Genomic DNA, 72,089 nt, shown 5'->3' on the forward strand with positions numbered 1-72,089 from the left:
ATATTTCTCATCCATTGCTAACACATATAAAAGCATTTGGGCCTGTGATTTCAAAACTCCTATCTGTTTTCTGTTGTCTAAGCTTGCTGGATTGAACTGATTACATTGATTGCATTTCTGAGAACTGTGTGCTTCCTCCCATTTCCTTGCATTGCATAAAGAGGGGGGGAGTGGATTGCCAGAGAAAAGTGATTACATTGTTTTGTTGAAATCATATTGAGTATCTCTATACTGCATTTCATTCATTCAACCTTGCATCCATTTGAACTCTATAAAGCATTTTGTACCACCTTCTTCTTTTGTTCCTATTTACCAGTGTGCTACCTTATCCATTTCATGTCAACTCATTAGTGATTATAAGAAGTGTGTTAGTGCCAGGTTCTCCGTTGTCAATCTTTATCATATCAGATTAAGTGTGCTATTCAATTATTAATTTATTATAAAGTGTCATATATATATCTATTGTTTAAATCATCAAATAAACCCTTTTAACTTGCAAAACAGAACTACTTCTTGGCTCAGTGGGGTCAGGGGGATTCCAAGAGAGGGGTGTTATATAAGGGTAGTCATCCAGAACGCATGAACTGGACCTAAAGATATATCAATAAGGGTTTTCATTCAGTATTCTAGACTAGGCGTTAACTTAGCTGTAGTGCTGAATTGAATCCTCTTACAAATTGGGGGCTCGAGCCGAGACGTTGGGTTAGATTTACCACTTGTGCAGCTTAATACAGTGTGCTAACTGACGGGATACATACATCCGGTCGGATCACCACGCTGCATTACGCTGTGAAGCATTCCTCAAAAGGGACACTCCAAGAAAAGTTCTGTTCTGCAAAAATAAAATACAAACTTCTGTAAGTCAGGACAGAGACCAATCTCTAGAATGACGACCTTAGTAGACATGAAAATGGCCAGAGAGCACCTCTTGCATAAGCTATTTGTGAGAGGTGAATGGACCGAACAGGGCCAGGATGCGTGGTTGCAGGCAATCACACAACAGGTCACTGAAACAGGGTCAGATACATATAGAGATCAGGGTCCCTTACATGTGGCCCTGAGTGAACTATATATGGCTCCTAAAGCCAAAGATGAACACAATAAGATTGCCAGGGTAGCGGCGTATTTATATTTACATATGGGAGCCGTGCAGGACAAATGTGCTGAAGGCCAAGATCTGGCGAGTAGGCAACTGCTGGCATTACAGAAGGTCCAATCTGACCTGGTCTCTTCTGAGCAGAGGCTGCAGAGGAGCCAGGAGTCAGAAAATGACAGCAGACTGTACATCACCAAAATGAAGGAGGATATGGATGTGCTGCAAAAGGAAAAGTCAGAACAGGATACCAGATTTCTGGCCCTGCAGAAGGAGCACCAAGACAGTTTGGACTCCTTACTGCAGAGCCAGAAAAAGCTGGAGCAACAATTAGACTTTAACAGGGCATGCACGGAGCAGGTAGCCACCCTGCAAAGTCATCTAGATAGAGTGAAGGTAGAGAGCAACAAGCTGATCTTGAAAGACCTGGATACCCAGGCAGAGTTTGATGAGGAGCGCCAAAAAGCTGGTGCCCTTCAACGGCAAAGGGACGACCTGGCGGCACAAATGCAGGCTCTTAGTCAGGAAAGAGACGCCTTAGGCCAGGAAGTCTGCCATTTAAAAAGGAAAATGGAAGAAAATCACCTGGCCCACCAGGGACTGGGTGACCTCCAAAAAGAAAACCAGAACTTGCTAGAGCACACCAGGAGGGTGGAGGATGCTCTAGCAAGAAAGGAGCAGGCCAATAGGGACACAGCTCAGGAGGTAACCCTCCTGCAGCAAAGACTGGCCCAGTTCTCCAGGACCAACCAGGAAGCACAGAGGGAAAATGAGGCCCTCTGTCAACACAATGATAGGCTCCAACAACAGGTAGCGATGCAGGAGAGACTGATAGAGTCGAGTAAGGCCTTAACAGAGGAACTGAAAGCACAAATGCAGGCTCTTGCATTGCAACAGGGAGCAGGGGCGGATAGAGATGAGGTCCGCTGGGAAAGAGAGACTCCTGACCATAACCGCAGGAGCCCTAACACCAGGGGCCTTCATCTCCCCCAGTCCCTGGACTCTACCACCCCCATGTCCCCTGGCGCCCATGAGCACAGGGCCACAGGGATGGCAGATTACTATTCAGCTAAGAGTATGGGGCTCATAGGCCAGTACCACTCAGGAATGGAGGGGTGGGCATCCGGGTATGGGCACCCAAATACAATACAGTTCAGTGGGGAACCCCAGGAGAGTAGGCCCATTAAGGGCATCCTGAAAACCTCTGCCCAGTTAGGTCAGTGGAGGGGGTACCCATCAAATCCTGACAGCAAGGAGGAATCTGAAGACTCCTCTGAACTGCGCAGGACACAGGAGACCAGGTCCCCACATTCTGCCAGCCATTCCCAGGCTCGCAGAATCCGGGAAAACCTGGAAGAACAGACGGGAACCTCTGGGAGCAGTGCCTCTGAGTCCGACGAAGAATGGACAAGGGTTACCCGAACCAAAAAGGCCAATAAGGCAAAAAGGGCCTTGCTCAAGGACCCCTTAAAGCAGATTAAGGCGATCAGGAGCGTCATCACGCCTTACCATAAGAACGCTAAGTATTCTGTTTGGGAGCACTTAGAGTTGTTTGAACAAATGATGGAGACTTTCCATTTGAAGGACAGCCAAAGCTGCATTCAATATGTAAAGTGGACCTTCTCCCCGGAATACTCCAGTTTCTTTGCGGGGCTGGAGGACCAAAATCATTTAAGATGGTCCACCTATAAGGCGGCCATCCTGAAACATTTTTCTGTTCACAGAAATCCTCAAGAGGCTCGCAAGGCAGCCTACAATTTGCAATGTGGGGAGGATCAGGCCCCACAAGAATTTGTGCAGGAGTTAAAGCGGGCTTTTGCACAGACCACAAGAAGGGTGCGCACGGATAGCCGTGAATTTATAAACACGTTTTTCCATGCCTTGCCCAAATATATCATGACCCAGCTCGTGAGGGATTTTCACGAGAAAAGATCTTTAGACTGGGTCATTGAACAGGCTACCCGCATCTATGAGGTGCAGAAGCCCATAGAAAATAAAAGCAATGCCCAGAAAAACCCCAAAGCCAACAGCACCCCTGCTGCTGCCAAGGTGGCAGAGGTAAAGGTCACCCCCGTTTTGGATTTGGAGATGGGGGGGCCTAAAAACCTACCTGCACCTAATAATGCTAGGCCCAGAAGGTCCTCGGGCCAGTCGCAGACAGGGAGCCAGGGAGGCAGCCCCACAAATGGGGTCCCTCGCTCTCCTGACTATGTAAGTCATCGCTACAAAGGTAACAGACCCATCCTGGGTTATGTGTGGACTCCTCCAGCCCAAGGGGGGGGATCCAGCCAAGCACCTAACCCAGGGAACTTCCCTCCAAACTTCCCACAGGAGGGCAGAAATTTACCAAACCCTGGGCAGAACTTTTTCCCCAGATATCCACCCGACTTCCAACCCCAAAATCATCCATCCTTCTTTCCTCAATTCCCTGAGCCCAGACCACTGAATCCGGGAGAGGGGAGGCCAAGGGTGGAGGGGTACCAAAATCTTCCCAACCAGGGGTACTACCAGAGGAGGGACAGCTACCCTTCCCGGGATCAGCCCAGGGGAGAAAACAGGGCCCCGTATCAGCCTGAGCGGGTTTCCCAGTTAGAGCGCCAGGTTCAAAACATGGCGCGGGATATGGGTCATATACTGAGGGCACAGCAGAACCCTCAGATCAGCATGCCGGCGCAGAACGCACCCAACTCTGGACCTGGTGCTCCAGAACAATGACGGGGGCAGCACCCCGATAACTCACCGGTTCCCAGGGAGGAGGCACAAAGGGAAGGGGGGTGTAAAGCCTTGGAGGAAGCTTCCTTCCTCACTTGTAAACAGCCCCTGGAAACCCAGGAACCGGAAACAAAATCTCTTGCCCCTGAAAGTCTGCCTCCTAAGGAGCAGAGGGGGGGTAGGAGAAACAAAAGACCCAAACAGACTCAGTTTGAGGAGGAGGTACAGATCTTCCAATTTGAGGGAGAGGGATCCTCAGAGGATCCTGGGAAAAGGATCTTCTCCTTCAGAGAGGGGGGAACTCCTCCCAAAGAAAAATGGGTCCCTAGGGATGCAAATCTAGACTGGGGAGATGTGGAGACTGAGCTACCGCCGCCCACCATCTCATCCCAGAACCAACAGCAAGAAAATCCCCTGGTTCAAACCCATCCTGGGGACTGCCTCCAAAAAGGGGGGGGCAGCCCAGAACCGGAACCAGGGGAACCCACAATGGCTCTGATCTCCAGTTGCCAACTTTTTCTTTCAGATTCCCAAGACTCTCCACAGAATTCTGCCCAAATCTCTTCGCTAGCGATGTCCAAAACCAGAAAATTAGCCCACCAGTTGTCCAAAAATGTACACTATCTGTGCCCCCTTGAGGAGAAGGAGGGAAGATATTATGCCCCGGTACAAGTACAGGGGCAGGGTACAATCTCGGCACTGGTGGACACTGGATCTCAAGCTACCCTTCTGTCCAGAAGGGCCTTTGATGAACTGAATGCAGGAAGGGGAGAGAATTACCAAATTCCTCTCACCTCTCTTCCGGGACAACTACAGAACTTTGACGGGAAGGAAATTCCCGTCGAGGGGACTGCAGACTTGGACATTAAAATTGGGCGACACAAGTTGAAACACCCGGTCATAGTTGTGACCCCAGAGGGCACCCCTTGTTTACTAGGGAATGACCTCCTGAGAAGGTTGTCACCCCTAATAGATTGTGTAAACAAGGTCCTCTGGACCCAGACTAGCCGACCAATAAAATTAAAACAGAGTGTCAACCATGTTAGTTTAAACGGCACATGCCACATGGTTGAACAAAAATCTGACCAAGTAGAATTTCACTTCCAGAACAACCAAATTCCAGACGTGACGGTAATAGCAGTAGGACAACAGACTGGTGATGGGGGGTCCTCTCTATTTCTGAAAATCAACCTTCCTTCCAGTCTAAAGTGGTATTCCACGCTGGAAGGAAACACTCTGAAATTCTATACTAATCCACAATCAGAAACCCCCACTCCTATAGTCCAGAAAGATGTGAAATCAGCTCAAAGCCTGGCTGATATTCAGCAAATTGGAGAGCAGTTGTTCATCCCTGTTCAGTTAAATGATGGGAAGGACTCTGTTCTCGCTCGAGTGTGTGTGAACAACGGTAAGAGCTTCATCAGCGAAGCCATGTTCCGCCAACTCCCAAAAGATCCAGCCATTCCCACCTTCAAACTGATAGACAAATGGGAAATGGACCTGGAAGCACCTGACTCCAAACATCTCCTGCCAAGCAGGTGTATGCTCAAAATCTCCATTGGCAACAAGAGCATAGTCCATAATTGTTGGGTCGTGCGAGACGTCACTGCCGCCTTTTACTTAGGCAGTGACATTCTCAATCGCTTTGCCATTAGTTTGGACCTAATAAACTTCAAAGCTTGGTCCCGATTAGCGGATAATCCCATGGGCTTTGATGATCCAGAAAAAGCATTTAGGTCAGCTCAATTGCTACCTTATGCAGTTGAAATTCAGGTTAAAGAGGAAGTCACCATCCCAGAAAGGACCCGACAATTCTCCCTGGAAGTGAAAGTTAAAAGGGGACAAGAGTTGAAAAACCCTGATGCTTACATACATCTAAATGCTTCTCTCCAACAGCAAGGGTTGGGGGTAAACCCCACTCCATTAGTCAACCTAGAACATGACACCATTCCAATAGAGGTGGATAACAGCGACTTAAAGAGTGTTACTCTAGCCGCAGGCACCATTATTGGAATGGCGGTTGATGACCGACATTTTTCCATGGATTTAGGTAATGAACTGTTAGGACCAATCCCCAAGGACTGTTTTGACAGTGACAGTGAGGACAATACAACACCAGACAGGATTTTTACCCGGCATGGGGGGAACTTCCTGGTGTACACTTCCTGCCCCTATGGTAAGGAAGATGTGACTTGTGACTTCAGGAGGGATGAGGTGATTTTCCAGGTCCATGAGGGCTGCCTTTCCCACCTGAAGCCTCCGGTCCAAATCAGCACTCTGACCAGGGACTTCTCCACCCAGCTGGAGGAGGCCGCGGAGATAGCCAAACCAGAAGTCTTTCCAGGCTTCAGGCAGATGGTGGAAGAGAGAGTCAACCTAGCTGATGCCTGTGTGACTCTGGAACAAAAGCAAAAGTTGAAACAAGTTTTCTTGGATTTCCAAGATCTCTTTGCGGTAGACTCATATGACTGTGGTCGCACCGACATCCACACCACAACAATCCCCACGGACCCTGGCATGACTCCAGTGTTTGTGAAGCAATATCGCTTGCCTCTCGCATCAATGGAGTCCCTTACTGAAATAATTAAGAACCTTGAGTCCCGGGGAATAATCCGTCCAGTCCACAGCACCTTCAATAATCCGGTGCTGGGAATATTGAAGCCAAACGGCCAGTGGAGACTCTGCGCCGACCTCAGGGAGCTCAGCAAACGGGTCCATACTTCCCGATGGCCTCTGCCCTACATTGACCAAGGGCTGGCCCAGATCCAAGGGTCACAGGTATTCACTGCAATAGACCTGACCAATGGATACTGGACCGTGCCTGTCAGCAGGGAGGACCAATACAAACTGGCTTTTACCTTTGGGGGCCAGCAGTACACATGGACCCGGACTCCCTTCGGATACCTTAACTCCGGCAATGAATTCAACATTTTCCTACATAAGGCCATGCCCGACCTGGGTACGAGGGGTAACCTGGCTTATGTAGATGATGTCCTCATCAAAAGTTCATCTGTGGAGGAACACATAGCAGAGATCCGTTATGTTCTGACACAGTTGAGGGCCGCCGGAGCAAAACTTTCCTTTCAGAAAGCACAGTGGTGTAGAACCCGTGTTAATTTCTTGGGGCATGAGATTACTCCTCAGGGTCTCTGTCCCCAGGAAAAGAAAGTGGAAGCACTTCAGAAACTGAAAGACCCCACAACTCTGCGGGAACTAAGGAGCCTCCTTGGACTGACTAATTACAGCAGAAAGTTCATTGAGGGCTACGCAGAGATCACCAGACCCCTGATTCATCTCCTGAAGGGGGGGGTCAAGTGGGAATGGGGTCCAGAACAAGCCGAGGCAGTAAAACAACTCAAAAGAAGCCTCTCACAAGCGCCTTGCCTAGCTTACCCTGTCAGAAACAAGGAGTTCTTCCTGGAGACGGGGTTCTCTAATACGTGCTTGACGGCAGTATTATATCAAAAGCATGACAAGGTCAATAAAGTAATCTCCTATGCGAGCAAAACTTTATCCTCTGTGGAGGAGAAATTCAACGATTGTGAGAAGGCACTCCTGGCAACGGTGTGGGCATTGAAGAATTACCGCCCGTTTATCCAGGGGGAACACATCATAGTGGAGACTCCACACCAGCCTCTGCAATATCTCCAAAGTGACAGAATCCGGGCCGGAAATGTGAGTAATTCCCGAATTACTTCCTGGATTCTGTCAATGCAAGGCTTTCCTGTGGAGGTCAGATATGGCCAAAACAAGAAGAGTCCCCTCGCGCAAGGTCTGGCTGACTTGCATGATTGTGCCAGAGAAAACTGTCTCGAGGACGAAAGTCTAAAAATAAAGGACAACATGGAGGCATACCTTAATTCCCCCCACAAAGTCTTTGAAGAAGACAAGTGTGAGGGAATGCCCACTGTGTATGTGGATGGATGCTCTTACCATGTCGACAACAACGGGGAGAAAGAACTGGTGGCTGGCGTAGGGAATGCATGGGTGAATGAGTCCCCAGAACCCTCCGCTGGATACAAAATTGGTCCCCGAAGTAGTCAGGTGGCAGAATTGATGGCTGTGCATCAGGCCATCCTCACTGCTGTCCAGCATCAACTCCACGAACTGGTCATAATCACAGATTCGGATGATGTACGGAACGGGTTCGTGGAGCACCTGGTTAATTGGAAGACCAGAGGCATGGTATGTGCTAACAACAAACCCTTGAAACATGGGAAGTTGATCCAAAACATTGATGATCTGGTCACATCGAATGGGATGACCATCTATTGGAAGAAGATTAAGGGTCATTCCAAAGTAGAGGGACCAGACAAAACTGGAAATGACTTAGCTGATCAGCTGGCCAAAACCGGAGCCGTCCAAGGGGATCTAATTGAGATTGAGTCCCTGTTGGGGGAAATCCAGGTCACTGCCATCACTAGGTCCCAGACAAATGCTCACAACGAACTTTCAATTGCACAATGGAGTAAGGAGACCCCTGATGCTGATTTGATCACCGCTCAGAAGGGGGATCCAATAATTGGTAAATTTTACCAGCACCTTGAGGACCCTGAGAACTTTCCCCTGACGGATACCGATTACATTGGGAAAGAGGACCTAAGAGTGTTGATGAAATGTCCAAAAATGTTCCGAATCCAAGACGGTTTGCTGGTAAGGAAATCCAAAGCTGGCCACGATCAGTGGGTGGTTCCTACCTCATTCCGAAGCCTGATGTTAAGTCACGCCCATGATGCGGCCACCGCCGGCCATAGGGGGTTTCACACAACATTGGAAATCTTAAGAGAGGTTGCATACTGGCCACACATGGGCCAGGACCTCAACCAATATTTGAAGGGTTGTCTTGTGTGTGCACAATTTCAGCCGACATCCCTCACACACCGGGCGCCTTTACAAAAGAGGGGAATGACACTGCCATGGTCAGATTTACAAATCGACTTTGTAGGCCCTGTGATTCGCTCGGCTAGGGGGAATAAGTACATGTTGACTGTGACATGCTTGTTTACCAAGTGGGTGGAATGTCTCCCAGCCCCAAATTGCAAGGCAGAAACTGCAGCGGCCTTGATGATTAACCACATCTTTTCCCGTTTTGGTCTACCTCAAAGGATTGAGTCAGACAGAGGTAGCCACTTCACCAGTGAAGTAATGACAAAGATGTGGGAGATACTGGGGGTCAAGAGAAAGCTGCATATTGCTTATAGACCAGCTTCTTCTGGGGCAGTAGAGAGATATAACCGGACAATTGTGAGCATATTAAAGAAGTTTGTGGCAGATTCTGGGCCAAGTTGGGATATCCGATTACCTCTGGTCCTAATGGCCATCAGATCTACCCCTTCATCTGCAACCAAAATGTCACCATTTGAGTTGATGACTGGGCGCAAGATGGTGCTTCCGCAGCATTTGCTCTACAGAACCCAAGAGCAGACACTGATAAATGCCTCCACTACTCATGAGTATGTGGAGAATTTAAGGAAACACCTTCAACATGCTTTTGCTTATGCTCAGCGGAATCTAGAAAGATCAGCTGATAGCATGAAGACCCACTATGACCTGAAAACTTCCAGGAAGGAATATCAGGTGGGAGACCGGGTCTATCTATACAACTTCCAAAGGAACCAGGCCAAGCAGCGCAAATTTTTGCCTACATGGAAAGGACCCTTTGAGATCGTCGATAAGATCTCCCCTGTGGCCTACAAGATCCGCATCCCCAAAGGCGGTTCGGCAGAGGGGGAAGACAAGTGGGTCCACATAAACCAGTTGAAATGTTGCCATCCCAGGCACACTCTGCAACAACTGGAGGAATCCTCTGGAATCCTAGCGGGTACTGTCTCAGACTAATTCAGTTCCAATCATAAAACATACCACATCTAGTCTCTAAAATATTGTGATTTGCATGAAACTGTCTCTTAGTTATACTGTTTTTTTTTTATCAAAGTAAGAATGTAATGTTTCGTCATGATGAAATGCATATGCTGTCCCACCATCGCAACAGTGGTGGAAAAACGTCTATGAGTAGGTATTGCCGCTCTTCCTTTATCATCCTAGGAGAGATGAAACCATGAAGGAGGACCAAGAAGGACGATCCGGAGACCGGGAGCAAAGACACAACGGGCCCGGGGTACCGCCCAATCTTCCCATCAGGACCGGCGAGGAGAACTGATCCATCTGACCGGATGGAGAAGAAGATGCTGAACTGTGCCATCTACAGAAGAGGAAGAAGATTATGCGGACAGACCGGTGCGTGGGTCAAAACCCTTGGGCACGCGACTCCCCATCGACCCAAACTCAAAGTGCAGTCACGTGGGGGGGCTTGTAGGGTGTCCTGACCCACGTTTAAGCTACCCTGCTACAACATTTGGTGCTGTGGGCTTAGGAAATTCAAGATGGCGGAAAACCCACATGTGCGCCGAAATCCAGGAAAGCTGCGCAGTTGTGCGCACACCAAAATGGTTACCTAACTTGCCACCCACCAGGGTAAAGAAAGGTCTTTGTTAACAAAATCCACTTTTACTGATGTCAAAAAGTTGCTGAAATCGTGACTCATTGGACCACTTTAAAGATTCAACCCTTTTTGTGGGGTTCCACATAACCATCTTACTGTAAGGAGCCCCATCAAAACAATGTTAAGCAAGGATTTACTACCATGTAAGAACCATTCCTGTTTAGAATGCATTAATCCAAGAAAATCCCAAAAATGGGTGCAGTACCAGTACTCACCACTATCCAAAAGCCGGCGTTTTAAAACCCACTGTGTGTTTTTCTGAAGGCAAGCCAAAATGCCTATTTCAAACCTTGCAACATGTGCAAAATATTTACTGAACACCAGCAGACATTGGCAGAATGGAGTTTTGTGTGCCTACAAAATCTGGGAAATGAAGATCATAAGACAAGGTTTATAACAAGACTGGCTGCGCTGTGGATTTCAGCAGTTTAAGTTGCACTGGATTTAAAGACACTAAAATCGAAAATGTGTAGATTAAATGAGTGACCTATGTTTGGTGTCACATGCCTTTGTAACTGTTGAAATGTCATAGTTTTGCACTTAGAATCAGCATTCTAGCTGCATGTGTAAAATTGCAAGTTAAGTTAAAAAGCAACAAAAAACCTGCCAGTTAGCTGAAGGTCTGGCTTAAGGAACTTGATTTTGCCTAGCAACTACCCATCAGGAGTGAAACTTGAGTCACCACTGTGTTCCCAGGCCAACCTTCCTTTTGCTGCCCAAGCTAAGGATATGCCATCTATCTGATAATTGAATTATCTGTGCTCTGCAAAAGAGTGAACAAAGCCCTCTTCACTCAGGCAAAGGTTTTTATTACCGCAGTCGTAAATTGTAGCTTCCTCTTGGCAGGAGCTGGGAGGAGCACTGCCTGTGAGAGCAAGCTGGCTTGGCAGAAACTGGAAAGACTGGTTTCTGTACCATGTGACCTGAAAAGACACACCCCTGCAGCAAGGATATGGTTTTATAAAAAGGTGGATAACTCATAGTGCGGACATGTGAAAATTTTATAAATGATACCATAATTCTTGTGATTTTTCTGCCCACAGTTTAAGACGTGGTAGGAACCGGTGGTATGTTCAGGGGGGTTTTAGCGGAAAAGTGGATATTACTCTAAATGTGTGCATGTTAAAAATCTGAAACTTCATCAGTTAATGTCCCTACCCCCTGCGCACATGTATGTAAAGTTGGGTCCATGTCGGAAATTGAAAAAGCAGTTAAAAAGTCAATTATGTACACTCTTTGAATGCAAGCTCCGAGAATGAGCAGATTTGGACATAGACATGGCTAAATTCAGCCACACCATGTATATGTAATTTTAAACAAATGTGTACCTGTGCAAATATGTTTTTAGGTCAGATATAGATTGTGTGTAAAGTTGACAGGGGTGGGTTCTCTGTATCATAAACAGACCTCATCATGATGACACTTCATTTCATTCCCCCAATCAAGTAAGGAATGAAAATTTGACCAATGACAGGTGAGAGAGGCAAGTCTAGTGATGCAACACACACACCCATTCTCAAGAAACAGATAAAAGCAGAGAGTCAGGACACATAGGGACATTCAATTTCATCTGCCGCTGGAAGCCCTGCCGGAAAAATCCATACTTACCTCCATCAAACTCCAGAAAGCCAAACTAGAGACTTCAATCTATCCAGAGCAGAGACCAGACCAGAGAGAAAGCAGTGCTGTGCCTAGCAGAGACCAGACCAGAGAGAAAGCAGTGCTGTGCCTAGCAGAGACCAGACCAGAGAGAAAGCAGTGCTGTGCCTAGCCGAGACCAGACCAGGCGCTGTGAGCAGAATCCGGAAAGACCTGACCAGACTGAAGATCGTGACCAAGTCGCTTTCCTGTTCAAAATCTCTTGTGAGTACTTAGCAAAACTCAGAACACATCTCTTAGTTTAAATTCATCTAATTCAATCTATTTAACCTAAGTAGAACTGCCTCCTATCTGTCACCTGTCATTTCTAGTAAAATTTGTCATTTTGAAAAAGTGTGCGTTTAAAATTTACAAAACCAAAAACGACCTTTACTAAATTACTCGTATCTCCGCAACCGTTTGGGCTAGAGACTTGCAATAACTTTCATTTGGAAGCTGAGATCCCAGGCTTTCCTAGGACCCCAAAACGGTAGAGATAGTCCTTGCGGTTCCTTTGTAATAGCGCTCGGCGCATCCGCGAATTTTGCCGCGATTTGCAATTTCTTCACATGTAAAAAAACTGCTGCTGCCTGATTTCATTTGCCAGAAATTCGTTTAACCTGCTAACTATCCCTGCATCATTGCTAGTGTGAGCCTGGACTAATATTAACTAGATACCACTCACCCTGAACCTCTGAAAGGGAATTAACAGCATTTCCAGCATATTTCTCATCCATTGCTAACACATATAAAAGCATTTGGGCCTGTGATTTCAAAACTCCTATCTGTTTTCTGTTGTCTAAGCTTGCTGGATTGAACTGATTACATTGATTGCATTTCTGAGAACTGTGTGCTTCCTCCCATTTCCTTGCATTGCATAAAGAGGGGGGGAGTGGATTGCCAGAGAAAAGTGATTACATTGTTTTGTTGAAATCATATTGAGTATCTCTATACTGCATTTCATTCATTCAACCTTGCATCCATTTGAACTCTATAAAGCATTTTGTACCACCTTCTTCTTTTGTTCCTATTTACCAGTGTGCTACCTTATCCATTTCATGTCAACTCATTAGTGATTATAAGAAGTGTGTTAGTGCCAGGTTCTCCGTTGTCAATCTTTATCATATCAGATTAAGTGTGCTATTCAATTATTAATTTATTATAAAGTGTCATATATATATCTATTGTTTAAATCATCAAATAAACCCTTTTAACTTGCAAAACAGAACTACTTCTTGGCTCAGTGGGGTCAGGGGGATTCCAAGAGAGGGGTGTTATATAAGGGTAGTCATCCAGAACGCATGAACTGGACCTAAAGATATATCAATAAGGGTTTTCATTCAGTATTCTAGACTAGGCGTTAACTTAGCTGTAGTGCTGAATTGAATCCTCTTACACTTCAAAGCACTTTAATTTGTGCCACTTTTTATACCTAAATTGTGTGAATGAGAGGCTGACAAGAGCCCACCAATTCTTGTGTACTGGGAGGTCAGACGCGCAGGCACAGGTGGGGGTCACGCACATGGGGCACCTCCTCCGAGGAGTCACCCCATAATGGGGGAACTGGGGCATCCAAATAAAGATCTGGTGCAACAGGAAGATGTGTTTTCAGGGAAAAACCCAACCAAATATATAGGGCCTCATTACGAGTATGGAGGTAGCCATGGTGCTATTAGCGCCATGGCTGCCTCCATACCGGGCTCCAATACCGGGTTCCTTCTTTGAGGAATAACCGGACCATTCCAACATTGGAGGACCCGGTAATTCCTCCTTGAAGGAACCATTTCCCATTACCATTGAGCCCCCACAGGGCTCACTGGGAATGGGCAGGGAGCTAATAACGGGCACGTAAATAACAGGCCCTTATTAGCTCCCTGTTCCCCTCGCAGGATCCGCAAAGGACGTCTAGTTTTACCAGACGTCTCTTCCGAGTCCCGCAAAGGGAACCTCGTAATAGGCGATCCCGTAATGAAGGGCCTAGAAGGTCCGAGAGCATTGAGAACTGGAGATATGATGTTTGGCAGGGCATCCCGGAAAGATAATACAAATTAATACACACATAGAATTCTTGTAGAAAACATCCTTCACAATAATAGGCATCTAATCTTAAATTGGGCTAACATCCTTCGACTTCTGGGCGAGATTCCCACTTTACGAGCACTCTCGTCCAGAGGCCTTGACAGGGTCGATTTAATCGTCCTTTTCAGGACTGATCGAGCTGTAATATACATTAGTTCTAACATTATTCCTGATTCCATCGTGAGGGAAACACAGTCTGTGCAAGCTCTGAGTGTTGACCTATCCCTCCTTCAAGAGAATGAACCGTAGGGATTTTCTTCGTCCTTCATCCTTACTACAGACATTATTATTGCAGTGGAGGCAGGTGAAGGTCTGGCATGGGAATTTCAGGTACTTAAAAATGGTACGAATGGCATGCATTCGGTGAAGGACTGGTCTTGGCTGGTGGGTTCTTTGTGTGGTATGGGTGAGGGTAAATGTGGGCAGTCCTCTTAACAAAGAGATCACTGACGGCTGGTGAAGTGCATTTCCTGGAACACTAAAGGGCACATCCACTTGGTAAAACCATTTACCACTTGGCTGTTAAAGATCCCGACAATGGATGGATATGTAGTCAGTGCCCTGGTAGTCAAACGTGGGGACTTGAGTCGTTCGTTTGGAGGCCTATTAACACTGGTTAAGTCAAGCATGGAGACGTCCGTTGTCGCCTCCAGAAATGTGTGCTTTGGGATCTTGGCCACTCATATAAGGTTATCTTAACTCCATGTTCAAGAGATCTTACTATTGACTATATATTGCCGTATATGGGCGACATGGACAGTTCCATTAATCACTTGATATTTTATATACATGAGTGGTCTGATCAATGCCCTGGGGGACATGTCATTCTCTCGGGACCTGTGCAACCTGCCCAATGCCTGACTCAGAATGGGATTTGATCTAAAAAAAAGAGAGGAGGCTGTTACATGGGTTGAAATGGTGGAAATGTCTGCCTTGGTTTGTGGATGCTGAAACCATTCTTGGTTTAACGGAGAAATATCCTCCACATTAGACTACATCTTTGTGGGGTACCCATTGTTTGAAAAATGCAATAGTCTCCAGATCATTGTACACTTTCTCCTTTTTTTGATGTTGAGAAACTGTTTGCAGGGAGCCAGGGTTGTAAGACTGTGGGTTTAAGGCTGAATCCGGCTGTACATAGAGTGTAATGGAACACGGTCACAGTCTTGTGAGTAAACGAGATGCTTGCAAAAGTTCTCTCTGTCATGTCTCGAGATTGGTTGTATGAAACCATGCTTAGGTACAGTGGATTTTTGGCAGACCTCATTGAAGCAAGTGTTGTTACACTAAAAGGCTCCATATGAGCATTGGCAAGAAAGCACTTGCATGCTTATGATGTCCAGGTGTCAGGCAAAAAAGAGAGACATGAGGATGCAAATTAAGACTCTCAAGAAAGAGATGGGGCTCGGGGATACAGATATGTGCATTAGAATTAAAGAACTGAAACGGAGTTATAAGAACTGGATGAGGGGTAATCGTGCCATCATATCCCACAGAGATGCTGAATCTATGCTCCGGGGTTTGCGTAACAAAAATTCTCAGGTGTTCCCACAAATGACTCACAAACCCTGCAAACCCAACTTCAGATCAACGCGGTCTCAGAAGCAGATTGGGTATCCCACTATCAGAAGATGCAAAGGAGTTATGATTGTGGCCCGGTGGAGATTGGAAGCTGCAGGTGGAAAAGGAAAATGTTGAGGAAGTGATCGAGAAGACCAGCACTTTGTGCGCTGCAGGACCTAATCAACTGTCTAATTTTCTATTTAAGGGCAATCCTGCCAAGTGGGCATCTACCTTGGCGACCCTGTTTAATAATTGTGGGGACTCTTATTCTTTGCCTAATTTATGGTCCACAACATTTATCATACCCATATCGCATGTGTGCAGTTCCGCAAACTACCAACCAATAGCCATTCTCGACACACACAGTGAAGTCTTTCCAGCCTTACTGTTGCAACATCTGGAGAGTTGGCAAAGCGGTGTGGGTAGGATTCAAAAGTGGCAGACAGGTTTTAGAAAGTCTTTGGGTACTTCCCTTAATGGGTTCTTCTTAAAGTCGATCCTGAGCAAGGCTTTGTCCGGGAAATACAAATGAGTCTACGTGGCTACCATTGACTTGTCTGCCGCCTTTGATGCAGTAGATCGAAGACAAAACTTGGAGCATGGGGCATACCAGAAGGACTGTTGTGCCTGTTAATATGCTTGGACGAGGGGTGGATTGCCAGTTAAGACTGGACCACAGGGGGTCCTTATCCCGTAAGGTTCCCACTTTCAGAGGCGTCAGGCAGGGATCTGTCTTGGCTCCCTGCCTGTTTAACCTGTATTTATCGGATATTGGTGACAGTCTCGAAGCAGCTGCATTTTTCATCCCAAAAATCCATACGCTGAAGGCAGTATGGCTGGCCTATGTAGATGATGTTCTTTTGTTCGATTGTACACCAATAGGCTTGCAACATCTGCTTACTGCATCCACTAAACATGCACAGGCGCACTCCATCGCAGGGAATTCGATAAAAAACCAACACCCTGCAGTGCTCTAAAAAGAAAAGAATCATGCATTTAACTGGCGTGTGGGTGGTGATCGCCTGGAAAGGGTAGAAGGTTTCATTTATATCGGCTCATCCATCGCAGCAAAAGTGGATAAGTCACAGACAAAAGAATAGTTCAAACTATGTGTGATTGCACTCTCTAACCAACTAAGCAGGGTGGACTCAAAGTTTGGAACGTACTCGTTGATCCCCAGTCTGAAATTTTATGAGGGAAAAAACGTTCCAAACTATTGCATGGAAGAGAGATCCATGCAGTGTGTATTTTAGATGTTCTTATTTATCTGGAAGGAATGATTTAGAGGCGAAGACTTACAGTGCCAAGCCGTGTACTCATAGCATCAGTAGGATCATTCACTAAAATGCAAGGCCCAGCGGAAGTTCTTTTAGTCCCAGTGAAGAACCTCCTATTTATTGATGTAAAGACGATATTGGATCTAAATGGGGATGCCTTTATCTCTGGGTTTTCCACTCATTATGCCACCCAGCTTGAGAGAGTCTAGGGACGACCTAATCGAGAATCCTGGGCAGGTGAAGTGGGTCCTCCATCAAAATGATTGGGCCTCTAGCATGGATGACAATGCATGGCTATGAATCCTTGAAACATCTGGCTCTAGAGTATGAAAGACCGAGGGTCCTGGCTCCGTACCTGGCAACCTATCCTGATAAAGGTGTAAGGCAAAGCTTTCTAAGAGTTAAATGGAACCTGGTAACGAAGCAAATCCAGGCATGGTAGTTTTACCTGCAGAAGCAAATTGTAGATTCTTCAAGGACAGTGGCCAGCAGGAGACATCAACACATCTATGTATCTCCTGTCCGACAGTACAAAAGCAACAACCAATCCACCTTAAAATATTTGCCAACTCTCTTCTTATTGTTGAGGTCGAGGTAGTGTGGGGTTTATGCCTGGCTGGAAGGACCACCTCCCCTGTACTATCAGTAAAACACTTTTTTAAATCACTACAGCTAGAGCCTATAGAAGTGGATGAGGCAGTACAGGTCATTGGACTCCTCGAATAATGCACATTACACTATTTTCTGTATGTAGGTAGTGGGCCAGCAGGGATTGATATATGTGAAAAGAAATGGTTAATGAAAGTATATGTAATGTTTTAATCGTTGTTGCTTGAATTTTAGGGAACATGGCTAGTCACCCATTATTGAAATTAAATGAGTAACGACATTTTATATAATCTTTCTTATTGCTTGCTTGCTTGTGTTTTAGAGAAATTGCTGCTTACTCAGTATTGCTTATCTGATGTGTTTTGTGGTGTTCCAGAATAGGCTCATGTGTTTTTATTGTTTGTCCTTTTTCTCTCTCTTTCTTTTTTTCCTTATTTCTTTGTTTCTCTTTTGTGAAATTGAAATGCTTGATGAGTTTGGATTGATAAACTACTGTAGAATGTGATACAACTATGTTCAAAGTTATTTTTTATAACTGTATAACATAAATAAAAACAAATATAAAATGAAACCATGAATGACATTTTTTTAAAAAAAATAAAGAAATCACCTTTCAACAGAGAAAAAAAAAGAAAAGAAAAATAGTCCCCTTCTGGAGAGCATAGTGGGGGCTCTGGAGTACAACGAGTGTTTGCCAGTTCGATTGTGGTAATGGTACTGTGGCTGGCGTGTGAAACACAGGTCCTGCAGTAAAAAGTGGTGTTGTGCCCCCAAACCTTTATGATAGTAGAGTGCCTGCAGCGCCACACCAGAGCTACTATAAAGAGTGTAGCCCCATAGGTTCTCCTGTCAAAAAGCGGCATTGGCATTTAAAGCTCTGTACCTGTGCTGCACTAAAGGTGCCCACAGAGGTGCTGACATAAAATAAGTAGTTGTGTTGTAAGGGGTGGCACGGTGGTCAGTGAAGGCAATTACTATTTTTATTGATGTGTTTGGAGCTCAGAAATCCCTTTGCCCTTTTGATGAATTACAAAGGAGTCACAAAGGAGTAGCCTGTAGAGCCTGTAGCCACCTGAAAGTAGCACCTCATTATACATTACATATTTACATGGGGACTGGAAGAATGTTGTGGGGGAAGGGCATGAAAGAGGGGTGGAGTACACGCATTCACTGACTGTGCAGTGGCTCCTCAGTTTGATCTTTGATAGCTCTCCATAGTGGACTGCCTTGATGTGTTGCAGGAGTCATAGAGGAGTGTACGGGGAGTGGCCTGAGGTAAGACGTGCTACCCCTGTAATCTGATTGGCCAACCCCAGTGCCACCCCATTATCCTAAACTATGATCATTATGTGTGTGAGTGCTCGTACTTCATACCACCCCTGCGGAAGTCAGTGCCCCTCATGGGCCACTCCAGTCAAACGAGTCTGGACACGCCAGTGGCAGAGAATTCCAGTGGCGCAGAGGCGACATGGGGCAGAGGCGTTTTTGGTGGCTAGAGTGTGGGGAGAGTGGGCATGAGGGTGGAGTGAAATGGCTTCAGTCAGGTAGTAGTGGTTAGGCCGAAATGCAGTCTTTATAACGAAAATGTTATGAAAAATGAACATATATCGAATCTTTTATAACAAAACATTTTATGAAGAATGCACTCACTTAGGGGTGGGGTAAAGGGCTAAATCTTGTGAGGAAACGGTTGGGGTGGGCTTTTAGGGTTGGGAAACCGGGGTTTGTGGGGGGACCCCCCAAAAAGATTTTTAGGATATTTTTCATTTAAAAGTTTCGATATATGTTCATTCTTCAGAAAATGTTTAGTTATAAAGACATTTAACCGGGTAGGCCATGGATCGATTTGCAAACCAGGACCAGAATCTTGAAAAGGCAGTGGTTCTTCCTATAGAGAAACCCAGTGGGGCGACAGAGCGCTCATTTGGGTGAGCTAGGTAGGTCGCAGAGGGAGTGAACTTCAAGATGTTTTTATTAGGGGCGGAAAAGAGTGGAGAGGAAGACCCATTAGTAGGCTAAAGCAGTAGTCCAGTCAATTTGGAACCTGCCTTTAGCCGACAGGTGGGTGAGATGTGGACGAATCTTGAGGTGGAGTAAAGAGGAGTGAACCTTGGGTAGATCCCCAGACGCTTGTGGGAGACCCACCATGCAGAGGGTGCAGGAGGAGGTGATGATGGTAGCGATATAATGAGGCCACCCGATTGGTCCTCATTACAAGTTTGGTGGTATCTTGGCGGAATATCTGCTGAGATACCACCAAACGGAGTTACCGTTGCCACCATTTGGTCTGGCAGAATTACTGCTGGATTACAAGTGGTGGTAGGTGGTGTTAGTTCCCATTTATTGGAGCCCATAGGACTCCATGCGGATTGCAGTGGAATTACCACTGGCGGTAATTCCCGCGATTTGCCCTTTTTTGGCTGTAAAGGGGGGGAATTGGTTCCAACGTTCTTCTGGAGATTTTTCCTCCGCCTTACCGCCAAACCCCTAGTTCAGTGGAGTGGTAATGCAGGGGTAATGTTACCACTGCGTTACCACTGTTTTTGGCCACACCCCCAAACTCATAATGAGGCCCAATGTCTCTCAGACCAATGGAGGAAGGAGTTTGGAAGAATGGGGGATATTCTGCAGTGTTGAAGGGGGCAGAGGCATTGGGTAGAATGAGGGTAGAGAAGATCTGTGAGTGATGAGCAGTAGCTATGGGCTCTCCGCCAATCAGGTCCCGGCTTTTAGACAATGCACTGCTGCCTGGTTATTAGCTTATGCAGAGCTCTTTAGTCAAAGGCACTTCACAGAATATAGTTCTCTTCGCCTGTAACTATAATTTGAGTGCACATGATGTCATTCAGAAAGATGATGGCGTGGTCAGCATTCGGGGCCAATCAGCCATTCCGACGTCACTGGGACACCCAACACTTTACTCTTTTGTACACATCATCGTTCGTAGACAAGCACATGCAATCAATGTGCTTCTTTACAACGTATCCAAGACTGCAACACCCAGAACGCATTTGAGTGTTGAATTAGAGCTGTGGGTTGGAAGCACGTGACTCTCGTTACGCTCAGCAGCCTGTTGCATGGCGTGTCGTACATCAGCACTAACGCGTCACGTGCTTCTCTGTACTTTGAAGGCATCAGTCCCATACGCGAAGAACCCTCGAATCTAATTAAGTCCAGGCCCAGGCCCTTCCCTCACTCCCTTTAGATCACAGGCTGTCATTAAATCAATAGAAAACACATCACCAAAAGGCATTTGCCCGGGCAAAGGTCGCGGCGTCATTTGTTATTTTCAGCCAGAACACCGTTATCCCCTTAAAACCTAATTGAACGATCTGCGCTTAACAATCTCCACAATGGCCATAAAACGTGTCCTGCCACTGTATCGCGATAACTGATCGTCCACAGAAAATGCTGACAGCTGTTGGGGGCTCACTCCCCGCCTGTAATTACTGCATTAGCCAGCTCGCAGCGGCAGGGGGCGGGCCGTCTTCATCCCCCACCTCCGTATCTGGGTCAATAGCTGCCTGCAAAAGCGGGCTAATAAACCCGTCATCTCGCTAGGCCTGGGCCGGCCGTGTGTGGGTTTAAGTGATCCCGCCCTCCTAAGCATTGACAAGAGTGCAATACCTCCTGATTATTTTTATCGATTCCTGCTGCGCTGGTTATTAGACGCTCTGTCTTTCCAAACAGAGAAATTCCTGAAAATATCTGATCTGCCGAGTTCATTAACCTTAGTGTTGATGCTACAGAGGGCCAGCTGGGCTCAGGTTTCCTTGCCTGGATCTTGCAGTACAGGTGTGCGGCCACTTGGGACGCCACATAAACTGTGTAGGTAGTTCATTGGAATGTTGGCTATTTCTCTCCAGACTATGCACTGTCAGGGTCAGCAATCATGTCTGGTGTAAGAGGCAGAGAGCAATAACGCTTGGTAGAAGTATAATCATGTTTGGTATAAGTCCTTTGTTCCACTCTGCCAATGTTATTCCTTTGTCTCTTCTAGTTTTAAAGGGAACATTCTACCCTGGTTTGGTGCATTGTTCTTATGGCAATAACACTCGATCCGGGCAATAACACAGGGCCCAAGTTATAGCGGCCGTGCCTTAACGATGGGCCCCAGCACCAGAGCTAAGGCTAATAACACCCAATCCGGTGAGCCGGATCGGGTGTTATTGCCATTAGCACCACTTATTGTTGCTGATATTGAAAGGATAGCTACACCTACATTCGAGACTTATATCAATTCTTCCCGGGACATTTTTACTGCAAGTCGAAGGATGGGCGAAAACACTCATAGGTGCTCATTATAAGTTTGCTGGTCTGTAAATTAATTGCTGGTAAAAACATTTGGAGGTAAGTCAGGCACCCCACCGTCAGAAAACAACCGGTATTACCGGTGCTGGTAATACCAACTTCCACCCCATGGACTCCTTTGGACTCCATGGAGGGACCAGAGTCCTTTGGACTCCATGGAATGAGGATTAATTTACCGTTGCCGGCACCTGCAATTTTCCAGTAATACCGGTAGATCAGGCGGTGACGAATCGACTTCCAGGGCACCAATGGTCCAGGGATGAATATCGGTTTCTAAACCATCAATCAGCCCCACACCTCTAGCACACCAGAAGGGATCCGAACAGATTGGAAACACAAGTCAATTATAAACCTTCTTGTCCAATTTTGGTAACATGGGCGGAACGGCAGGCTTATCTCTGAAAGGTTGTGGATCGTTGGTTAGTTGCAACACAGCAAAAATACAATTATTACCCAATGATACAAGGGATGGTCCAGTCAAGGTTGTATAACATATCTACTTGATAATTATCACAACAGACTACAAAATACAACCCACCCTGTAAAGGAATGCAGATGACAGACTGTTTCAAAAAAGGAAAAGGGATGCACTCCAGAAACTGACAGGAGGGTAGTATAAGGGTAGCATGGCGCCACAAGCAGACACTGACACAAGATTGCAAGTTTCAAAACCTTTATTTGTATATTTTGAATGAGGGGTGGGAGAACTCCTCGTTTGCCCTAATACTAAAATGGGAGTAATCTCAACCAAAAACTAAAGAAAACACAGTCCTGGTGGGTCTTGTCAAAATAATAATGGCCTATGCTAAAACAAAACTAATGCCGGCCCTTACTTTAAGATAACAAATGGGTGAAGGGATATGGATTGGGTCAAAAGAAAATCAGGGTAAAAATCTAATGTCCGTGTGGCTGAACAACCGTCTTACCCCACGTTTTGCAGCATGAGTTAAGGTGTCACACTTGGCTTGGGTGACCCACTCTGGCTCCAGACACACGGATGCAGTTCAAAAGATCGTAGACCAGGGCCTACTTGGCCAAACACAATCAAGTTCCTTTTTTTGGCAGTTCAACAAAATGACCACAGTTCATCATGGATCAGCTTCTTCTCCGGAAAAACCATTTCATCAAGGTCGCCTTCTGCCGGGCTCAGACCTTTATATCACAGTTCATGGAATTCCCTTCCCCAAGCTTTTTATCACGTTCATTAGGCTCCCCTCATTCGGGCTGAAGGCTCTCTTTTACATTTCCTACAGTCGAACCTGCAAGGATTGTTCTAAGACCTCTGAATGACCATTTCGACCATTCTTCTCATTTGCCTTTCCCTTTATAACACGTTTCTTGATTCCTTATAGCTTTGCAAACATACCAAAAGAAAGTACAACCAAATCTCCACCAACTGACACTTTATTTTGCAATGCCTCCTGGTACTTGAAGTTTTCACTCCCAGGCTCCCCTTAGTCTGGCGCACACCTTGTTTTCTACTTTATCTATGTAGTTCTTGTCTGCACAATATCACAAATACCTTCGATTGTACCGCTTCTTACTGTATGACCACTTTGCTACTTGATATCGCACTGTGCCTTTAACCATGAACAAGAGTCTTTAATCGCTATCCTCCCGGCTGCCGTTTTACACTCAAACTTTGCTTGCCACTTTGTTGCTGCTACAATCTTCGTTTCACACAGACCGGTCTTTCAGGGCATTCACTTCACTCACTGGCTTTTCGAACTTCTTGCTGTTGGCTGTGGCTCTATTCCTGGAGTCAAGGTTTGCAGTTCACAGCCCAATTCTGTCATTCACCCGGGAGGGTAGCAAACAACGTGGAAAACACTATGCAATCTTTTTCTTTCCTTTCAATCGGCCTTTCATCCGCAACCTTCAGGATCCCTCGGAGGTAACGACCTTTCACAGGGAGGTTCAGGATTTCTCTCCCCCTTGCTTCCGTCCCTCGGTCTGTCGTCCTGCTCCACCTGGTTAGCAACAGCCTTGAAAGCATTGCTTCATTCCGTGTCTCACCTTGCTCAGAGTGTGCTCCAGTGCTCCACCGTTTACTCTTGTGGGGAGAGTTAATGTGTGTCAGGTGTATGCAATTGTGGTCAGTGGCTTGACTTTGCCTGACCATATTAACGGGACATGTCAAGTGTAAAGTATGAGTGTCAATCTTTTTCCTCTTAGACCTCCTCTTCCTCAGATCAGTATCTGTGTAGGAAAGGGGGCGAACTGGGATGTTGGAATAACCTAAACAATAGGATGAGATTCGGTTATTGGAAAGGGAGGGATACCGCACTCACCATTAGATGCCTCATCACCACTCCCCGAGTCATCCACCCCAAGGGTTCCCCAGGCAATGGCTGTGCCTGGCCACCTCAGCAAGAGACCCAGTGGGACTAGACGGTGAGGCACCCTCTGGTCTCTCACAATAGTCAGTATAGTAATTATTCGGAATAGTTCAAGGATACTTGGGTTCAACACAAAGGGAGCAATAGGTCATAAAATGCCACTAGGGGCCTTCGGAGAATGAACAAGGGGACAGAACCACAATGTGCCTTTTGTTGTAGGAGTTCTTTGTGCTCGACAGAGTCGAGTCAGTTTCAGGGCGCTTTGCATCTTATGCGACAGAGTTCAAGACGGGAGACAGCTGCGGGTTCAGACTGCAGGCAGTTCTGCGAGTGAGGCTGAACTGACGGCTGCAGGCTGGCCTACACTGCGGCTCAGGGTCACGAATCGTTGTCTCAGTGATGGTCAGAGGTTCTGAAGCACTGGTCGAGGCGTCTCAACTGCGGTCTAACACCACCGTCAGCGGTACGGTCGGTTGCAGGTCGAGGGGCACAACTGGCTCATACATTTTCATTAAGACGGACGTTGGTAGTTGCTTGTCGATGCAATTCTTCACTGAGCTTGTGTCGTCCTTTAAGTCAGATAGCCCAAAGCTGAGGAGAGTGTTGCCAGCAGCTGCCTTGTCCTCGGTTTGGTTCAGAGACTCTCTGGCACCTCCCACCTAAGAAGCTTGCTGCAAAGCCTAGCAAGGCACGCTGAGTGCTGGCTGGGTACCGGTTCTGGAGATGATGGAGGGTCCTCTGGATTTAGTATCTTGCTTCCCTCTTGGAGGTTCTGGCGGAAGATGTAAGGCAGACTGTATGTTCAGCCACAGTCTAATGATGAGTTCTTCCTTCTGCTTCTGGTGAAGCCTTCAGATGATCTGCCAAACGAAGAGCTCAGCCCTCTTTTAACCCCTTAACTGCTGAGCTGTAATCAGGTGTATGGAAAAAAGACCAGCATACTCTTCCTTAGCAGTTAAGGGGTTAAAGCTAAATGGACCGCAGGGATTGGTGTAGGATAAGCCTACCTTAATGAACCAATCCTGGGTCCCCACCAACAATCTCCTCTATGCGTGAGGTCATTACCAGACTGCTTTGCAAGAGAAAAGGTAAAGGGGTGAAAACATGTATTACTAAGTCCCACCCATCTTCCTGTCGGTTGTGGATCAAAGGGTCCCTCTGGTTAATGGAGCTCTCTGGTGCCTGCTTAAATAAGCAATTCTCCTTGAAGCTGTGGAGAGAACCAGACTGTCTGGTACCGCCAATCTGCATACCCATACCAACTGAATGGGGTTTCCCTGACTATTCTACACACGCAGTCCCAGACATAACATTTCACTGTCAATCAATACTGTGGACGGGAGCTGGCATCAGGTTAACACAGTGCATATGAAAGGGTGTTGGGGTTTCCTCTCTCCTTTATTAGCATCTGCAGCCGGGCCCCATCTGGGCCTGTTTGAATTCAATTATGATTAGTATGAAAATGCTATCACCAGCTACAGGGCTCAACAAGGACATGGTGGATCCATGGAGCCTTTCTTAGTTAATTAGGCTGGCCATGACTGGGAGAAGGTTTGTCCCTTCCCCTTCTGAAATGACATGGTGTACTCCTTGCTCCCATATCCCAACTAAATTTGACAGGGGGGACTGTGCCTGTAGTACACAGGTCTATGTGTATGTCATGCAGTGAAAATAGGAAAATATGTGTAGGTTAGCCTCACACATTTTCCATAGGTTGATCTACCATCATTCAATTTCATTTAAAATATCCAAAAAAAGCAGGCGAGCGCACACCAACCGTGTGGATGGTCGAATTACCCACACAGACGCCCGTAATCGTATTACCGTTTGCCGCTATTCTGGCGGTAATACTGCCAAGATACTGGCAAACCTGTAATGAGCCCCATGTAAATTCTCTTCTGTTTGTAAGAAACTGAAAGCCTCTTTCTTGGATAATTTAAAGGCTCAGGGCCTGAAACATAAGGGTTTTAAATCTACAGTATCCATCAATTATTGGGCAATTGTAAATGGTGCATGGGAGACCTTGGAAGTGACATCAAAGGATAAATATGTACAATTATTCTGAACTATTATCGCAAAATGTCCTGCTTCTGACAATGTGGTCTTCTCACTGAAAAAGTATATCTTGAATTATTTAATGGATCACACATATTGAAGTGTTGTATAATCCATAGTCTACTGATTTGTATAATTATGTAGACCCAATCGCCCGGCCCTGGTCCAGGCAAGGATGTACACCTCCCTCACCCCAGTCCAGTGACAGTCCCTATGGGAAACAGCAACCCCACCCGCCGGACCAGCTGTATGGGGAGGGTGCTGCACCTGTAAAATGAAATTGCAGCTGATAACAGGAGGTGGGCTACATCCTGAGTTTTTACCTCACAACCCGCACACAGACACCAAGGTGGATGCTATAGGGTGCCCAGAAGGGAACCCTCTTTATTAAAAAAAAAAAACACCTTTTCCCTTAATGAACATTTCTTATCCTTTGTTTCTATTTCCCTTCCTTAATTTCCCCTGGTGTGAGTTCCCTCTAAATGGGGGGAATATGCTCCTTCAGCCCACCCTTCCTGGCAGGGGTCACAAGTAGACCCGTAGGTTGGGACTGATACAAGAGACCCCATGCCTGGTGCCTAGTACCTTCCATTGAAGAGTGAGGCCAGAAGATGACTACTGTGGGTAGTCCCCCATGCTAGGCGGCCTCAGGCAGGCCACCACTTCCTTCCACTAACCCATGCCAGGGTTCTTACACCCTCTAAACTCTTCCCCCGGCTCCCTGATATTTTGACCCTTCATGCAACCTACATAACATTTCCCTATAACTGTATTCCCCCAGACCTCAAAACCCCTAGATAAAATTCCTATTCTATACCTTACACACTCTTATAACTATAAACATACTTTCAACTATAAACATAAATATACAAATGACAAAAACCACATATACACCATGGGTGCTAAATTAGCAATAATGCCCCTGCTAGTCATGCCAATACCAGGGCGTAACTTTGGCCCTCGTTGAATGCTGTTGCTTCGCTCAGGCATTTAACTTGGGCTGAGGGCCATTACCACCTGGTAAAGCCATCTTAATGTGGCCTTATTGCTTAAGTGAAGAATGTCGAAGTAGGTCTCTTCTCACCACAGCATAAAAGTAAACAGGTCCATAAGGAGAATGTCAGTGCATCTATTGCCGTTCACTTCCTGAGGGATTCCTGCCCGTGAGAGTGCAAGTCAGAAGACAGGGCTGACAGCCTGTCCCACAGGAATACACAAATGGCCTTGTTATGAGTTTGGCGGTATTACCATTAAAGCCAGCAGAAACAGTGGAGTTTCCACATACAGGTTTTTGTTATTCCCCATTATAAAGTAACATTGAACTGCATTGGAGAATTACGAAATGACTGCTTGAAAAAATTCAAGTAGCACCCGTACTGCGACTCTTTAGAGGTATTACCTCCATCTCCAAGCAGGTGGCTGTTATGGGGGATCAAGGGCGCGGGGTGTTGCGCGACCCACTGGGGCTCTGTTATTGCTTAGGAGGACCTCCATTCTTTCCAGTTCCAGACTGCAGGCCATGCCCCCAACTTCTTATCACCCGCAGCATATCCCGCCAGGGCTGAAGCCTGCAGGGGATCAAGGGAATTGGGATTTGCACTCCTGCAGAGGCTCTGTTTTGGCCCAGTTGGGCCTTCATTGTTTCCAGCACTGGATTGCAGGCCACACCCCAACTCCTTATTACCAGCAGCATATTTTGGGGTATATTTACCAGCCCCAACAGAAATCCCCTGCATCACAACTCTGCACTTTAGCAGTTGCAAAAATAATGGCTGTGCTTTTGTCTACCAAGCACATATGGGGCGAGATTGAACATAGCCACCCCAAAGAATGGTTGCAGTTTGTTTTCTTCATGTGAAACCCAAAGAAAGTATCAGGCAGAATGGCTATGCGCTGCTGGTCTGTCATCCCAAAAACTCAAAACTGCACAAGAAAATGTCCTGTATTTAAAACAACCTCGCACTGGTGCTACTTTCATCTTTAAACATCACACAGTTTTGTTCAAGTAAAACACAGCCAAGTCCATCTATTTCATGTTGAACACCATCATATGAGGGCCATCCCTCCCAGAATGGCATTGTTTTGTAAAATAAAGTCTGTGAAAAGCAATTTCATTTCAATCACACGGCTAGCATTCACTTTGGAAACAAATTAACCCACACAAAGCACTTCAAAAGAAAACTCTCTCTCTCTTGCTATATGTCAATTACACAGAAACTATTTTTCAAGCATATCCCTGTGTACAGAAACTGACCAGAGCTATAAAAAGCCTTCAGAAATTAAATGTGAGGAAAACCGCATCTTGTGAAATCAACATGTAGAAAATGAACACGAGTAAATCCGTTTTTTGCAAAAGCAAGAAATCTGCTCTTTTGAAAGCTAAATGTGAAATAACGCCATTACTCGCACAGGAACAGTATTATATGTGTGGGGATGGGGTTTGGTTTAAATGTATATTATATTATTTACAAAAGACTTCCGTTCTGGGGAAGAAAGAGAGAAAAAAGACAAAAAATGTTTGAAGCAGTTTTGGAAGTCAGGCACTTCAAACATACCAGCCCCCCATGGGAAAGGAGGCCCCTTTACAAATATGAAAGAGCCAAGGTGTTGAAATTCATGACCTCGTCAGACTGACTGGCATTCCCCCAGCAAGGGACAATGGACTAAGAGGAACTATCACTTTCACAAGGAAGCTTCAACTGCCTGGGATCAAAGGGTGCTGTGGTAACCCTGTTGGTCAAACTGAGACAGAGGGGGCAGGCTGGCTGTGGAGATTTGAAGGAGCGTCCATACTGTGACAAATGCCACCCATAGACCTGAAAGAACTTTTTACATTGACATTTATTTTAATAATCTGAATAAGCAGTAATGTGAGATTTAAACAGTTTTAATTTAAATGTTGGACAAGCAAATTGAGACTATGGGCCTCATTCCGAGGTGGGCGCAAAGGGATACCGGGCACCGTTAAGGACATCGGTGCCGGTAATCCCTTTGCACCCCATTCCGAGGTCCCTTAGCGGCTCCCGCTATGGGTGACTGGTTTTACTAGGCACCCTTAGAGGCAGCCGCTAAGGGACCAGAGAGCTAATAATGGTACCGCAAATTGCGATACCATTATTAGCTACTTTCCCATTCCCATTGAGCCTTATGGGAATGGGGAATGGATTTTTCAATGGGGACTTACCGGTCCCTCCAGGGTCAGAATGGACCGGTAAGTCCCCATTGAACCAGGTCGGACCCGGACCCGGTATGGGAGGTAGTCATGGCGCAAATAGCGCCATGACTACCTCCATACTTGGAATGAGGCCCTATGTGTGTCTTCCTGACATGGCAGTAAAAAGGCATTTCTGGGGAAAGCGTAAAAGCGTAAATGGAAAAAGATATTAAATTTGGAGAAAATATGCCAGACACTATTATCATTATGTGTAGACATTTGTAGGATTTTAGGTAAAATGTTTCTTGTGATAAACTGCGAAATGGTGCCCAAAGGGCGAAGCAGTATTGCTCAGACCTGCCGTTTGAACCAGCATATTCCTTGTGAAATATGGGATCTGCCTATCTGATTTGTATAATGGTGATGATTGTAAATATAAAGTTGTATTCCATAACTCCTTTTTATGAAAAATTAGACTTTTGGGACAAAGGAGTCATAAAATGCACACACTTAACGGGAGATCACTTCCTTCAGTCCAATCCGCTCGGAGGGAGGTGGCGACATGGATAGCCTGACCTGTCCTAAGTCAGGATGTATGTCCAGATTATTTCCGCCCACATTGTAAATTCTATGATGTCACTCTGCCTATATAAGAGCTAGGCAGGGAGGCATGAGGGGATTCAACATTCAAAATTCACCCTGCAATACTCCAAGACACCATAACCAGATCCAGGCAGAACCACCTATCCAGAACCACCTATCCAGAACCTCCTATCCAGAACCACCTATCCAGCACCACCTGTCTAGAACCAGATCCATCCCAATAATTCAGGGAGAAAGGAGGAAAGGCTGCTGATTCCTTAGGGAGAATCCAGCAACTAGACACCTTTGCCCAGCTAATGCATTCCACTGTCCACAGTGACCAGACCTCTATTGCCCAGCTGTTCCCATAAAGGAGAGCCCAGCCGCTGTCCAGGGACCCGGTTAGCTGTCCAAACTACTCAACTCAGTGCATTTTGTAAGTATCACCCTCCCCAGTACCAAAAAGCTGCAAACCCCGCTCTGTTACCTTGCATTCTGTCCCAATCGTATCAAAATCCCATAAGGACCCTAGTAACTTCCTAAATTGTCAGCATCCTCTGTTTATCTGGTCCTTAGAAGAATCTGTGCAGTATATATGTGGTAGCGTAATTCTCTTCAAATCATTTCAGGTCTCTGTGTAAGTCCTTAGTTGAGATAAATTAATGAATTGCAATATAAGGAGGTGTGTGGCGCGAATTTGTTAAAATTGCAAATTAACGTCCTTGCGTGCAGTGTCTTTGTTTAATAATATAGCCACTAAAATACAGTCTCAGTAGAACAAATCATTATGTCAACAAAACCGATTTTTGCCTGTGTGAATTTTTTAATTATAAAATCCGATTTTAATTCCCATAAAGAAACCCATACTGTCACCCCATAAGAGTCCTCCTTCACATCAGTATCCTATCTGTTATGTGCCTTTGTTTCCCATCTCAAAAACTGATTTCCGATTTTGATTGCTAAACTCATTTCATTAGCTGTTTGCGTGTTTAAAATCTGTGAAATATGAGAAATTGCAACTTTGCCAGGTGTGATTTCTGCTGCACTGCTTTCCTCCCCAAAGTCGATTTTCTCTCTTAGCTGTATTCATGCTGCTTTAGTACCTTGCCCTGTAGCTTGTAAGCTTTCTTCCCTCTTTAGTACAGCCACACAAATTCCTGTCCTATCTATTCCATTGCACATGTAAACTGTCACGGGTGATTGCTGCCCTACATCTAATTTGAATGATTTTGTATTTGAATTTTAAAAATAAATACATATTTCATTTTACCCACCGGCCTGCTTCATGGTCCATTGCGACACAGGATGTTTGTCAAGGGGGGTGTGAGACGGGTTGGATGCCTTCTCAAAGCAGAATCCAAAATCAATAAAATTAAAAGCGTTTTTATTGTGGCCCACATCCCTTGCCAGTGGAAAGAGTCCTGGTCTGGAGCGTGTTGCGTCGTAAAATCCGTTACAATATGCCGCCAGAGCCGAAGCCCACAGGGGATCAAGGACACAGGGTGTTGCACTCCCGCAGGGGTGTTCCGCGACAGCAGAGCGAACTGTGTTCAACTAAGGTGGAAAAATCACTGGACACTGGGCACTGCAACTGAGGAACTCTATTGAAAGTACATTACAAGGTCAGAGTGAAAATTGGCATCTTAACCCCTTCGAGATTTTGCAGAGTGTGACATCAACACTGACACTGTCCTTGCAGAAAGAGATTGCAGCCCCAGTAAGCTGATGGGAGAAGCCTATTTTGTGATAAAAAATAATGTACCAGTTTCTCGGCTATGATGATTTGGGGGGGGAGCAAATAAAATAGGAACCCACCATGGTGGAGAGACAACTAGCTGCTTGGTGGGGGGTTTGACTGGTGCATGCTCTGCAGAAAATGAGGGCTCGTTGATCACCCTAGGACCTGATACCTGCTCTGACAAAGATATGGGCAAAGACATGGGCAGTGAAAATGGTTCTCTGCCAATAACTTGGTCGAAATGCTCTTGCACCATAAACCTTCTGCCACCCTACCGGTCTCCACTAATGTGTCTATCCCTTATCCAACACGAGAGCTGACTGCCACAAGCCGGAGTCATAACCAGTTTCAGTGGTGGGAGACGTCATTTCAGCCTTTCTGACAAGTTGTTATCCTTCCCTGAAACAGGGGTGGTGGGATTTGCCAATTAAGAACATTCCAACTAGAAATTGCTTGGTCCCTGAGATTTTGTCTGGGCCTGGCTCGACGGTAAGTGGTCAATACTTTGCCCACATGTGTAGAGAATATTAGTTCTCTGGAAAGTATGCCTTGAATGGATTTGGAGGCTGATGATGCGTCTGAAGACAGGCCCTTTTTTGCTAGTAGCACAAGGAGTGGGAATATGATGAATGAGTGCTCAGAGAACAGCTCTTTTCTCTGCCTGACTACACTAAGGGGTTTAAAGCAAACCAGCCAATATATTGGGCCAAATACCAACTCATCTGCCAAAGAGGTGCGCACCGCCCAAGGATGTAAGTGCAACTAAGTGCTCTGTGAACTTACTGACATTAAAAAGTTGTTACTGGTCCTGATAGAAGCTCAAGGGATAGAATCTGGAGCTAGCCTAGGAGTCACATACAAATGGCCCCTTTATTGTTGAAGACAAAGCTGATTCCCACGCACGCACTTAGGGAAGTCAATACGGCCCTGATGGTAAGACTATGGATGCAATATGGGAGGACCGGGATACAAACACATTGGGAAACCACAGCCCCAGTGTAGTCAAATACAAAGCATGCAGACCTTGCATTAGGGAATGCATGACCAGCAATAAAGACCATGGGGGGCCAAGGAGGGACACAGTATTTCTTCATGGGGTACCCACATTACCCCCAACCTACAAGAACGTAGGGATGCACTCCTAAATTAATGCTTGCATTGGCTTCACACTGTAAGGGGTTTTGCTTTTGTGACCAGGGAAGCCATAGTGAGCTGCAATAGAGTGCGTTACGAGGGTGACAGCCCCTGTGACTCTGCCAAGCTAAAATTCTGGGATCAAAGAGTGGTAAATGGTGTTTTGGGTAGAATCAAGAGCTATGACTGGATTACAAACAGCAAGATTATATTGCATATAATCCTGTTCTATCTGGTGCAAATTGTACACCATTGGGGAAAAGGACAAATGGCAACCATTGTGGCATTAGGACAGAGGGGTTCAGAATTAGGATGTGAAAGTGTTTTTTTCTTCTCTTTTGTGCCACATTGCGACCAGCAGGTCTTGGGGATCATAACCAATGCCACAATGATCCTCTCCTTTTTCTTCTTTTTTATATGATATATCGTTACATTTAATTAATTGTTTTGTTATGCAAGGATGTACTGACGGACAAATAAAGTTATTTGATGATGATTTTATGGGTTTAAAAATCCTTGAACAGCGGGGAGGAAAAGCAGGCATGCTTTACCTTTGTCACCCATGGTCGAAGCTATTCACTTGATTTTCTGCGGCCCAACTTAATCAGCTGCCGATTTTGTTTTCCAACACCTGATTGAGGCACTAAATTAGAACTGAGACTTCAGTCCTTAACATCCATTTCGAAAACCGCTGCTTGCACATTTTGGGCAGACTTAAATTATAATTGGAGCTCTACTGATTCCATGGTATATACTATCCAAGACATAGTGATCGGCTATCGAAGATCTTTTGGTTCAGAGATTTGGAGCATATGGTGGTTGGACATGTTTTGATATTAGCCTACCATGTACTGGGATCTCAGACGTTCCTTTATTCTTAAGTAAGATAACCGGTAAAACCCGTTGTACAGGAGGACGGAGCAACCTCTGAATGGGCCCATGAGATTCAGAGCTCACCCTACAGTACTTTATGACGAGATAGCTGCACCTTAAGGAGGATGGGGTGCAGGATTCTCTTACTCCAACACCAATCAACAAGGACAAGTCAATGGTTTGGCAAAGGGAAGTCCGTTTAATGACAAGTACAAAAAACGGGGAAACAAATGGAAATCAACAGTGATGCGATCGGCTGTCTCGCTTCAACTTCCAAATTCTTCATGCAAACAGTAACTTTTATAGCAAATTCTCATCATCATTGACGTGTAACACTCCAAAGTTTGTCATGCAATTCTATTGTTCGGAAAAGGTAACTTTAATATAGGTGCTATATCTATATATGGTATCACAGTGTGAGGATTGGATAACTCTCATTGGGTAGGTGTCTACGCCCATCCCTCTACGTCACTCATGATTTGACGTCACTACAAATACAACGTCTCATTGGTTCTACTAGCTATAAGACCCTTTGAATATTTGGTCCGTTGTGATTGGGTGGGTTATACCCCTAGGCATAAATCTCCACTTTATTTAGCAGCATGCAGAACGGACACCCAGATGCAAAGTGCCCCAAGATTCACCCTGCCTCCCTTCCATCAATCAGCGCTTTAGGGCTATGTGTCAATTAGTTGGCTGAGGTTGGCCTTGAAACTGTAGCTTCTTATCAGGAAAAGTTATGGCACCCTCTGGTTTGGGTGACATCAGACGTTGGTACCTCTTCGCACTTGGCTGATCACGTGTCAGTTCACAGTGAATCTGCTTCATTCTCCCTCAATTTGAGTATTTCATTCCTTTGTTCGGCCTCGCCACCTGCCGGACCTCCTTATCTCGACCTTCACGGGGCAGGATTCTATGCTGTTAAGTTTCGTTTCTTCGAAGTTGCCGCTCTCCTCCCTTCCTGGAGTTGACCTTGAATAACTAGGCATGAGCCGCTTCTTGCTGAGTTTTGATTCTGCTCTTTGTCTGGCTTTGAGCTAGTATCTGAATCTTGGCCTGTTTGTCCTTTACCGTCCAGGGCTTAATTCTGCATTTACAAAATGGAGTCGCACTTGTATAATGTGCTTCTTGAGGTAGATATATAGTTGGCGCTTGCCACTCTATCCTTCTACTAAGCATTGCAAGCAGTATCGTTTCCTTAGCTTCTTGTGTTCCAAGCCTATTTACAGGCATTTAGCCATTTGCATAACTGAATCCTGGTTACGTCACCTTTTATTTCAATATCGTCTCTTCTTTAATGATCATTACGTCATTATTTGTGACAGATCATCTTTGTGTGACTTCTTTTGATCTGTGTTTTGTTTGTTTGTGCGTCTGTCCTTGTGTTGTTCACCATTTGCCTTCGATTAAGGGCCTTTGGGTCTCTTCGGGGACAGTTTGTAAGTAGTCTTCATTTCGTGTCAACTGCTGGTATGGTTGTCTCAATGGATACCGTGCTGCCCATGGTTGTCTGGTTACTGGCACTTCAATAGGTATACAAGTCCTTCTGATGGGCACTGGACAGAGCCCTACTGTGGCTCTCTATTGGTTTATTTGCTCCTTATATGTCACATATCTTGGTGAGTATGCTTCTGGAGTCTCAACATGGGTGGCTGGAGTGCAGGCCATATTTGGGACCTCCTCTACACACCCCCCTCTAGTCGGTTTATCAACCACTTCTGCTTCCTCCTTTGGATTAATCTTACTTGGTTCTTCTGTATCCACTTCTTCGTCTTCTGGGTTCGTACATGATGGTGTGAACGTGTTTCTTTGGAGTCCATATTTTTATCACTCCTTTCAGGCTTCCTGCTGTTTTTATATGTTCATCTTTGTTCCAGGTCATAAGCTGACACTGACCATTTGGGCTACAATAGATCAATTTTCCTTCATAATGTCTACGTCTTCTGGGATACACACATTTTGTTCCTTCTGGCACAAATTTGCTGGCCTTCACAAAGTCTCTTATTTCTTCATCTGTTAGGTCTCTCGGCTTCCATCCTGGTTTGACGTCAGTCATGATCTTCATCCCAATGGTTTTCTTTTCACTTTTCTGGCATTGTGTGATGATTATCTTGATAATACAACATACTAGTAGTATCATAAATAGCAGGGCTCCCAAAAACTTGAATGTGTCTGCCATCCATTGTGGGACCCATGAAAATAATGTTGCAAACCAGCTGTCATCATCAACTTCGTCAGTTTCATTGATCATCTGGTTCTGTGGGTTTGTCAGCATTCTGATGGCTTCTGTTAAGGTTCCATTTTCTTCATCATGCAAAGGTATAAATGTGCAACACGATTCTCTGATTTTTTTGCAAACACCTCCATCCATCGCTGTGATCATGTAGGGTACATATCTTTTCTGGAGGGTCATCAGTCGGATTGCTCTGAGTTCTTCCTTAATAGCATTGAATCCTTTTATGGTAGTGTAAATGGTCTGCAGTAACTCCCATCTGGTTATCTGCAATCATTTAGTATTTACTCCAACTTGGATCCATGGCATGAGGATCGTTGTGAACACTGATGAGGTGAGGCTAAAGAGCCTGTGTTCACACGGGATTGCACGGAATGTCCGATTTGGCAGAAAAGTTTTTTTCTCTCTTCATTAGGGATACCAGTTCTGCGGACCTCCTTTTCCTCAGGTGGGCATCTGCTTTTGGAAAGCTGTCAATGTTCAGGTCACTCTTCGGGATCACTAGTGCAGGGACGTGGACGTTCACTATTGTGCATATGCGTCCCCAATTTCTCGGCAGCCTTATGTATGCTTTGGATCCACACGCCCACTAATGATCCATAATTACTGCGGTTCCGTGAGTCATACCTGGAGCTTCAAAGATGCGTCCGCAGTTCTGATTCTCTCCCATCTTCCTTGTGCCATTGTTCCTGAAGCACAATTTTGGGCTTTCCAGTGGCACTATCTGCAATGGTCCCCCTCTATCTTCGACCCAGGTTAGTAACTTTACCAACTTTGGCCACAGTGGCTTGCACAGGTTTTTTGAGTTTTCTATTGCTTCCTTCCAGGCTCCAAGGACCATCCAGGCTCGGCATATCACTAGTCCTGCTTCCCATCCATCAGGTGATAGCACTGTTCCCCAGATCTGCATTTGGCCTCTGTTCTTCCAAATTTTGGCTTTTTCTGGAGTTTTTCCTTGGATGTTCAGTCTCGGGTTAACCTCCCATCTTGTTCCTGTTCCTTTAACTTCTGGCTTTTCATACCTGATCACATGATACCTAGTGTGAGCTCTGTTTCTTGTCTTAATGTCCTGGATATAATCATCTTCATCGGAATATGCTGTTTCAGTTGCCCATATCAGTGAGGCATCTTTTCCTATAAACTGTCCTCTGGTGTTGCACATTGCTACGTGTGACAAACAGTGTGCTGTCGGGACATCAATTTCTACAGCAACAAAGATCTTGGATTTTCCCATGCTGTACGGTAGGAGCGCACACACAAAGCAATCTCCTCTGATTTCCTTCTCCCGACTTCTTTCATGTGCTGGTACCAAATTTTGTTCCCCAGATGCGCTGTGCTGTCCAGGTAATAGTTTAGCTCATTGTTATCTTCATGTGGGCTTCTCTTGATTCTTAATGTCTTCCTGTAGTTAGCTATAAATGCATCTCTAAACGCGTCTATATGACTCTTTTGTGCTGGAGGATTTTCATACATTTCTGTCCATGGTGCAGGCTTTTTCAGCTGTGCCATTCGAGTGGACATGAATCTGTCTGCTCTTTCCTGGTCCTCATGCTTCTTTTCTTTACTGCGTGTAAGTGCCTATGTTATCCAGTCTGACACTGGTCCTGCATATGGCTGTATGGTCAGTCTGATGCTTGTCCCTTGGGTTGGAACTTGTGTGCTTGTCAATCCAGTCTTTGTCAGTTTAGTTTTCAGTTCCTCATGTAGTTTCTTCGCTCTGGCTATGAACGGGAATAAATGATCTATCAACATTAGTGTCCTTTCAGTGCATTTTCTCGTAGCCACTTCTGTCTTTGCGAGGGCTTTTGCTATGTCTACGTTGGTCAGCCCTTCACTGGGCTCCTCTCGGTCTCTTTCATCATTTTCTGGAACTGATTGTTCGGTAGGCAGCCTTGTGCCTTCTGCTGCCTTTGCCTGAGGTTCTGCAGCCATTGACACTTGCCCAGTTTCATGTGTATTTAGTGTGTTGGTGCGTGTAGTGGTCAGTGCTATGTTTTCATTTGTTCCGTTCTGATCCTGTCTCCAGCTTTTCTCTTCATTCGTTAGCTTAAGTGTGTGTGTATGACTTCTAATCACATTCATTTTTACTTCGCTTACCTTATCATCAGATTTTCTTGGAACTGGGATAACTATATAGGGTCTGGGTGCTTTTGTGGGATTCATGCTTACAATATATAGCTGGTGCGCTGAAATTGGAATGCTTTGTGCACCAATAAAGAATGCAGTTCTGATCGTTAACGACAGAAAGACAATGATAATCACTATACATATACACATAATCATGCGGTATGACAATTGGCAGCATCACCTTCCAGGGAGGCGGGGGCGCCCCTCTGTTTGTGGGAGGACTAGGTTACTGTTCTGGGCCCCCATTTCAATCATAGCACATGTCAAGGTTCTATTTTTTCTCACTTCTCGATTATTGTTTCTTAGAAAGTTTGTATCATAAAGTGTCTGGTGCTTTGCAAATGTCCCCCTTCTTGCGGGTGACGATTGTCTCTGGATACCGGTTACAGTTCCCTTGCTAGACTATGGAAAAAGATTAGACTAATACCTTTGGTTAGATACATTCATTGTGCATATTCAAAATAGGTCAGTTCCCACTCCACCCCCCCCCGAATTTGCTTCAGTCCTGAGGACATGCTGGAACCTGTTCAATGCGAAGAAATGGAAAAAATAGCAATCAATCAAAATCAAAGTAAAAAAATAAAATAAAATAAAATGGTGAAGTTCTTGTCTCTGTTCCCATGATCTATCCCTCGGCGGAAAGATGACAAGCTCTGCCTCTGTCTCCTGGATCTGTCCCTCGGCGGAAAGATGAAGAGTTCTGCTCTGTCTCCTGGATCTGTCCCTCAGCAGAAGGTTTCACTGGAATCTCCTCAGATACGCTCTTTGGAAGTTGGACAGTTCCACTTGGAGCATAATGCCATGTAGGAGCGTTCCCATATGCACAACATTAGCTGGATCTCTGATGAAGGTGATGACATCAATGTAGGGAGGCCTTCCCACCATTTCTGGAAAGTCAGTGACTAGACGAAACAGGACATTATGCGCCAGGCAGCTGTCCTCAGGAGACAGGGACATTTGTCCTGCTTTGTTGGTTTCTGGATCACAGGATTTTCTTTTGATGTGAACAGTCTCTACACTTTCCTGCTGTGTGGATTGCTACTAAATAGTTTAGTTTAGTCCACAGTTGGTTCAAATGTTCCGTGTTTGTTGGAACTCGAATGAAGGTCAGCGTGTCTGTGGTTCTTCCGACAATAGCTGAGTACCCCTCTATGATGCAAAAGAAGAGTTCATCTATAATTGCCTGTGGTGGAAGCATTTGTGTCCTTATCACTGTATTCCGGTAACTCGATGAAGGCTTCCGCGATGACAGTCAGCAGTTGCCAGATTACTTTTTTGTTTGCAGGATCTTGGATAAAGTCTGTGATACTGGTGACTCTCCCTACAAGTGACGGATACGTCTCTAGTACTAACTGGAAACAAGACAGTACATCCCTTGTGATATTTCTGCTAGGTGAGACCATAGATACTTAAAAGCAATGTCTTGCTCTTCAATGAGTCAGGATGCTGCGTTTAGTTCTTTAGACAGAAGTCCTTGATCACAGTTTATTTGAGTCTCGCTTTCTTAACAACGCTTCAGTGTGATTGATTTATGAGTTCGTGCCAACAACCATGTTGTGGTTTAGATGCGCAATTGTCTTTTCACACTGCAACTAGGATGCACACAGTGTCCGTTATGTCCTTAGCCCCTCTTTTGCTTAGAGGAAATGTCCCGTTTAAGCCACAACTTGCAAACGTGTTCTTTGTCTTGGCTTTGCAGCTCATGCATCCTTCTTCCTCATCGCAGATCTCATCTGCATGTGCTGAGGTTCTTCCCTGTCGTCTGTGATCTCTTCGCGGTGGGGTGCAGCTTGAGGGCTTGCTCTGATATAGGGCTTAATGTCATTTAGAAAAATCCATGGTCTCCTGCCCTGCAAGTTTACCGCTGATGGTGTGCAGTCCTATACGATGAAAAAGCCATTGAATCTTGGCTAGTCCCACCTTTTCCTTGTGTGGTTTTTTACCAACACGGAATCTCCAGGGAAGATGAATGGCGTACATAAACCTTGAACTGCGTCTGTTTCAGCATCTCCTGCTGCGTTTTGGGCTGTGCTGCACCCTTTTCATCGTCGCTGTAGTTGGTCTGAAATGATAGTAAGGCTGGATGTCATGCAGTTCAGATACTCTTGCAACTCGGTTCCCAGGACCTCTCAGGTTGACTGGGCATCACATCTAGCTCTATTTCGGGGGGTAAGAGTGGTACTCATTCTTCTTCCTGTGACTATCTCATGCGTCGTAAAATGATGGTCGGAGCCTGGTTGGTTCTGAAGATCATACAATGGCAGTGGAAGGCAGTGCAACCATCCCCTCTTTAGAGTAAGCTTCAACTTGGCTATCCTTTCCTTTAACAAGCCGTTGAGCCTCTCGCATATGCCATTATCTTCCGGATGATACGCCGACGAGAACTTGTGCTTTATGCCAAGCAACAAGCTGATCTGTTCAAAGACTGTGTTTACAAAATGAGCCGTATTGTCTGACCTCATCACCTCACACACCCCCCATCTAGAGAACATTTTGGCAGCACAGGTTGAGTCTGGGTGTGTACAAGGACCTGCTTCTATCCATCTAGAGAATGGACACACCACAACAATTAAGTACCTGTACCGGTTACACACTTGAATCATGTCGACGTAGTCGATGTGTAAGTGCTGAAAAGGCCCATTTGGCCGGGGGATGACTCCTCTCACTACTTTAAATGTGTGCCCAGTGGTGAATTGCTGGCAGATTATGCAGTTCACCATGGAGAATGCAACATGCTCAGCTAAATTCGGTATAAACCAGTCTTACGCGTGTGTTGCTGCTAGATTCTCTTTTGACATGTGAAATGGGTAATGCAACTGTTCCAGTGCTATTTTTAGTAGGGCTACAGGTATTACTGGTTTACCAGTGCTGTCTTGTCACCACAATTCGTCAGAGGGGTTTAAAGAACACCCTCAACGTTTCCACAGGTTCTTTTTGTCCTGAGGTGCCTACCCTTGGAGTTCCATCAGTTGTGTCTGCCCCATATTGCTATAGGCTTCTGGTGTGGCTCGTGCTATCATCATCCATTCATGGATGCACGCCACTTCTACTTCCATAATCGTTTCATCTTTGGATGCCATATGCTTGGCTTCCGTGTCTGCTGCGTGGTTTCCGCGTGACACGAAATCTGTCCCATGAGTATGGGCAGCGCATTTCACAATCCCTATGCCCACTGGGAGCTGTAGTGCCTTAATCAGCCTGTTCAATAAGGCTGCGTGCTGCACTGGCGTGTTGTCTGCTCGAAGGTAGCCCCTCCTTTTCCAGCGTGCTAGGCCCGCGTGCACTGTGGACGTCACATAGGCGGAGTCACTATACACAGTTACTTCTTGGTCTGCGTGATTCTCAATGGCGAGTATCAACGCCAGTAACTCTGCAGCCTGTGCTGAGTATTGAGATGATATTCATGCACTGACGAGTACTTGAAATTCTCTGTTCGCTATGTTTTTCATTACGGCAATGCCTGTATATCTGTGTCCGTCTTCTTGGTCGATTCTTGAAGAACCATCAATGAAAACGATCTCGCCTCCCGCCAGGGCATTTTCTTTTACCCTGGGGATTTCATCATAGAATTCTTCATAGTTTGCACAGTCATGTATCGGCTCTCCCTCAGTGACTGGCTCAGTTATGAACGTAGCTGGGATTACTGTTTTACATCGAACTATTTTGATCGATGGATTTAATATGATAACCTCATAGGCAGAGTTTCTTTGAGATGTCAACGTACCCTTTGGTTTCTCTAAGATGGCAAATAATGAGTGCTCGACCTATAACGTCATGGAACATCCCATTACAATTGTTGTCGCTTTCTCTATGGCGAACGCTGCGGCAGCTAAGCTTTGTTTGCATGGGAACTGGCCTCTCATTATGGGGTCCAGATTCCCGCTGTAATACGCCAGGGGCTTGTACCCCAACAAGGTTCTTTGAGCGAGCACTGCCATCATAACGCTGCCATTTGTGTGCGAGAACAGGTAGAATTCCTCTGCATAATTAGGAATCCTGAGAACTGGAGCTGTACAAATCGTTCTCTTGAGTTCTGTAAACCCCTTTTCCATTGTCTCAGTCCATTCAATCTTTTCCTTTGTCACCTGGGCCTTCTTTAGGGCCTGGAGCAAGGGCTTGGTATATGAGCTGTAATCAAAGACCCATGCTCTAACATAATTGCATAGGCCTAGAAAGTTCTGCATATGCTTTACCATGAGTGGCTTCGCCGTGCTCATGATAGCTTCAGCCCTTTCTGGGGTTACCTTTTTCCCCTCATGCGAAATTAACTGGCCTATGTACAGCACCTCCTGTTGACAATATTGCAGTTTTTCCTTGTCAGCCTTATAGCCTTTCTCAGCCAGTATAGTCAGTAGCTGAACAGAATCACGCCTGCATTGTACTTATGTTGTGCTGCAGATTAGAATGTCATCCACATACTGCAAGACAACACTTTCTACTGCAATATTGCTCAGGTCCATCTGAAGGACTCTGTTAAAGATGGACGGGAACTCGCAGTACCCCTGTGGCAACCTCGTGCTTTTCAGACGCATTTGTCTGAATGTGAATGATGTCAGATCTTGTGAATCACAGTGCAACAGGATTGAGAAAAAGGCATTTTTCAAGTCAATCACAGTGAAATAATTTTCCTCGACAGGTATGTTACACAAAATTGTAGACGGATTAGGGACTAGAGGGAACTCGGCTTCAATAATATTGTTTAATGCTCTCAAATCTTGGATTAAACGCAAAGACCCTCCCTTTGATTTTTTGACAGGATAGATCACCATGTTACAGGGTGACTCTGACATCACTAGAATGCCCTAGTCCATGATGGGCGAAATTGTCTTCGCGATTCCTTCATCCGCCTCCCTGGACATTGGATATTGTCACGCTTTTGGTAAAATTGCTCCTGACTTCAGTTTAATTTTCACTTCTCCCACCCCCTTTAGGAGGCCTACGTCATAAGGTGCTGTGGTCCATACTGAGACAGGCACCTGGGCCATGTCGTCATCAAAGTATTCCGAACGTGTCAGTGCCAACATCATTCTCTGAGGCACTTCTCTTTTGATCATTTTCACCCAAAATGTGAGACTCACTTCCACCCTCATTTCTTCTAAGTCAGGTTGTTCTTCAAACAAATCGTCGTCTGTGACGTCAGTCACTCGATACCCCTCTTCAATGGTGACGATTGCACACCATTGTCTGCCTTCATCATCGTATCCTTCAACCAATGCTACCTTCCCTCGTACTGCTGCACTATGTATAATCAAGGGAAATACTTGCCCCTCCTCTTCATTCATTGGTATTCTTGGTCTGAATAGAAACTCATCCGGGGTTCTCATAGTTCTATCTACGAGGCCTGGCAATCCTGCCATAAGCACACGCATGCCATATGCGAAGACCTCTGGCTCAAGAGCCGCAGTCCTCATGGCTATGTGCCCTGAGTATGCCCTTATTATTTCGCACACGTTTGAATAATGCATTCCTGGAGCAGAGCATATGCCCTCCACTGTAAACGAGATGGTCATATTCAAGTTTGTCATCAAATCTCGACCCAAAATGTTCACTGGTGTCTGACGTGAATATAATAAAGGTACATTCATTTCGTACTCTCCTATGGAAAACTTGCCTTCTCATATGCATGAGCGTGTTGCCCCCGTGTCAACTAAGAAGGAATATTCTTTACCCCCTATGGTGACATTCACCCTAGGTTCCCTATTAGGGTCTGGAGTCACTGATAGGAAAGAGCACATAAGGGTTCCCAGTGAGCTGTCCTAATTCATGCATAAATTCGGTCCACTGTATACTTGTGGATTTTCTCCATTCCCGGGGCTGCCTCCCCTAGCAGAGTTTGTGCCCTATGGAGGTTGCAGTGGTGCCTGTTGGAATTGCCCTTGTGGCAAATTCCCCATGCTAGGGGGTTGAACCCCCTGCTGCGCACCGTGCTGCACTGTGTGATTCTGTGCACTGCTCTGTTGGGAGATTGCAGGCGGATTCACCGTGCCTGCTCCCATTCCTTGGCCATTTTGCCACGCACCTTGGCTTCTGCACGAGCGCGCTAAATGCCCTCATTCCGCACAGCCAACATACTGACGGTGGTCGGGCTATTTGTCTGTATGCCGTATCTGTGTTGCCCATTAGCACGTCTATAAAACCTCCTTGGTTCCCTTGGAAACCTCCTTGATAACTCTTCCATACCCTTCCTCTAAATCCTCTTACCCTGGGGTAAAACCCAGTGCTGCCGTGATTATTCTGCTGCAGATTATTGATCTGCTGTGTAATTTGTTCAGCCGGGCTAGTTAGCATGGCTCCTTCAAGAGCGTACTTAGACAATTTCTTTTGCACCATCTTCGCTTCCTCACCTTTTCGAGTTGCCTCTTTTTTCTGATTCTTTTCTTGTAACAATCTACAGTAGTGTGCGATAGTCAGCTGTATTTCAGCCCAAGGTTTGGCCTCAACTCCTACCAATTTCTTGAGTTGCTTCTGCACTGGTTTTGGCAACCCTTGGCATAAAATGTGGTAAAACACAGGTATGAATTTTGTCAAAGATTCATGTGTTTCAAGCATCCACGCGTCTTGGGAATTCTGGATATAAATCAGCAGATCTCCTGACTCCTTCATTTTGCGAGTCATTATATCTCCCATGTCGGAAGTGTCTGGGTAAAGCATTCATAGCGCTTTCCATACTGCTGCTCTGCAATTGTTGAATGGCGCTCCGTCGTGAGCAGTGTTAATTGTAGTAACACCAGGGTACCCAGCCCGTGCCCACACATCGTCTCACCAAGTATTTGTGATCAGGAGACCTTTAATGTCCCCGATAGCTAACGTGACTCCCCCTGTCATCTTTTCTAACTCATGTATCCTCTTCCCAGCTCCCGAAGTCAACATTGGAAGTTTGTTTTTTAAGTTCTCTCGGTCCATGTGTGGCCATGGAATATATTGCGGTCTTGCTCCCCCCTTTTCTAACAGCGGGAATTGGAATGCACAGACTTCCTTGTTTTTCCCCATAGTTCTCATATCTGCAGCTGGGGTAATATTCCTGCATCGCCGTCTTCCTGGCCATGTCCTCAACCTGTCCACAAAGGCGGGCGCTGACACCCCCCTCTGACCATGGGGTGTCCCTTTGTGTCGGTTAGACTGTGATGTATATTCTGATGCCTTAGGTGCGGACTCGCTAGCGACTGACCATCTCACCCCCCTGTGCCTTGGGAGCCACTTTTCGCACTGTCTCCCTTCTTCATTTGTCTCGCACTCTATCCTCTCCGGAGTCGGACGCCAATCGTTCCCAATTCGCGCAACTTCTTGCGTCATCATCAGTTTTACTGATTTCTGGTCAGTCCAAGGACAGTCTCCTGCTCCCGCTGCTTCCAATGACTTCCTCCGCGTCATACAGTTGAGTGCTATCCAAGCGCTCGTCTTCCCCCTCGCCTTAAGATATTCGTTCTAACCCCATCTCATCATATATCTTATCGATCGTTTCCCCGATGCTTCTGTTGTCGAAGTCATCTTCAATATTTGCCCCACTCGTTCCTGGTACTGAATCGTATGCAGGGAAGAATTCTTCTATGTCTTCCCATTCTACAACAGGATTGGGTTTTTTAACTTCCCGCTCCAGATATTCGAGATTGCGTGCTCTCTGTCTACGCTTACGTTCGATATCATCATCGAATTCTTTGTGTTCCTCGCTTCTTCTCTGACCTTATCGTCTTCCCTTCTCCTTTCATTTCTACGTTCATCTGCCCTTTAAATTTCCTCATCTTTTCGTCTCTTCATCCTTTTTTCACATACTCTTTGCTCTTCTTCCAACCTTTTCTGATGCTGTCTGTACTGGTCATAGGCTGCCTTCTGTTTGCGATCAAGCTGTTTTTCTTGCTCTTCGCGATATAGCTGTTCTTGCCTTAGCCTATCTTTCCTTTTTATCCTTTCATCCCTTATTTCCCTTTCCTTCTCCTTTTCCCTTCCCTGTGTCTCATCAGACCTCTCCCTTGGTCTCACATCATCACTTCCTTTTCCATCGAGTTTCAACAATATCTGTCCTCCCATCCATTCGTCTTTCACGAATGCTATCCCATCAGTTCTGTCTTCACTTCCTTTCCATTTCGTTCCCTCTCTCTCTTTATCGAGAGGTGCACTTGTCTGTGCCTGATCCTTCCTCTCATCATCGCGTCTCTCCTTGTCCCTTGGGACTGCGGAGGCAAGATTTTTATCCTGATCCTTCCCCTTAATTTCATCACTACTGTACATAAGTGACTCATATGCAGGGTTGCTGTACCCCATAGCTGCCTTGAGCTCTCTTAATGGGTAGAGTCCCTCTGACTTACTTCCCTCGGTTTCTATTTCAAGCGGGGCAGGTGGCACAGTAGGCGTCTCACCCCCCTCTCTGCACACATTTAATATCCCGTCTGCAGATGGCTCTTCTTCTTTCGCCTGTTCGAACATTTTCCAAAGTTCTAGAACAGCGAGGCGTTTCTCTAGTTTTTTGCCTGTATATGTGGCATGCAAATAAGTCATTATATGTTGTAAAACGGCTTTAGATAAGAACCCGTCTTGTGGCCATGGCATAAACATCTTGTGGGCGGTACCCTTAACCCACTCTGTATTATGGTGCATGTTTAGGCAATTGTTTACATAAATGAGCTAACGGAGTAATATCTTCCATGCTTAAATCTATACTAGCAATACTTTCATGCAACTTCACCACACCCAACAATATGAGCGAGCACCAGATATCGCAAGCTCCAATCCAATTCTTTCCCACCAAATTTCTTTCTCACCAATTCATTCAAGAACATCAATGGATGTGCGATTCCCTCTCTACTACAGAATCGCGTAAAACCCCTACTCAATTTTAAACATCAATGAGACACATTTCTTTACACATGACATATCAACAGAACATGCATGACAGACGTTAACCAAACTTGACAGACACCAGCTGGACACAGATCTCTGCCTTCTAATCAATACCCCGACATAGAGTTTAAACAAACTCCTTTTTCAACGTCTTTAATCCTCGTAGTAGCCACATTTTTCCCTATTATGTGGGACTATGAGTTCACGTTTCTTCTGACCGCTATATGAAAGCGCAGGAACAAGGCGTATCCTCTCTCTTCTCGGTTGTCCGCCCCGGTATCCTGTCTCTTTTCTCTCGGGTGTCTCTCCCGGTATCCTCTCCCTTTATCTCAGGTGTTCACCCCGGTATCCTTTCCCTTTATCTCAGGTGTCCAGCCTGGTATACTCTCTTTTATTCAGTTATTCTAGAGTCATTACCCCTTATATACATACAGTCTTCTCTACTTCTGACTATTTTGTTTTTCTCCACCTCCCTCTGTTACCTTTTCCCTTACTTGTTCTAATGCCTAAGGACATTTGCCAAAGCATCAATTTTTTGTTTCACTCACCGCTCGCATCATTCCTCTGTGACTCCTCGGGATCACCACCTCCTTTACCGCCTCCTTCGGTCTTTTCGTCCGATCGGCTGCCCATAGGAATGAGAAGGGTTATGCTTTGAAAGGCAGGTTCCTTCAGACCCACTGCAGTTTTTTGATGAACTTACACTATCATTGTCCACGGAAAGCTTCTCAGTCTACTCAGCCGAATGGCGATGGTCTCGTGATATTGCCGAATACCTAGAGTTACTTTGTGTCGACGGTCAATAGGTGTCTTATCAATAATCAAAATTCACTAGTTGATGGTCAAAACCATCCTCTGCTACCAAGTGTACAGGAGGACGGAGCAACCTCTGAACGGGCCCATGAGATTCAGAGCTCGCCCTCCAGTACTTTATGACGAGATAGCTGCACCTTAAGGAGGATGAGGTGCAGGGTTCTCTTACCCCAACACCAATCAATAAGGACAAGTCAATGGTTTGCCAAAGGGAAGTCCATTTAATGACAAGTGCAAAAAACAGGGAAACAAATGGAAATCAACAGAGATGCGATCGCCTGTCTCACTTCAAATTCCAAATTCTTCATGCAAACAGTAACGTTTATAGCAAATTCTCATCATCATTGACGTGTAACACTCCAAAGTTTGTTATGCAATTATATTGGTCAGAAAAGGTAACTTTAATATAGGTGCTATATCTGTATATGGAAACACAGTGTGAGGATTGGATAACTCTTATCGGGTGGGCCCATCCGGGTGGGCCCAGGGTGGGCCCATCCCTCTACGTCACTCATGATTAGATGTCACTACAAATACGACGTCTCATTGGTTCTACTAGCTATAGGACCCTAGATTATTTGGTCCATTGTGATTGGATGGGTTACACCCCTGGGCATAAATCTCCACTTTATTTAGCAGCATGCAGAACGGACATCCAGATGCGAAGTGCCCCAAGATTCACCCTGCGTCCCTTCCATCAATCAGCGCCCTAGGGCTATGTGTCAATTAGTTGGCTGAGGTTGGCCCCGAAACTGTAGCTTCTTATCAGGAAAAGTTATGGCACCCTCTGCTTTGGGTGACATCAGACGTTGGTACCTCTTTGCACTTGGCTGATCACGTGTCAGTTCACCGTGAATCTGCTTCATTCTCTCTCAATTTGAGTATTTGATTCCTTTGTCCAGCCTCGCCACCTGCCGGGCCTCCTTATCTCGACCTTCACGGGGCAGGCTTCTATGCTCTTAAGTTTCGTTTCTTCGAAGTTGCCGCTCTCCTTCCTTCCTGGAGTTGACCTCGAATTCCTAGGCATGAGCCGCTTCTTGCTGAGTTTCGATTCTGCTCTTTGTCTGGCTTTAAGCTAGTATGTGAATCTTGGCCTGTTTGTCCTTTACCGTCCAGGGCTTAATTCTGAGTTTACAAAATGGAGTCACACTTATATAATGTGCTTCTTGAGGTAGATATATAGTTGGCGCTTGCCGTTCTATCCTTCTACTAAGCATTGCAAGCAGTATCGTTTCCTTAGCTTCTTGCGTTCCAAGCCTATTTACAGGCATTTAGCCATTAGCATAACTCAATCCTGGTTACGTCTCCTTTTATTTCAATATCGTCTCTTCTTCAATGTGCATTACGTCATTATTCATGACATATCATCTTTGTGTGACTTCTTTTGATCCGTGTTTTGTTTGTTGGTGCATCTGTCCGGGCCCTTGTGTTGTTCAGCATTTGCCTTCGATTAAGGCCCTTTGGGTCTCTTCGGGGACAGTTTGTAAGTAGTCTTCATTTCGTGTCAACTGCTGGTATGGTTACCTGAATGGATACCGTGCTGCCCATGGTTGTCTGGTTATTGGCGCTTCAATAGATATACAAGTCCTTCTGATGGGCACTAGACAGAGCCCTACTGTGGCTCTCTGTTGGTTTATTTGCTCCTTATACGTCACATATCTTGGCAAGTATGCTTCTGGAGTCTCAACATGGGTGGCTGGAGTGCAGGCCATATTTGGGACCTCCTCTACACAGTATCTTTGAACGTTGCATTTCCCTGAACAGTCTGGCCTAAAAACACAAATATGTAGAATACACTGGCCAGGGCATATTTGGGGAATCCCTGAGAACATATTTCACTATGCTTCGCCTCTCGGCACTAATACATTTTATTCTTTGCCTAAGTGTTGATCTTCTCCCAGTATTAGCAAACGCTGGGGCTTTGCAGGGAATTAATAGAGACGAGCGCATATGTCGAATATGCCTTACACGAGTAGAAACCGCCCGGCATGTGTTGATCGATTGTTCTTCCATCCTGGTCCTCTATTTAAAGGTGTATACCATATTTGGTAACATTTGGTAACTACAGCTCTGACCAGATCTGGAGAGCATTATTCTTGGCAGAATCTTACATCATCACGGCTGCGGGATTCCAAGTCTGGCTCAAAGTGAATTCTTTCTACACATTCTTCACTAGTTTCTCTTAGGTTTATTATTTACTATGAAATGGTACTTTTTTAAATTATGTTTTATGAAGGCATGATATTTTTCTATGTATTAGTTGATTTAAGTGTGAGTTGACCATATTGTTATTTCTGTTTTTTTTATTTTTCTATGATGTGTGCGAAAGGACGCCATGTGCCTCCTAAATGCACCTTAAAATTTAATTTTGGGAGCATTTATATTTTTCAAATGGTTGAAAATATTTTCCTGTTATTCTGTTAACAAGTTCAATAACAGCACATGCATTAGGGATGTCCGAACATTTTTATTCTCATGATGACCTGGTGTTGCTGCTAGCCTCTTGGCAAGAGGAGCTTTACCCTGGTCCAATGGAGTGGATTATGTTAGAGAAATATTTGTTTTCTACTTTACCCTTTCTGCTATCTTCCCAATTCTGAATGTTCGCCTCTGCTTTTCATTGCAGCATTCTGACCGGGGAATATGCAGGGATTTAAGTGTGTAGTGTGCAGTGTCTTCTGATGGTTGCTTAGGGCAGGGTGGTATTCCCTTTCACTTGGTGATGGAAGGGTTTACTGCTTTTTTTGAAAAATCCTATTCAGGCCAGACAAAGTACAAGTACCAGGCAGATAAGATGCTATCTCCTATCTAATGCGCTATGCCCAAACATTTACCACAACTTATCTTGGTAGCATAGCCAAAGAACAGGCTTTACACATTAGAGATATAAGCCTGCAGCGGAAGTGGCACAGAGCAGGTTCAGATGTCACAGGAGAAACTCTGCACCTCTATTCCAAAACTACATAATTATAAGAAATGGCCATCTTGATGGCAGTTTAACCTTTGAACTTAAGCCATACCTGATTTTGGGGGATGGAGGCTGGTAGTTCATCTTATTATTAAAGTCACACCTGATCTAAAGCATGCATGTGTCAATACTTTGAGTAAGAGCCAGCTATGTGCCTGGCTGGCTGGCTGGCTGGCCCCGGCGCACCCAGAAATATCAGTAGGGGCTGCCTCTTTTGATCCTTTGTGAGGTTGATTAATACCTTCTTCCAACAAGACAGACCCTTAGCACGAGCTGTCCTGGGAAACAGGAAACAAAGTGCAAAACCTACACAAAAGGACTTACCTCAGTCAGACCAGGGTGTTGCAAATCAAAGAGTCTTTGAAGCTGTGGGTCTGAGACAGAGGAAGCACAGCGCAGTTGGGGAAAAAGTGCACCACCTTTTTTCTCTCTGCACCTCTCTTTCCATCCTGACTCCTCCACTTCTTTTAGTACAAATCACTTTGGGTATGATGCAAGAAGGCAAGGACCAATAATCGCTAGGACAAGGATTGGTCTCATTAAAGCAGGCTGAGAGCCAGAACAACCATGATCGCTGTTTTTGATTTTGAACCACTTCGAGCTACCTTTGAACCATGTTTGACCTCATCTACCCAACGGGAACCGCTGGTGCTGCCTTTGGCACTCCCTTGACTCTGAATAACTGTGTTCACATTATTGAATTGGCTTGACGCTAGACCCCTCGGCAGAGCCTCGTCACTTGTCCAGCTTGAGTACCAGCACCCTATGCACTTAGTGTTTTCATCAAGCATCACACGCCATGACTTTGTCTCGAAACACACTCTGGGCCTCATTACGACCCTGGCGCTAAGTGTTTAACGGCGCCGTAAAAGGCTGCAGCGCCGTTAAACACTTAGCGCCTTACTACGAGGTCCCTTTGCGGGACCTGACCTTAACGGCTGGTCTACACCAGACGTTAAAGTAGGGACCCGCAAAGGGACCCTGGTGCTAAGTACGGTACTGCAATTTGCAGTACCATACTTAGCGCCTTCCCCATTCCCATAGAACCCTATGGGGCAAAAATTGGAATGGGGAAGGGCCATGGTTCAATGGGGAATTACCACCCCGCCAACCTTGGAATGGGGTGGTAATTCCCCATTGAACCATGGCGGACCCGTTACAACACCGGCACCAACCATGGTGCTAATAGCGCCATGGTTTAGCCTCGGTGTTGTAATGAGGGCCTCAATCTGCAAACCACTCCTATTGATCCATTTGCCCTGCATTGCTTAATGCCGCCCGAAACTGCACGAAGAACCCACTTGAAATCGCCTCTCTTATCAACTTGACTCCATGTCGTCAGACCTGATTCTAACCATATGAATAACTGCTTGGTAATTTGGACTGCCCCTATCCCACAAGTCTACCATTTGGGGCTGAAGAGACTGGCTAGGACCCTTTTGCATTTTTTCCACTGGGAAAAAACCCCTTTTTGAATTTCTTGTTGCATTTCTTGCCCGATTTTTCCTCCCTGCTTATTCACAGAATGATGCATCATTCACACTCGGAGAAGGGCGCTGAGCCATTCAGGTGGCTGGAACAACAGACAAGAATACACATTCTCTGCTCATTGTTTCCAGCAACCCGAGGCACTTCCCCGGGTAATGCCATCTTCATTTTTGTTCTCCGATCCCGGGGCTCGTCCCCCTGCTGGCTGCCACCGTGGAAATGGAAAAGGGACGAACTCCCTTTTTACTATGCTGGCGGGCATATTTTTATTTCTCGGGAGACTGGTGTTGCTTGCACAGACTATCTCCTGAGAAAATAAATGAAACAATTTGCACCCCGGATAAATCCTGGGCGGGGGAACCTTTCATCCCCACTTTTGGTGGCAGATATGGGCTTTAACGGCCCACATTCCTCCCCCAGACCCTCATTTAGCTCGGGCCTGCCTAAGCTCGGACTGGTGGGCTGTTAAAGGCCATGTCCGCCCCCCACAATGGGGGAGAAAGCCATATTATATTCTGCATTTCTTTGTCTTTCTTTTACAGCTGTGGGTTTTTACTAGTGCTCGTAACAATTGTTTCTACAATTAATTTCGTAAGTAAAGTATTTATATTGTTATAGAACTTTGGTTGGACATTCTTTTATTTTGCAACTATGTCAATTTGCTGTTTGGATTGCTACTCGATCACATTCACACCCCTTGTTAGAAAATAGCCTTCACTCGGCCCACGTTACCACAGAAGGCTTAGGAGGTATATCTCTGATCCTTGTAGATGTGTGTGGGCTAGGCAGGAGGTTTAGCCACTACACATCCTTTTACTCCTGCAGAGGGTCAATACTGTAGTTATTCTATTCTGCCAACATGTCAAACTACCCATACCCATTCACTGCTTCTGAATCTGAGTTGGTGGTTGAACTAATGTTACAGCCCCATGTGAAGTTCCTGCCCAAAAATGACCTGGCTTCACTAGTTGGGGTAACTGAGCGAATAGTTACTGTCCTAAAATCTGCAGCCCAATCATTGAAGGTCAATAATAGTTGAGGGTCTTTAATTTTTGTGGTTCTTCGGTGGTGACGCAGATGCTGCTATGAGGGCTTGTATGGTTGAAGGTTGGGGTGGTTAGTATTGGCGGCAAATGGCTACCCCCTCTGACAGTTATTTTAACCCACACAACTTCCAGAGTTAGGTGCAGGTTGCATGGAGTCAACTATCTCTTTGATTGCCAAGTCAGTTCATTGTATTAGTAACAATAGTCTTGCATTAGCAGTGAGTCAGCACATCCTTATGGCAAGAAGTGTAGATTGGGTTGCGGAGGAGACAAGTCTTGCAGATAACTGTATAGGCCCCACCTGCACATGCCTCCGAATTTCCCTGGATACTTTGAAACTCCTGGAATGCTTGTCCAGCTTAGCTTCACAAGTAAGGGCGGGTTCCGGTAGGGTACTTTTGTAGACCATAGTATGGAGGGAGTCACTTTGGTGCAGAGCACATCATGTAGAATTAGTTGTTCGAGATGGTGGAAACAACCTTAACTTAATCAAAGATCCCTGGCTGCTTTAGCTCCACCCATGTTCTCCTGCATGGTCAACAAAGAAAGACTCTTTGTCTGTAAAAACCTTCCGTTGGTCAGTCTACCCCCATCCATCATGTTAATTTCAATTGGCTATGACTACGCGGAACCTTGTGTCAGTATCTTGCCATCACAGTACATGCTGGAGGTGGGGGCCAACAGCCCCAGCTTCTCACTGAGGGTGAAGGTAGTGGCTTGTAGCACAAGTAGCAGTTAACAAAGCCAACAGCATGAGAGTTATCGAGCGTAGCACATCACATTAGGAAGTGGGTCACATGCTGTTAACAACTGCTGAGACACAAGTGCACTGTTCGAATCTGTCATTAGCTAGTCTAGGAACGAATGTATTACCTTCAACCAATTGTTCTCTTGTAACCTTGGAACACCACCAGCTATGCCATGTTTAACCTATACTATTGCATCTGAAAAGCTATAACTTGTATACTGTGTTATTAAGTGAACACTCTGTAACAGCGCCACGATGCCTAGGGGCCGCTGTGCGCTTTATAAATTCAAATAAAATAAAATAAAAATAAATAAATTAGGATGTGTCTAACTGCTTTGCGAATGGGAGCTATGTGTGCCATAACTATATCCAGCAGAGGTTACAGGATATGGCGTCCAGCCTGTAGAGCAAGTGCTGGGGCAGCAATGGTGTCCATTTCCTGAGCACAGGTCACTTTTCTAGTCAAGAGAGCAATATTCTGTCTGATAGAGAGGCATTCTCATTAAGAAACTGATTTTACAACTGAGTGGCTGGGATGGGATACACTGATCTGGGACTGGTGTGAACATTGAGTTCATTGGAATAAAAGATGATGGTGCCTGGGGTTATTAGCGGCACCTTTATTACTCCAGTGTCTGTAGAATTCATTTAGCATAATAAGAATATGATGATTTTAACATAAAATATGCCTGGAATTCATTCTAGCTCTTTTGATGGGTGAGTCTTTGTGTCTGCTTTTGGCATCTTACTTTTGAGCCGGGATGCTGTTTTTCTTAAAAGCCTGCCGTCCCATTATTCCCTTGCTCTGGAGATCTGGAGTGGTCGAAACTCAGCAGGCTATTGACTTTCTTTTTTCCTCCAACTTAATGGTACGACTAATCAGGTGGAGGCTGATGCTGAGAATGTCTTTTATCTCAAACTGCATTTTTAGCTTTGACGTACTCTTGGAAGTTCTGAATTTCTATAATCCTTTTTTTTTGTAAAAGTGATGGCCTCACGTTATACAGCTTAAAGACGTTTTTGTGTCTATCCTGGAGTCTGACTCCCATCTTGTGGGGATTAGGAGTACACGCCTTCTGTTAGGAGGGGGAATCCTTGAAGACATTGTGTAACATTTTCGGCACTTTGTCTACCGCAGATCTTCACACATAATAAAAAATGAGTAGATTGAAGAGGACTCGCTTTCCCCCTGTTCTTAGTCGAATCGTGTGTCTAATTAATGGAAGGATTCTCCCTGATAGACCTGCTAACTATACCTTTGGGAGGTATCCATTGTGAGAAACCTGACGGTGTCTCCCTGGCTAGTCCCCAGGGACCTCTTATCCAGGTGGCCAGGACACAGCCACCGCTATTGGATCCTGTTCCTGGGGGTGGACCAGTGAGGGAGGATCACATGGATTGGGGTCCTTGGGGAGTGCGAGTGGGACACCGACGGGGAATACGCAGTATCCCCTTTCTTCTTTCAACACCTTTTCCCCAGGCTACCCCGTAGGATATTCCAAAATACTGCCCCCACCCCCTTTTCCACACAAACACTTTCACACAACACGAAAGACAACGGACAAACACCAGGGCCGTTTACCTGACTTGTCCCAATACAAGGGTCAGGTAAAGTCAGGCAATTGACCAGAATCACACACACCTGACAGCCCTTTCCCTTCACCACAGGGATAAAAGGTGGAGCACAAGAGCACAGGGCAAACAAGGCAGACGGCATGGCGTAACTGTTAATATTTTGAAATGGCGGAAACCAGCATTAGAGGAGTACAGCACCACGTGGTTGCTCACTCGAGAATCTCAGGGCAATTACCCAATGGTAAAAGACTACCATAACCAGAAGGCCTTGGGAAGAGGCAAAGAATGGTGAAAGTGGTCATACAGGGGTCTTGTAAAATCATCTGTACCGTTGAAAGCCTTTGACTGAGTATTGTGAAGGCTAAGAGAAGTGAATCCTGCATGTTGAAAATTAGCACATGAACTGTGTTTTGTGGAAATTAGCAAGAGTGAATCCCGGACGAGGGGTGTTAATGAAAAGGGGCCGAGTCTAAAAAATCCCATGAGGAATTGTTGGTTAAGGCTACAAGAGTGAGCCCGCCAGAGGGATACCAACAATCCAAAATAATGTGTTAAAAGGAGTGATCCCGACAAAAGGGGTGTACACGAACAGTGTGTTACAAGTGTCGACGAGAGTGAACCCAGCAGAGGGAAGTCGACTACCAGGGGCAAAAGATGAGAACCTGTTTAAAAATACATAAAGATGTGTGAAAGCAATAAGTATTGCAAAACAATGGGAAGCAACGTTTTCCCCTTGTCATTTGGGATCCGAGCCTGGCCGAGGGAGATCCAGGGGCAGAAAGCTATCACCCAAGGTTCACCGAGGAGGGAACTGTCTTGTGAATTTGTTGAATACAATTTTTGAAGGGTCTGCGCCCAGAAGAAGGGGTTCCAGAGGTGAAGCCATTACCTTAAGTGTTTGTAGAACAGAACGTTTATGTTTGTTTGTTGAGAGCATCTGGCCTTGAAGGCGAAGAGACTTGTTATTGAAAAGAGGCTTAACCATCGAAGAACCTGATAGCTGATACAGAACTGTTATCTCGTGCTAGGAAGGCTTGTGCATGTGCTGTGCTCCAAATGGCCCACCTTGTCCCGTGCTAAAAAACGTGGGAAAGGGAGACCTCGAGGCAATCACATCCTGACTTATTATTTGTGAACACTTTCTTCTTTATTTTGAATACGCTATTCCACACTCTTTCTGTAATTCGTTGTAAGGATTTGCCAATAGATTTTTCTTAGTCTCCTGGGAAAAGGTCTCCAGGGGCTGACATTTTCCCAAATGTGCCCTCCCACGAAAGTCAAGCACGTCCACAAATATTCTATTACTGGAGTTAGAATAGACAAAAAGTTACCCTTCCTAGAATATGTGGGGAAGGCCTTTAGGGATGCAGGGAAAAAGGTCACCTGCATGGCGACTTTTTCCCAGGGGACATTGTCACATGGAACCCTTTGGGAGGGCACTACTAATTCTAAATTTGACTGTTTTATGAGCAGACGCATGGATTGGCAATTGTTTTATTTCATTAGAAATATTAAGCAGGGATGATAATGACACTAAAGCCTCAGTACTTACCTAGTTACTTGGTAAAGAAGCAGGAAGAGCTTTGATTGCTTACTGCTCTAATGTCGGGCAGATAAGCAATGACAAGAGAAGGCTTAGATGCACTTTCCTCGATCCCGCTGTAATAACTTGAAAAGTTGTTTTCACTGGTCTTCCCCAAACATTCTGTTTTCTGGAGGATGTTTTTGCTGATATTGAAAGAATAACTACATTCACGGCTTATATCAATACTTCCCGGTCCTTTCTTTATGTGTTATGACAGGGGATACCTCCCATAGTAAGTTCATTTCTGTTTGTAAGACACTGAAAGCTTCTCTTTTGAATGCTTTAAAAGCCCATGGGCCTCATTACGACCCAGGCGGTAAGGGGTTTACGGCGGCGTAAACAGCGCCGACCCTTACCGCCTGATTCCGAGGTCCCTTAGTGCCATGGAGGATTTAACACCTGCTTTTAGCAGGTGTTAAAATCCATGGCGCTAAGGGACCTTGTCGTTAATTACGCCACCGTAATTTACGGTGGCGTAATTAACGCCTTCCCCACTCCCATTATGCCCTATGGGGCAAAAATGGGAATGGGGAAGGGTAAATGGGTTAATGGGGACTTACCGCCCCGCCAACCTCGGAATGGGGCGGTAAGTCTGCCAACCACCATGGCGTAAACGTAGTTTACGCCATGGCGGTAAAGGTACGACCCAGGCGGTAACTTACCGCCTGGGTCGTAATGAGGCCCCATGTCTTGAAAAGTAATTGGGAAATTGTAAATGGTACATGGGCGAACTTGGAAGTGGCCTCAAAGGATCAATATGAACAATTATTCTGAAAGATTATCACAAAATGTCCTGCTTCTAACAATGTAGTCTTCTCATTGAAAAGTGTATCTCCGATGACTCATGGATCACACACTTGGAAGAGTTGTATAATTCACCGTCTACTGATTCAGTTACTTATGTTGCTCCTGCTTCCCATCCCTGGTCCAGACAAGGGAGTACACCTCCCTGACCCATACCCTGGACAGACCCTGCGGGAACCCCCACCCCTTAGGCCAGCTGGATAGGGGTGCTCCACATATAAAATTGATGATAAAAGGAGATGGGCTAAATCCTGAGTTCTTATATTAATAACCAGACACATACAACAAGGTGGATGCTATAGGGAGCCCAAGGGAGAATAACCTCTTTATTTTAAAAAAAAAAACACATTCCCTTAATGAAATATTTGAGTACTTTGTTTCTATTTCCCTTGCTAAAATTCCCCTGGCATGGGTTCCCTCAAAATGGGGGGATATGCTCCTTCAGCCCACCCTTCTTGACACAGGTCACAGGTAGACCCATAGGGCAGGACTGATGCAAGGGACCCCATGCCTGATGCCTGGTACCATCCACTGAAGTGTGAGGCCAGAAGATGGCTTCCATGGGTGGTCGCACTGCCCTAGGCGGCCTCAGGCAGAGCACCACTTCCTTCCGCTACCCCATGCCAGGGTCCTTACACCCTCTAAATTCTTCCCCCTACTTCTTTATATAATAACCCTTCGTACAACATATGAAGGGTTATTATATATTATATTATAAAGGTGCCAGGGAAAAGGGGACGGGGCAGTGCTGTACATGGGATCAAAACAATAACATGAAGTGTGGCCAGCAGGAGGCAGGTGCACGGGTAAGTGCAGACAGCAGGTGTCCAAAAGTGCAGGTACGGGTTCTGTGGGATTACAGATACAGACCCAAGTGGAAGGGTTGCCGGGAGGCAATGCGGGTGTTCAACTGATCGGGCAGGGACCTGGGCCCGAAATCAGAGGGTAGCCAGTTGACTAGTGCAGTATCAGACAGGAAACCATTAAAGGAGAGGAAGAGAGAAGGCAGAACCAAAGAGGATGGTTTGAGGTGCTTCCGGAACCAGAGATGGTTCTCCTCAAGTTTCAGAGAGTCAGGGAGGCTGTTCCAGAGGGAGGACCCAGCTGAAGAAAGACTTGTTGCTTGGAGAAGCGACTGACCCTGAGGGAGTTGGTGGTGGAGGAGCAAAGAGCTTGAGTTGGAAGCTATTTACGTAGAGCGAGTTGGAGGTATTGAGGACCCATGCCCCAGAAGGCCTTGTGGACAATGCAGAGGGTCTTGAACTTAATCATTGCAGCCAATGGGAGCCAATGCAGAGATTTCAGTGCTGGAGACATATGATCCCTGGGCTGGAGGCCAAGGACAAGTCACGCAGTCCTGTTCTGGATGAGTTGCAGAGGGCAGAGAGTAGAAGCAGGCAGATTTAGAAAGAAGCTGTTGCAGTAGTGCAGCCTAGAGAGAGCCAGAGCTCTGGAGACAGTGAGCTTCTGGGGGAAGGAGGGGACAGGAAGAATACCTCTGAGGAGATGCAGTTGGTAGTTTGACTTCTTAGAGGCATCAGAGATGTGAGGAGAAAAGGAGACATGGATTGCTCTATGTGTCATGCACACTGTTTTCAAAGTAATTCATTTCTTGACTGGCAGCCAATGTAGCATCTTCAGCGCTGGATTGATGAGGTCCATTTGTGAGAGTTTTGTAAAGAGACAGATGTACACGTCATCTCTAGTGCCTGCCCCCTCACCTCTGTCATATTTGAAGGACAAGCAGGTACAGTGAGTGACACCAGATATCATCCCAATACCGCATTGAAGATATGAAAGACATTATGCACTTAGAAAACCATATCGAATGTACCCTTGCACTGAGTTTGAAGGATGTCTGCATACACCATTAAATATAGAAGAGGTATAAGTGAAACCAGACGAGAGTAAACTGATGTCATAATGAGAAGATATAAGGAAACATTTAAACAATATACAAATACTTAAAGAATAAAGATGAGAACTAAAGTAACTGGATATTCAAGAACAAAGAAATTATATATACTCTGAAGATAAGTAAGAAGAGATGCAGTAGATGTACATACGCTGAATTACAAGGTATGATGAGACACATAGAAGCTTTGCTGCAGTAGAAAATATAATGTGGACAAAGTGGCCATGATGAAAAGATGGCCGGTTTTGTATAATAGTAACCTAAGGAGCCTAAGGAGAGAGACCAGGATTGCAGAGCTAACAGGCGCTGGAGAAAACGCTTTGAACAGAGAACAAAGAGTATCTGTTTGGCCTGGGATGAAGGATGCCACATCAATGCACAAAGGGAGTGAGCGGGGATAAGCTACATACAGACAACATATTTCTCTTAGATTAAGTAAAGGAAGAACCTTCATAAGTGCCTAGTATTAAACAATTAAAGATGCAGAAAGCATATATAAGACAGAGCAACCAAGTCTCCAGAGGCCAATAGGAGTGATAGCACCCAGCATAATTGAATTAAATAGCACTAAATAAAAAGTCAAGGGCCCTCATTACGACCCTTGCGGAAATCGGAAAACGATGGCGGAAATGCAATACCGCCATCGAATAGCGCTCGGTGCGACTATGACCCGTCACCGCAAAGTACGAAGCCATTAGCGACACCGTAGTGAACGCCAACGCTAACTGCACCAAGCACGCGCGCGCGCGCCATGCCAAACCGCAAACACCACCATGGCGCAAGGGTACGCCAATTCCGACCCTAGCGGACATGTACCTAACGCCATCAGGCATGGCGTAATGTACCATTCCGCCATGGCGAGAAGTACGGCATCGCGAATCAACCGTAAACGGCCCCACTGAGTGCCTGTACACCGCTCCCTGCCCACAAAGTACAACTCCCCGTAGGTGCAATGAAGTCACAATGCAACCATTGAAATGTACAAGTCACCCATGCATGGCAACGAACAAAAGAAACACAAGAGGGGCCAATGGGAGCTGCAGGGCACAGATGGCACGAATACAGAAGCCATCCCAATGGACATGACCACAGTCCCCCACCAAGAAACGCACGCAAACACAGGCACCTGTGACCAGCAATATTCCGAGAATCACATCATTCCACCAGTCCACCTGGCTGACCGGCATCTGTTACACAAAACCCAATCCCCCGCCCCTGAGCATGACAACATTCAAACTGTCATATAGGCAGCCCCCATCCCTGACCTCACGGGCTTCGTAGGCAAACGCGCCCAGTACAGTACCACGCAACTAAACCCCGAAGCTGGAACCCAATGCAGATCTCCTCACAATACATCGCCCCCCAAATAGGCATATGCCACATCACTTGCAAAGAAAAACGCTACACGGGCCAAATCAGAATAGAAATTTTATGCACATCAAAGTCACCAAGCCCATACAGCCATCAGGCCATGAACTCCAAAACACTAATCACCATTGTGGGCTGCATCCGCAAGAAATGACCAGCCACTACTTGTGTGTCGCCCTGTTCCCCCATGGTACACAGAGCCACATTCACGTACGAAAAGGCAACATGGAAGCGCACAGAACCGCAGGGCCGTCCCAATGGGGAGGCACTAGTCCAGCTGAAAGGCCGAAATGTTGGTCCGAGCCACCAGTACTGCGTAAGGGCATGTGGGCCATTGGCGATCGTCCCATAAGATCGTAATGCTGCTCCACTGATTAACACGAAGCAGCAGGTGTCGGGAGTAAAATCCATCTGCAGGAGTGGCATACAGATGGCAGTGGCAAAAGGGGAGGAGATACCTGTCAACCAAAAGAAAAGAAAAAGAACAGAATGGCCATCAGAACTACATTCGAACAACTCACTTCAATGATCACACGAAATCCACAGCCATATGCATGCTAGCCCACTCAAAAGGATCATCACCACCCCAAAACCACTTGCGACTCATAACCATCTATATCGAGGTGCAAACACCATCACAAACGAGTGTACCTGTGCATGCGTCTGTCAAAACAGAATCCATCAGATGGGAATGTTAACGTGCATGGACACAAGTGTCTGAGGGCGCCTCGAGACAGGGAGGGCTCAACAAGGCCAGATAGACGATGGTCCCACTATGGCAGCCCTGCATCACATAGCGTAGGGGAGGCGGATAGATCCCAAGAAGCCCTGTACATGGCAAACTCTGTATCAAATCACCTGCCCATGCATCCATTCATCATTCCCTCATCCCGGGATCAAAACGCCTGAATAATTACTCACATAACATTAGAAACATCCATTGAGTCTGTGCGTTATGCAGCCTGCAAAATCCACAGTGCCCCAGCCCGTAATTCCAGTGTTGTGAAGTAACATGTATTTGGGAACGGCCGGCCTCATCGCCCACGTAGCTATTGCGCATCCCAAACTATTCATATCAATCATTGCTTCCTCGCCATGGGCCCTGTCTCAAGGACATTGAACAATAGAACGTTATATTTGCAGTCAGACCTGTGGGCATCTCCTCGCCGCTAGCTGGAAACCGAAAGCGCCGCCCTTCGAATTCCTCATTTGCAACATCACGTCGAAAAGGCCTCTGTGGCCGTTTGAAATCACTAATTATTCCATCGAGTGCGGCTGTGTGTGAAAATGGCAACTGCCTTCACCCACAAATGGGACGCCCCGCCCGTCGTTGCAACTCGGTACAGTGATGCATGAGTGCCCACCGTTACTCGAGTACTACGTTCCACTGACCCTTCACAAGTCTGTTCGCGACTGCACAGATAGTATGTGAAACAATGGGACCACAGCAGAATGAACATATCAACCAATCTTACACGGCCATCGGGTACAAATACATGATTGCAATAGCAAGATACCATTCCCCGAATTGCAGCGTTGTGCGCGGGACGTGCTCGGCCAAAGGGGAGAGCAGTTTGCACAGGTGGAATTAATCACCACAGGTGGAGGCCATACAGCCTGAAAACACATAAATTGCACAGCCAGTCTCCTCCCACAACCACACCGAAATGCTACCGGCAGGACTCGCGATGTTGGCCCTGGGGGACCTGATAGCACTGCAAGTGCTCCAACTCCAAGAAGAAGACGAACACCAACTACAACCAGCCGCACGGAGGAGACGCAGGAGGAGGAGGAGGCCAAGGCAGGGCCAGCAAGGCCCACCAGCACAGCCACTACCACCACGCAGGCAGCCCGCAATACCACGCCTCCGAGCACATCCGTTCAACCTCACTGATGAGCAGATCCACACCCTCTACCGTCTGGACCGGGACACCATAGCCGCCATTGTGGACATGACACAGGCTGACCTTGTCAGCATGATAGATAGCCCAACCGCCATCCCACCCCTACTGAAGGTGGTGTCTGTACTCCACTTCCTGGCCACAGGCACCTACCAGCACACAGTCGGACAGTTGCATGGCATTTCTCAGCCACTGTTCTCACGGACACTATTGCAAGTGCTTGATGCCCTCCTGCAGCACGCAGACGACTACATCTCTCTACCACGCTCGGAGCAGGAAATTACCAACACAAAAGTGGGATTCCATGCACTTGCCGGCATACCGGGTTGCATTGGTGCCATCGACTGCACCCATGTTGAATTGGTCGTCCCACATGCCATGGAGGCCCAGTACCGCAACCGAAAACAATTTCATTCCCTGAATGTACAAATGGTGTGTGACTCCAACAGGATCATTACACATTGTTGTGCCCGATTCCCTGGATCAACCCATGATTCTATGGTCTTGAGGAACTCTACAATACCACGCTACATGGAGCGACACGCAGGGAACAGATCCTGGCTACTCGGTGAGTCTCATTACATGCATGATGATGTGGGGTATGTGAATTGGCAATGACCTGGCAGGAAGGGGGGGGGTGTGCGTACGTATCAATGGCATTCCACATCATACGTTTCTCGTCCACATACAGGTGATGCTGGATATCCACTGAAGAGATGGCTCCTCACACCAGTCCGGAACCCACGGGACCAGCATGAGGAGGACTACAACCATGCCCACTCACGTACCCGTGTAGTCATAGAACAGGCATTCGGCCTACTGAAGGGTCGTTTCCGCTGCCTCAGCAGGTCTGGCGGGGCACTCCTGTACCGCCATGAGAAGGTTGCAAAGATGGTCATGGCATGTGTCATGCTCCACAACATGTGCGTACGTAGAAATGTGCCCATGCCCCCTGACGCAGAACTGCAAGCACCTGATGATGGTCATGATGAGGGTGGGGATGTGGCAGCACCTCATGGAGTCTGCGAGGCACCGGAGGCCCGTGACATTCGTCAGCATCTCATTGATGTATGCTTCTAGCACTCACGCCTGGTGGCTGATACATGGACACGGGACTCGTGGCACTGCGTGTGTCTGGGACATGCACAATATGGACTGTACGCCTATGATGGCCTAGTACACAAAGATCAATGTCCACACATCTCATTGGTTGATCGTGCACTTTTTATGGCATATGTGATGTCATGTTGAACACCCTATCGACCCGCCACCCAAGTGAGCCCAACACACCCCCTCCACCCTCCTACCTCCCCCCCGAACACCAGTGTCCAAAGATGCTCATTGTCAGTGGGCTGTCGCTATTGCAAGCCCCCTCTGCGGGTATCAGGGGCACCCCTGCCTGTGGAGCGCAGGTTCCTTCCAGATCTACGTTGGGGGCTGCCCTGGGCGGAACTTGCAACGGATGATGTGTCTGCCTGCTCACGTCCATGCATGTCCCTAAGGGTTTGCGAGAGCTCAGTGAGCACACGGCGCACTGCGGCAAGTTCGGCACATACGTCTTTGGACGTCGCATGCAGTTCCCCCCTCAGGCTCTCGGTGCTACTCTCCATTTGTGCCCTTAGCGTCTCTGTACCTCTCTCCATTTCTGCCCTAAGTGTCTCAGTTGATGTTTCTATGTCTGCCTTAGTGCCCCCACATTCATCGGCATGGTCCTTGAGGAGTGTGGCCAGTTGCTGCTGTTGTTCGATCAACTGGTCGAGGGACTGTTGCCTCTGCTGGGCCATGGCCATTTGCGGGGGTGTCACAGAGGGGCTGTTGTCCTCATGTTGCCTTGCCACAGGGCTTGTGGGGGATGGCCAGTCGTCGTCTTGTGGGTGCCCCTGCGTGGTATCCTCATGTTGTACGGGATGGGACAGACAGGGGGATTGGGACAGGTCATGGATGGATCTGACTTCGGCATCCCCGTTTTCTGTGTCCGAGCATGCTGCCATCAATGGGGTGTCACCTATGGTGCTGCTGCCACCAGAGGCAGTGCCTTCTGTGGCATCCATTGGGGGGACCTGTGGTGGTGGTGTTGTGGGCATGCTGGCTGCTGGGGTGCCTGTTGATGTTCCCTCCTCTGTGCTGCCACCTGATTTGTGCTGCTGCCGTGTCTTGATGCGTGCAGCTGAGGTGGAGGGTCTCTGGCCGTTGGTCTTGGCCCTCTTTGCAGGTATGCTGGTAGGGGTGTCCTGTAGCTCGTCGTTTGGATCGGACCCTGTGGTGGAGTAAAGGAGGGCGAGGGTTATTGATGGGTCTGTGGGAATTGGAATGGCATTGTATCACATGCTTTGGGGTGGTACCTGAGGGTGATTTGGGTCGGGGCCTTGGAGGTGCTTTCATTTGTGTGTGGAGTGAGGGTGCAGTTGTTTGGCAGCCTGCAGTTAGGGTGTGCCTGCTGCACGTGTAGTGCGTGTATTAGGGGTTTTTAATTATTTATGTATTTATTGTGGGTTTTAACGTGCGCTATCAGGCCGATGTGTGTGGACGTTCTCCTGGACATGTGTTTCTGTTGCACTATGTGGACGCATGGTACTTCACATGGATGGACTGTGTGGATTTGGCATTGTTTTATCTGGCCCACCTACCTGAATCTTCGGATGTCTGCACTCCTTTCTCCATCCCTCCGACTCCCTCTATGCTCTCCATTCCGATGGTGGAGGCACAGATTTCTTCCCAGGGGGTCAACTTGATGGGTGATTCAGGACCTCCCCCGGTGGCTGTGGCAATGTTGCGGTTGGCAGAGAGTATGCTGCGGACGCGTATCCGCAGGTCGTCCCATCGCTTGCGGCATTGCTGTGGGGTGCGGGGTGCGGTCCCCACCGCACTTACCCGCTGTGCCACCAGAGCCCATATGGTCTTCTTGTTTGCAAGTGCCGTTCTGGTCATTTGCGTGGAGAAGACGACGGCAGCATTCTCCTGGAGGGTCTCTGTTAGCACGGTGAGTTCCTCACGGGAGAAGTGGACCTGCCGCTTGCGGTCGCACGCTTTCTTCGCTACTTTTCCCATTTTTCTTGGTTTCGCTAGGGTGGGTGACGGGTTGGGGTGTGTTTCAGGGTAGTGATTTTAGTGGTTGTGTGGTTTTAGTGTTTTTATAGGTGTACGCCGGGATGTTTCCCGTTCCGGGCCCATGTTTTAACTTCCGTTTCCGTATATTTCCGGTCACCGTACTTTCCGGTAGGCGCACACTGCGGTGACCGCTAAGAGGGGTGGCGGTATTGCACCTAGGGCGCCGTACGGCGGCGGTGTGGGCCGTTTTTGGGTCATTTCCGCCATCGCGGACTTTGCACTTCCGCCGTGGCGTGGTGCTGGTGCCCGATGGGTCGGAATGGGCCGCACTTTGCTCCTTCGTGCAATGGCGGAAACGCTATTTACGCTGTGGCGCTCCGGTCAGTCACTTTCCGCCAGGGTCGTAATGAGGGCCAAAATGAACAAAATCGTGGTCTCCTCACATGTGGTGCAAGACTCGAAAACAAAGCCTATTCATTAGGCTCTGTAAGGAAGGCATGGTATCAAACAGTAAGACAGACACAAGTGATCACAGTTCAAGGGTGTTTATTGAACTTCAAAGAGGGTTTGAAAAACACCAATCTAATCCTAAATCTAAAGATGGGAGCAAGCTTTGACCATCAAATAATAATAACGCAGTCCTAGTTGAGTCTGTCAAAATAAATGGGCCTATACTAATAAACCTATTGGCAATCGTTACCTCTAAATACAAATAGTGTGGGAAACAATGTTATGCAAAAGAAAAGTGTTCCAGAAATGATATGTCAGGATATCTGAGCTGTTGGTTCCCCTTCCCCACGTTTTCAGCACGGACAAGGCGTCACACTCGAGCTTAGCACACTCTCTGGCTTCTCTAGCATGAGGATACATTTCAAAACCTCAGCATCAGGGCTTTCTGTGCCAAAGTCTCTTTGCCATTCAAAGTCTCTTATTTCAGAGGGCCTGCAGCAACAAACAAACATTTCTTCTTAGGATTTCACATGTAGACAATTTCTCAGATGATTCATTATTCACCTCAGGTCCTCCTCCGCCGGGCTCACACCCTCTTTGACACAATGTTCTCAGGATTTTCACACATCCAATATCTTGGTTGGTTCACTGTTCACCCTGAGTCCCCTCTGCTGGGCTCAGAGTCACATTAACACAAAACCTTCAATTAGTCTCCCTCCGTCCGCTCGGATTAATGGATCTACTTTAACACAAACTTTCTTTACTGTATCACATCGAATACCTTTGACTTTAACAATGTTAGTTCCAGTGATCGCCATACTATTTTGGTTGTATACAAATTGTTCGAGTTACAATTGTTCGAATTACAATTGACCTTTTCACAATTGACCGAATTGTGAATGTCAATTGTAACATATATGGGGGGAAACCCCCCGCAACTCCCCACCCAACGCAAACCCCCCAAAACCCCTTATATATTACCAAACCGATTATATATATATAATATGGGCAGACCTACCAGGCAGGGCTCGTCATTTTTGGCGGTTGCCTTAGAATGGCATTATTTTTTGACTTTATTTAATTTTGGGTACCAGCCTTTGTTGACAGACATACCATTGGAAAACACACGTTTATTTTGAACAATGTGTATTTATATATATTTATATATTCTTTTTTATATATATTTTTCCTTTGACACCCGTTATGTACCTGAGGCTTTCTTTTTGCCATTTTTCCTCCACAGTCCTCGCAGCCAGCACATCTGTGCAATTGTTGCTATATTCTTAATCGTATAACATTTGGTTGATGTATTGACACTTACGATGTGTTTTTATTTTACTTAACACACTGCATGTTGAAGTGCCTTAAATGTTTTAAGATGGCTGCCATGTGTCCATCATTTTGTACCACCTCGTGAATGGGGACATTCTATGCACTTGTATCATAGAGGTTTTTAAAGCACATATAAGAAGTCCTTCTTCCATGAAACTTCCTACCTACGTGAACAAGCGGTCAGTGTCCCGCGAAACGCGTCGTTTTGTAACCAGGCTTTCCCTTTTTGCTGCACCTTTTCATTAATAAAGAAACATTTGTCCTGCCTGGATTTGCTGTCATGCCTTTTCCTTGCTAAGACTGGATTTTCGTTTCTCAGCTGCTCTTCGGAGTGCAACCCGTCGAATTTTGCCCTGTCCTAGGGCATTTTTTCTGTTTTTGTAAATATATATATATATATATATATATATATATATATATATATATATATATATATATATATATTACATGGCCACGGTAGTAGCCATGTAGTTATGGTTAAGTTGCTGTTTCCATAGGAAGAGCACTTTTTGGGCGGCTTATAACTTCGCTCTCCCAGGACGAATCCTTAACCAAACTTTGCAAAAAAAGTATTTGGGTCACTTTGAATTTTATTGCAAAGTTTGGTGAGGATTCGTCCAGGGGGGGCAAAGTTATAGGGGGGGTCCCAAAACTTTTTTTTTCCCATAGACATAATGTGAAAAAACTTTGCTCACGCCTACAGCCCAAACCGCTGGAGAGATTTACATCAAATTTGTGGCAGGAGCGGCGGCTTGGTCCCGAAAGCATGCTTTGCTTTATTTGGTGGAAATCCGTCCAGTAGTTTTTAAAAAAATGACAAAAATGTCAGTGAAAAAAATTAGTGATATCTGTGTTCGCTTCGCGGACACACTTCCCTGTTCGCTCCGCGGACAGGACGGTGATTGGGCAAGCAGCTTGCGTGATGTCCGCGGACATCTGACGTGCTCTCTCATTGGATGCGTGAAAGCGTGCAGTGCGTCTGGCTCCAGAGACGCCCGCCATCTTTGTTCCTCGCATGAGAGGCTTTGTATCCCGCCTGCACATTAAGTCCCAGTGTCTGTCCACCCACCCCCGCTCATGTCCGTGTGTCTTTCTCCCTCCCGCCCACCCCCCGCTCATGTCCGTGTGTTTCTCCCTCCTGCCCACACCCCGCTCATGTCCGTGTGTCTTTCGACCTCCCGCCCACCCATCGCTCATGTCCGTGAGGCTTTCTCCCTCCCGCCCACCCCCCCTCATGCCCCACTCGTGCCCCGGTCGTCTCAACCAACTGCCCACCCCCCGCTCATGCCACGTGTGTCTCTCCCACCCCCCGTGTGTCTCTCCCACCCCCCGCTCATGTCCGTGTGTATCTCCCCACCCACCGCCCACCCCCCGCTCATGTCCGTGTGTCTCTCCCCACCCGCTGCCCACCCCCCGCTCATGTCCGTGTGTCTCTCCCCACCCCCGCTCATGTCCCGTGTGTCTCTCCCCACCCGCCGCCCACCCCCCGTTCATGTCCCATGTGTCGCTCCCCACCGGCCGCCCACCCCCGCTCATGTCCGTGTGTCTCTCCCCACCTGCCGCCCACCCCCGCTCATGTCCTGTGTGTCTCTCTCCCTCCCCCCCAACCCCGCTCATGCCCCGTGTGTCTCTCCCCCTCCCGACCACCCCCCGCTCATGCCCCGTGTGTCTCTCTCCCCTTCCCCCCACTCCCCGCTCATGCCCCATGTGTCTCTCTCCCCTTCCCCCCACCCCCGCTCATGCCTCGTGTGTCTCTCCCCCTCCCGCCCACCCCCCGCTCATGCCCCGTGTGTCTCTCCCCCTCCTGCCCACCCCCCGCTCATGCCCCGTGTGTCGCTCTCCCTACCCTCCACCCCCGCTCATGCCCCGTGTCTCTCTCCCCTTCCCTCACCACCCGCTCATGCCTCGTGTGTCTCTCTCCCTACCCCCACCCCCTGCTCTTGCCCCATGTGTCTGTCTCCCTCCCCTCCACCCCCGCTCTAGCCCCGTGTGTCTGTCTGTCTCCCCCCACCCCCGCTCTTGCCCCGTGTGTCTGTCTCCCTCGCCCCCACCCCCGCTCTTGCCCCGTGACTTTGCCCCTCCCGCCCATCCCCGCTCTTGCTCCGTGTCTCTTTCCCCCTCCCGCCCACCCCTGCTCTTGCCCCGTGTCTCTTTTGAATGCCCGCCCACCCCCGCTCTTGCCCCGTGTCTCTTTCCGCATCCCGCCCACCCCCGCTCTTGCCCCGTGTGTCTTTCCCCCTCCCGCCCACCCCCGCTCTTGCCCCGTGTCTCTTTCCTCCTCCCGCCCACCCCCGCTCTTGCCCTGTGTCTCTTTCGCCCGCCCGCCCACCCCCGCTCTTGCCCCGTGTCTCTTTCCCCCTCCCGCCCACCCCTGCTCTTGCCCCGTGTCTCTTTCCCCCTCCTGCCCACCCCCACTTTTGCCCCGTGTCTCTTTCCCCCTCCGGCCCACCACCACTCTTGCCTGTGTCTCTTTCCCCCTCCCGCCCACCCTCGCTCTTGCCCCGTGTCTTTCCCCCTCCTGCCCACCCCCGCTCATGCCCCGTGTCTCTCTCCCTCCCCCAACCCCGCTCATGCCCCGTGTGTCTCTCCCCCTCCCGACCACCCCCCGCTCATGCCCCGTGTGTCTCTCTTCCCTTCCCCCCACTCCCCGCTCATGCCCGGTGTGTCTCTCTCCCCTCCTCCCCACCCCTGCTCATGCCCCGTGTGTCTCTCCCCCTCCCGCCCACCCCCTGCTCAGGCCCCGTGTGTCTCTCCCCCTCCTGCCCACCCCCCGCTCATGCCCTGTGTGTCTCTCTCCCTACCCTCCACCCCCGCTCATGCCCCGTGTCTCTCTCCACTTCCCCCCACCCCCGCTCATGCCTTGTGTGTCTCTCTCCCTACCCCCCACCCCCGCTCTTGCCCCATGTGTCTGTCTCCCTCCCCTCCACCCCCGCTCTAGCCCCGTGTGTCTTTCCCCCTCCCGCCCACCCCCGCTCTTGCCCCGTGTCTCTTTCCCCCTCCCGCCCACCCCCGCTCTTGCCCGTGTCTCTTTTGCCCGCCCGCCCACCCCCGCTCTTGCCATGTGTCTCTTTCCCCCTCACGCCCACCCCCACTCTTGCCCCGTGTCTCTTTCCCCCTCCTGCCCACCCACACTCTTGCCCCGTGTCTCTTTCCCCCTCCCGCCCACCCCCGCTCTTGCCCCGTGTCTCTTTCCCCCTCCTGCCCACCCCCGCTCATGCCCCGTGTCTCTCTCCCCTTCCCCCCACCCCCGCTCATGCCTCGTGTGTCTCTCTCCCTACCCCCCACCCCCCGCTCTTGCCCCGTGTGTCTGTCTCCCCCCGCTCTTGCCCCGTGTGTATGTCTCCCCCCCCACCCCTGCTCTTGCCCCGTGTCTCTTTCCCCCTCCCGCCAACCCTGCTCTTGCCCCGTGTGTCTTTCCACCTCCCGCCCACCCCCGCTCTTGCCCCGTGTCTTTTTCCCCCTCCCGCCCACCCCCTCTCTTGCCCCGTGTCTCTTTCCCCCTCCCGCCCACCCCCGCTCTTGCCCCGTGTCTCTTTCCCCCTCCCGCCCACCCCCACTCTTTCCCCGTGTGTCTGTCTCTCTCCCCCCCACCCCTGCTCTTGCCCCGTGTCTCTTTCCCCCTCCCGCCAACCCCGCTCTTGCCCCGTGTGTCTTTCCACCTCCCGCCCACCCCCGCTCTTGCCCCGTGTCTCTTTCCCCCTCCCCACACCCCCGCTCATGCCCCCTGTGTCTCTATCCCCTCCCCCCCCCCGCTCTTCCCCCGTGTCTGTCTTCTTTTCCCCCCGCTCATGCCCGGTGTCTGTCTCCTGTTCTCTCCACCCCCGCTCATGCCCCGTATCTGTCTCCGGTTCCCCCATTGTTCCGTGTCTGTCTCCTGTTGCCCCCCACGCCCCCGCTTATGCCCGTGTCTGTCTCCTGTTCTCCCCACGCCCCGCTCATGCCCCGTGTCTGTGTCCTGTTCTCCCCAGCACCCGCTCATGCCCCGTGTCTATCTCCTGTTGCCCCCCAACCCCCGCTCATGCCCCGTGTCTGTCTCCTGTTTCCCCCACCCCTGCTCTTGCCCCGTGTCTCTTTCCCCCTCCCGCCAACCCCGCTCTTGCCCTGTGTGTCTTTCCACCTCCCGCCCACCCCGCTCTTGCCCCGTGTCTCTTTCCCCCTCCCGCCCACCCCCTTTCTTGCCCCATGTCTCTTTCC

The sequence above is a fragment of the Ambystoma mexicanum genome, chromosome 5q (assembly GCF_040938575.1).
Source record: "Ambystoma mexicanum isolate Mex_15411 chromosome 5q, UKY_AmexF1_1, whole genome shotgun sequence".
Lineage (NCBI taxonomy): Eukaryota > Metazoa > Chordata > Amphibia > Caudata > Ambystomatidae > Ambystoma > Ambystoma mexicanum.